The 72,089-nt window shown below is 39.4% G+C and overlaps 3 protein-coding genes across 3 annotated transcripts in view; 2 read left to right on the top strand and 1 right to left on the bottom strand.

Moving 5' to 3' along the window:
• Nucleotides 1-684, bottom strand: part of LOC140227000 (uncharacterized) — a 993-nt gene extending 309 nt beyond the window's left edge. The window contains exon 1 of the mRNA XM_072307433.1: nucleotides 1-684. This exon is cut by the window's left edge and continues 309 nt beyond it. Coding sequence (XP_072163534.1) covers nucleotides 1-684 — 684 coding nt within the window.
• Nucleotides 685-24,297: 23,613 nt separating this feature from the next.
• Nucleotides 24,298-26,949, top strand: LOC140227491 (uncharacterized). The gene is made up of 3 exons (XM_072307890.1): nucleotides 24,298-24,322; nucleotides 24,910-25,027; nucleotides 25,562-26,949. Exons 1-3 carry the CDS (start codon nucleotides 24,298-24,300, stop codon nucleotides 26,847-26,849), a joined length of 1,431 nt encoding a protein of 476 aa, XP_072163991.1. The 3' UTR covers nucleotides 26,850-26,949.
• A 5,900-nt stretch (nucleotides 26,950-32,849) lies between these two features.
• Nucleotides 32,850-39,056, top strand: LOC140227704 (putative nuclease HARBI1). The gene is made up of 2 exons (XM_072308116.1): nucleotides 32,850-32,861; nucleotides 38,520-39,056. Exons 1-2 carry the CDS (start codon nucleotides 32,850-32,852, stop codon nucleotides 39,054-39,056), a joined length of 549 nt encoding a protein of 182 aa, XP_072164217.1.
• Nucleotides 39,057-72,089: the final 33,033 nt, after the last annotated feature.

The following is a 72,089-nucleotide window of genomic DNA, read 5'->3' as shown; positions in this document are numbered from 1 at the left end:
TTTTGGCCTGATGCGGCCTGTGCGATGAGCTCTTTCAATGCTCACTTCACCTTCCATTTGCATATTTGACTTGGCAAATTCTTTGATCAATTGCTCACACTTCCCAGCGTTTTCAGCACCTTCGGGAAACCCGTAAAACACAGCCGTATTCCTCATCTCTCTCGCAGTGAGGTCAACAAGACGCTCTCTCAATTTCATATTCTCCTTTTCTTGCTTGTTTACTTGGTCCTGTAACTGTTTGATATCAAAACGGCACGACTCTTGCTCCTCTTTCAAGTTACTGATTTCTTTCTCATTTGTTTCAATCTTACCAAGAGCTGTGTCCAACCTTGATGTGAGATTGGAGTTCATTTCGTCTATCTTGTGGATAAGGGTCGCGAGTAGTTCATCTGTGGTTGACTTCTCCCCGTCTACTCGTCGTTTTTTCTCAAGCGAGGAGCGTGGAGGTGATTCCGCCGACGCGCCCGGGCTGGTTCCCTCCAGATCTCGGTGAAGTGGATTCACTACCGTGTGCACTGCAGAGTCAGTTAAGCCGTGTGCATTATCACTGTCACTGTGCTCTTGCGTAGCCTTCTCCGTAGTAGCGTCGCTAAAATCCATCTTATGGTCAGAATCCTCCTTTTCCTTGAAATAATAGGAGATTGTAACGACTCCTTGGTCTAAGATCCTTTTTCTCGATGTCATTTTGACTTTTCAAACTGTAATAGGCGAAATGAGCTGCAATTTTATTTCCTCCTAATGCCTCCGTACCACTCAGGCACGTCCTAACCGCACAGCGCCATCTTGGATTCCCCAAAATCAAAACTTGCAAGAAGTCACAATTCCTCACAAAACTACAAAGCCTTCACAAAAAGAATGCACTATGTAAGAGCATACATGTCCACATGAACCCAGTCACACACGCAGAACAGGCAAAAATTTCCCGCGATAAACAGAAAACAACGTAATCCCTAAGCCTTCGAATAAGGCATATAATCAGGGGACCGTTTCATGAAACTTTTTGTCAGTGATTTACACTGACAACTGTTAAAAGCTACTGAAATCCTTGCGTCTGATTGGCTGATAGCAAATTCGTCGGTGAAAACCTCCGACGAACTCGTTGATGAAACGCCCCCCAGAACACCACTGCATCACATAAGCATGTGATCTAGAGACATCAAATGAGTATATACACTCAATACAAACGACCACATAGCACGATTGTGCTATGTGGATGTGTAAAAGGTTAGCCTTACCAAGGAAGATATACCAAAGCCTTTAACCGAGGCTAACCATCCAGAAAATTCGGCGTGACCCGTAGCCAATGTGTAAGCAAGCCCCCACACCTACACATCCAGCATACGCACATACGCACACTCACAAACTGCTCTAGCCCTACACACGGACGACTCGCTAGACCGGCCGTCTGCGACTACAAAACACGTGCGAGCCTAATATGCAATATCAACGTTCGCTCACAACTGAGCGTGAAAATCTTCACCCAAATAAGTCTACACAAGACCTTCATGCGAAAACGACGAACGTTGGAAAACGTGAGAGTCCTCACCAAAATCTGCTCTTGGCCTTCACACAAAACGTAGTCTAGATCTATATAACTACAAACACAGTTAATGACTGCCAAAGCCTATGCAACATAAATGTTACACACAACGTGTACAACCAAACGTGAGAATCCTCACCAAAACCTGCACCAGGCCTTCACACAAAACGTAGTCTATATAATTACAAACACAGTCAAAGACTGCCAAAGCCTATGCAACAAAAATCGTGCACAACCAAACGTGAGAATCCTCATCAAAACGCAAGAGGCCTATCAGTATCAGAACCTACATGCAAGCAATATGCATACGCCCTATACGTCATGAGCCTATACACCATCGACGCTATACACTACGTACTTACAGCAAACGTGTACAAGCAAACGTGAGAGTCCTCACCACAATCCGCATGGAACATGCGAAAAAAAGCGGCTTGCTTGTTCATTTTCCCGGACAAGGTCCCAATTTGTCACGACTCAACCCAATCACTACATCATGACAATCAAAATGTTCCGCTCCATTCCAGGCAGATCGCACCCAAACCATCACAACAATGTTGCAAAAGACCACGATTGGGAAGCCATGTCTTGATCTGAGAGCGATAACTTTCTGCGGACCTCTTTTATTGGTATTAGCCTTGTTCAAGGCGCATCACACAGATATAATTCTCGCTATCCCCATTGACGTAAAAAACTCATGGGCAAGCTGAAGAGCTCTGTCACGGGTGCACTGTGGGATTCCTGGGTCCCTTGTTCGCTTCCGGTTGTCTCACGCGAGTCGCAGTTCCCGTACGATTCAATGGAGTTCTTTGTCTGCTTTTCCGTTGTTAGCCCTTTTTTCTTGGCTATAATTCAGCTTAAACAAGTTGAAAGTGTCTAAGCTTTACTGATTTGCGGTCACTAGAGCCATGGTTCAATACTGCAAGGCTTCAATGTGCTGGTCACATGATGGAAAGCGAAGAAATCTTCAACAACAAAAAAAAATACGTCTTTATAAAGACAGAGCGTGATGTAAGTGCATGTGCAGCCAAAACCGGGGCAAGTCTGTCCCATGAGCTATCCCATAATGCATCTAAAACGCTGCTCTGCGTAAGGCACCTACGTATTAGTGATACCCTCAATTGGCTCTAATGCTGTGGGTCATCCTCATCATCAGCTTTATTTACATATATCTTCATGCAAATACATGTCGTATGATTGTGTCCGTGGCATGCTTTAACAGGTATGCATAATAAAAAGAAAAAAATATTGAAAAAAAATCCTTGTAAAGAAATAAAGCTATAAGGAAACAACACCGTATGCTGCATAAGGGTTCATTATGTTGCTCTTGAAATCCGTATGCCTTGTTCTTACTGATCCATTACATAACACTATACCAACACGATGGACCGACCATGGATCGATCTTATACTGCTTCCAACTGAACTCCATGACGGTTGGGTATGAAGCAAATAACCACCATTATCTATTCTGTTTCCACGTAGAACCTGGATATCTCGGATGCTACTATGGTGACAAACAGACATTTCAAGTTCTACCGAATCCTGAATTTGAAGTTAATTCCTACAAAGAGTGTGCAACTACCTGTAGAAGACGCCCAGTTCTTAATCCCATTGCCGTCATGCATGAGAGAAATTGTACATGTCTCCAACAGAAGGATTATTTCAACTTCGTCTCTACCTGTTCAAAATGTTCTCATAATTGGGAATGTCCAGGCGGGACAGGAAATTTCCTTTATTTCTTCAACCGTGAGTAAGATTACTAGAAATTCATTGACAACGAAAGAAAGTGATAAAATTGCTTACATTAGTTCTTTTCTTGTTTTACATACTTAATGTTGAAGCATCTAGTTCATACATTAATACTAGCACTCCGTTAAATTTTGTAAATCTATACTGAAGATGACATGCAGAAATAAGACTAACCGAACACTCTCCCATTCATTGATTGAAAGTATTTCCTTTCATCATCACTTTTGCCAGAATGCGGTATGTTTGAATTATGTTGATAATCACTACAGTATTAGACCCTATTGTAATCATCGGCGCTATATAACTAATTAGGGGGTCCTGTTCGTTATTCTGAAGGTTCGTTTTTCCGAAGGTTCGTTAATTCGAAACACACAAATTTCCTATACCTAGACATTACAAAAAGTCTACACGCGAACGGTGACAAACAGATAATGAGCTATGACGTAGATCCGTCATTTGCATACCACCTATCACAGTCGTGCGTTGAGCGTTAAAGAATAATGCATATTCATGATGCAATCACGCGCCGCAAATGCTACGTTGAGCTAATGTATTAATGAAATCTAAATAGTAATAAAGACGCGCGCACCAATTGTCACGTCACAAATTTGCATACGCGCTACATCACCATCACGCGTTGACCCGATGCGACCTCGTAAAGCCATTGACATTTCTTTTATCAGCGTAGCGTATTCAAGTGAGAAGCACGCAATTGCTTTAGTGTATGAACATATTGGTGGGTTATTCACTCGGGGCTAAACTGACATGGTTTATGAATATTGAAAAGGTACCGATGGCAAAGTTTCACGAAATTCCTCCAAACTCAGTATGAATACACGTGAGTATTTGCTACAATTCACTACAACATGTATGGCAGTGAAATAGCCCTCCCAAAACGGCCTTCAGGCTCTCGGTTGGCACACCGCGCCGTCAATGTAAAATTGCGTGTTATCGTAGAGCTAATTGCGTTTTAGTGGAAAATGGCACCAAATTTTCAACTCGAAAGGTACCGATGTAAAATTTTCACAAAACTCTACAAATGAAGTATGTAGAGCAAGCTTGAAATCTAAATTTTCATAAAAAAACCCCAGGTGCATTTAAGGAAAAAGACATATTCTGGGAGGTATGAGTTCGTAAAGTCGAGAGTCCGTGTAAAAGTCCTATTGACCGATTCGGGTTCGTTGAGGGCAGTAGACAATTTGTGGCAGAGCGGGTTTTTTTTAGACGGCACAGATTGGGGACCCTATCCCTAAACCTAACCCTAATCCTAATCCTAACCCTAACCATCAAACCCTAACCCCAACCCTAACCCTAACCCTAACCCTAACCATAAACCCTAACCCAACGTTTTTCCCATAGGTTTAACACGCGCCATGCCCCAATCTGTGCCGTCTTTAAAAAAAAAAAAAAAAACGCGAGCGGGTTGATAGATAGAGTTGCGACACCGGAAGTTCGCGCTGATTGGTCAATCCCTAAAAATAGTTCCCCCCTGGTCGTATGAGGTCGATAAGACTTTAGAAAACCGCGTACCCCATTATGACGCAAACAATGCATTTATTGTTATTTAGCTCCGTGGCTCGCGCAAAGTAGAGTTACGCGCTCCTCGCATGGGTTTTGCGCGAGAGTGCAAAATAGCTTCCCCTCGTCGTCATAACAACAGTAAAGACCCACAGCCCGGGATTTTGAATTACAACAACAATTGTAAAGGAGTGGGACTACATAACTCCGTCCTCACACTTTGACGTGCGCCCATCAACATCAGCCAGGAACGTAAAACAACTCTAAAAATATTTCATCCTTTCAGGTTGTTTGCATCCGTTTCCTTGACCTCGACAGTAAGTAGGCCTACTCCTTTCTCTACTTCATTAAGTTTACATGATTGCTGTAAAAACACGACATTTTTCTCAACAAGTCACACTCCCGTCGCAAGCAACAATGTATCTCACACTGCCGCTGGGTCGTATGGTATGGTTGGGTGTTCATAATACCGGACACCTAACGTTTTGCTATCAATAGAAACGTGAAAAATCTCACAATTTGCCTGAAATTTTACTCACGTGTGGAGAAAATACTCCGGATTCACAAGCGCGCACTGAAAATGCGATCTGAGGTACGCGCTCTTAGATGGCGGCTTCGAACGCGTGGGGTGTCATTTTTTCAGCACTCAGTTGCCCTGCTCATTTCAACCGACCACCCTGACAATACGTATAAAGGGCACTTAAATGCGTTTTTTCGACAGGCCGCTGCTTTTTTCTAGCCGTCATTTTTTTTCCCCAATAATATTTGAATATATTTTGAATCCTTCGATATCACTTTTGAAGGACTGTTTGATGAATTTGACTTGATTTTCATTAGGAAACTTTTCATCGTAATTGAAATAAATTGATGAGTCGGTTTGTTTTTTCCCATTCATTTCTCGTTTCTGCATCAACTCGTACGGTCGTAGCGGGCGACAAAAAAATAATGTTCGTCATGTGTATATACATGTGTAACGTGTGTGCACGATCGTACAAGCGGCGGTAACAATTTTGCGGTCAAAATCGTCAAATTTATTACGGAAGGATACTCTACATCTAACAACGAGTCAGCAAAGGTAGGCCTAGTTATATGTACACACTGTAGTTACACGATAAACCTTATTCGATTTTGCTAAATTTCGGTGATTTAGAGGGAATACTTAGTTGTTTTCGCCACATTTTACTCGGTAGCGTAGCCCAGTGAAGAATCGAACACCTTTGCGCGTAGTCCCATGCGTACATTTTCTTTCTGTACGCGCAATGCCATTATAATGCGCGGTCGGTCGTTATGGACCCGGTCGGTGGGTTGAACACCTACCATACTGCCCGCCTATGTGAAAACCCTGTAGAAATAATTATTGTAAAACATGAAATATTCGCGGCATGAAATTTTCGCGAATTGGAGCCGAAAGCCTTTTTCGTGGCATGAAATTTTCGCGAATTGCTACTGGCATTCAATGCATGTAGTGTAGACAAAAGCTTTCGCGTGCATTTTAATTTCGAGAATTTTGGCGCTCGCGAAATTCGCGAAATTAAAATGCACGCGAAAATTTCTCGCTTTACAGTAGTCGACATCGACGACCAGGGGGAACTATTTGACGTGACCTTTGTACCCGAGTGTCGCAACTCTATCTATCAACCCGCTCGCGTGTTTTTTTTTGTTTGTTTGTTTGTTTTTTTTGTTTTTGTTTTTTTAGACGACACAGATTGGGGCATGGCGCATATTAAACGTATGGGAAACACGTTGGGTTAGGGTTTAGGGTTTAGGGTTTAGGGTTTAGGGTTTAGGGTTAGGGTTTAGGGTTAGGGTTTGAGGGTTAGGGTTAGGGTGGGTTAGGGTTAGGGTCCCCAATTTGTGCCGTCTAAAAAAAAAAAAAAAAAACACGCAACCCGCTCTGATTTGTGGCACTGGGCGCAGCCATTAGCTCAAATTTCGGTGTCCCAGCCTACCCCCCCCCCCTCTCCCCCACCCCCGGGCAACACGTTTATCGCGCACTTAGTAGTAAGAGTATACTACGCGCACTTGTAACAAAGGTTCGCGCATTAAGCAAGCGTTCGTGCACTCAGTACGAGACGCCTATTGGCTAATTACCATGCATCAGTTTTTCATTCCGTGCGCGTGAGAGGGGTGGGGGAGAGAGAGGGGGGGGGGGGTCGGCATTGACACCGCAATAATGGCGCTGCCCATGCCGATAATACACAAACCGCCTCACAGAATCGGTCAATACCTGATTGTGCGCTCTGCGCGGTGCATTTGAAAACGCTCGTTTCCTATGGAGGATGTCACCGCACTTTTTGTAATGAGGTTCATTAATCCGAAAATGAAAAAGGGTTCATTAATCCGAACATTTGTGGCGTTATTCTGAAGGTTCGTTATTCCAAAGGTTCGTTGATCAGAAAATGAAATTCGGAATAACGAATTTTCGGAATAACGAACCTTCGGACTAAAGAGCCTTCGGAATAACGAACATTCGGAATAACGAACTGTAACCAACTAGGGTGTATTGATGTCATTACTATTTTTTCAATTGGTGCAGTTTATACAGTCCTTATCATACCACGATACCGTGACATCCACATTCCCCGATTTTAATGTACGTGAGCTGACTGCTATGGGAGGAGTTATCATTTCCATAACTTTTCTTGCTCAAAAACTGTTATAGGTAACAATAAAATATTTTTTCATCGAGATTTAAAGATACCAACGATATCAACGAGCACATTATAATCAAAATTACCTTTGATATTTTTTTCTTATAGATTTAGATTTAGAGCCCTCATGGAGTAGATAGTCAGTTCCGCTGGCAAGCAGTCCCTGTGCTACCACTTTCGTAGTCGCCTTTTACATAACACTGTCCCAGGTACTGCTGTGCGTTTTGACCCTTGATTTTTGTATTTAATAAATCTAGGCTTTTTTTTCTATATATATATATATATATATATATATATATATTCCTCCTATTTTCTGTTCCTAGGATTTTTCATACTTTCTCTTTTTGTTTTAATTTTCTATTCCCTATTTCCCCAGTTTCCAGCACTCTTCATAGTTGTAAGCTCTTCACCCCTCTATATCCCCCTTCCTCAGAGGTGCCCACAAAATACAATCTTAGTCTTTCCAAAGAGTTCTTTGTGCATTTTGTTAAAAAAGTGAAAGTAGGGTTTGAGTCATTGAATTATTATTTCATATTTTTTATCTCAAAATCATACAGAAGATATTAACTCATTATGGCAACAAATGGCGTCAGCCAGACATGTTTCGTGGTAGAGATTTCCGATCAATTGCTAACAAATTGGGATTTAAAATATGAATCTTTAACCCTTACAAGTGCTTTTTCTCTGTTTTAATGTTTTTTTAGTTGTTATTGTTGTTCGATATATGTCACAGTGTGTTACACGTGAACTAGCTTATTGGTCTAGATGAGGCAGTTTGACCACCCGAAAATGAAATATAAGAAGAGATAAAGTACCGTTGAAATTATGTGTGCATTTATTAAGGTGTAATCAAGTCTTCAAATCATACATCCGGTCGTACAATATAATAATCTTCTGAGCTCAGAACTTAAACATATCTCGCAGATTAAATGACTGTTATCCCATATATCACATACTAACAACCTTCTAACTCCAAAACTAATAACTCCCAATATGTATCTTTTGACTTATAAACTAACTCAGTAACCCAGTACTATCACACTCCTCACAATATTGACATAATTATGAGACGGCGTGGGCATGTGGCTTGCCACAACAAAAGATATCCCTGACCATAATGCCGGTCAGCGTTCAGGGTTCAGTTCAATACAAACTTGTGGTTCCGGTTTATCATTTATTGGGAAATGTTGTCATACTGACTTTGCTTCGCGAATCGGCGTTCTCCATATGCGACGACAGCCTTGCGTCCTTGGAGACGGCGAATGCGAAGCGCTTGGAGAATGTGTCGGGGCGACAACGACGTCCTTCGACCGGTCGACCGCGGTTCAGCGAAGGCGACGGATCCAGCCCCGTGTAACCGGCGTTACTGTGGAGGGGGTGTGTCTCGAACTCGGCGAGGGAAATCCGGGCAAACGGATCAGGCAGCGGCTGAACAGGAGACACCTGTGGAGTCTCGACCCGGTGATTGTGTGAGCTTATGTGGACGAAGCTCCACTATACCCTTAACAGCCGTCTGGAAAACATTACAAACAACATCTCACGGGACAACTGTCTTACCATATCAACTTCTATGACACCTTAAGTTCATCTTGTTGCTATCACCAACTCAAAACATAATAAAAGCATTATATATTATACATTCAAACAGCCTATTTTAGCCATTTATATAACAAATACGGAAATATCACAAGGGCCTCTCAAATGTACCCTAATCTCAAAATATACAGCCGACAATTAAATCTACATCATCATCATTACAATTCACTACGCGGGGACATAATTCCGCACTATACTTCAAATTTCCGTTATCAAAATTACTCTTTCACCTTATTTTATTATCTTCAGTCCTCCTCATATCAAACTTGAATACAAACAAAAAACCCTATATCAACTTTCTTAAATTAACTTAAACTGTATTCATATCACAACTGCAGGCAATAAGGAGGGGCTTCTAAACTGTCCGGGTATCAATAATTATAGAATACGGCTTACCGCCAGAAATATAACTATACAATACCAATTACTATCTGAGCAAACTCAAACCATTCTCCATACTACAAAATTTATAAATAAGACAAACGGAAACTTACAGTTGGGCCTTGGACACCCCAGTTGTGGCATCACTGCTAGACAAGGCTCTGCAGCGTCTGGTCTGTCTGGTGGCAAGACAGGGTGTGGCAGCTTCACTTCTTGTGAGCCTGCCTATACATACGCTGGCTGCTGCAAACTTAGCTATGCTGTGGAACAATAGCTGTCAAACACCTGCATGTGGGATGCCTCCAACCCGACTAAATTCATATGCAAATTCACTTCCTCCGAGACTGGAGGGTATTTAAATTAGATTTAAATCAACTCCTTACACTACCCCCCCCCCCCCCATTTCAAGAAAATGTATCACATTTTGCCAAAAAAAAAAACAGAAGAGCTATTTTCACTCACTGAGTGAATTATTTTCTCTCACTATTCTATCAAACCCAACATAAAAGTTAATTTCACTTGTTATGCTTTTCTCTCCCTATAACCTGTCAAATGAAATAAAGTGACGCTTTTCGTCCTAAGGCTGACATGTATTCTTCATGCCTAATGAAAAAAGGGGTTATAATTAAAATTTCCTCCTGGGAAGATATATATTCCCCTAAACTAAATTAATATATTTCTATCACACTAATTGATATACCTTAGCCAAAATGTAAACATTAGATGCATTCAAAAAAGAGAATGGGGCAATACAGAGAAATTCAGCTTCTGCTTAGGAAGTCGGCTCCAACATTGTCGGAGCCACGAATGGCTCGATGCAGAAGCGGAATGGTTGGAGGGCGAGAGCCCATCTCATCACTCTGCTATTGATGCATTTGGTACGGTTGAGATAGAGGAGCGGTTGGTGGTCGGTTTCAAGGGTGAATTCAGTGCCTTCAAGGTACGTTTGGAACTTGTGAATTCCCCACACCAACGCCAAGCATCTGTAGTAACTAGACAGACCTATGAAAGCTCGCAGCTGTTTCTTGGTCTCTGGCCTAGTCGCGTTCTGGATTTTCTCCACTTTGTCTAGCATGGGCTGGACTTTTCCGTGTTGCACGAGGTGTCCCAAGAACTCTACTTGTTTGCAACCAAGTTGACACTTGCTGGGGCGAGCAGTCAGTCTTGCTGCTCTCAGTCGTCGAAGCAACTCGCGTAGTGTATCGAGGTGCTCCTCCCATGTCCGTGTGTGTATGAGGATGTCATCCAAGTAGTTTGTCACGTGCTTCATGCCTGCCAGCAATTTCCGCATCACTCGGCTGAACGTGGCCGGTGCGTTGACTAGCCCAAAAGGCATTACGCGGAAATGGTACAGCCCACCTGTAGTCTGAAATGCTGTCTTCTCCTTTGCATCATCTGAGAGAGGGATCTGCCAGTATCCCTTACTCAAATCCACTTTGGAGAAGTAGTGTGATCCTGACAGTCCGGCGAATATTTCTTCTGCGTTGGGAAGAGGTTCGGCGTCAAAGACAGTGACGCGATTCAGCCGTCGAAAATCGATGCAGAAGCGATTACTGCCGTCAGATTTCTTCACGATCACAATTGGGGAAGAGTATGGGGAGTTAGACTTTTCTATGACTCCCAACTTGACCATCTTCTCAACTTCCTCTTCAATCACGCCGCGGAGGGCATGAGGGACAGGATACGGTTTCTGTCTGACCGGGTCATCTGATGTCAGCCGGATTGAGTGGCTGCCTAGGTGTGTCTTACCCGGGAGGTCAGTCATGACATCCCTATACGCACCCATCAACCTCTTTATCTGGCCTTGCTGCTTAGCCTCCACGTCTGGTCCGAACTTTACGTCCTCTACAGTCTCGTTTGCCTCTAGGACTGGGACTTGTACGGTCATGGGGCTGGGGTTTGGAGGTCCGACTACCTCCTCGTCGTCGTCGTCGTCATCCTGGTCGACGATCGTGGCCTCAGCGACGACTTCCAACATCCCTGCAGCATACACATCAGAACCTTCATTCACATGATTAGAGGTTATCTTACTCATGTCTACTCTCTCTGTGTATTTCTTCAACAGGTTGGCGTGGAAAGTCTTCATCTTTCCATTGACATCTAGACAATAATTATTGTCACCAAGTCTGTGTGCAACTCTAAATGGGCCTTTCCATTGTAGGAGAAGCTTATTGTGATCAGTGGGTAGGAGGATTAGTACTTTGTCATCCGGGTTAAATCTACGCTGCCTACTCCTAGCGTTGTAGTGTTTTGCATTCCTGGATGTTGCCCTACGTAGTTCCTCGTGAGCCGCTGCTAGCGTACTCGTCAGCCTCTCTTTGAGATCGACTACGTACTGGTACGTGGTCTTCAACTCTGGGTCATGAGTCTGACCACTCCACAAGTCCTTCAGGATCTCTAGGGGACCTCTCACCTGCCTACCATAGATCAACTCAAATGGCGAGTAACTAAGCGAAGCCTGGGGGCGGACCGGTATGCAAACAACACTGGTCCCAAGTATCTGTCCCAATCGTGAGGACGGTCAGCACAGACTCTCTTCAAGATTTGTTTCAACGTCTGGTTAAATCTTTGGACTAATCCGTTGCACATCGGATGGTATGGGGTGGTGGTTAATTGTCGAATGGACAGTAACCTACTAACTTCTCGCATCATGTCAGACGGGAATTGACTACCTCGGTCTGTTAGTATCTCTTGAGGCACACCTACCCGGCAAAACACTTCGACCATAGCCTCTGCTACTGTGGTAGTTTCGATGTTAAGTAGTGCAACAGCCTCCGGATATCGAGATGCATAGTCGACGATCGTCAGGATGTATCGATTCTTCCTGGTCGCCGTGGGGTGGATAGGACCTACTATATCGATAGCTACTCGGAGAAAAGGTGTGTCAATAACTGGCATCTGGCCAAGTGGTACCTTGGGAACTCTTCCCTTTGGCACCGTCCTCTGACAAATATCGCAAGAGCGACAGAAACGAGCAACATCAGCATGAATGCCAGGCCAGAAAAAACAAGACAAAACCTTCTCTGTAGTCTTACCTATGCCTTGATGACCACTCATGATACCTTCATGAGCAAGGGACAACACTGCCTTTCGAAATGGCCTCGGCACTACCAACTGTTTCACCGAATTACTAGTCTGGCTTTTAGGCTGGAATATCCTGTACAACAGTCCGTCTTCGAAGACGAAGTGTGTATCTCTCCTCTCTTCATCTGACGACCTAACCTGAGCAAGCTCCCTGGCTTTCTTCAAAGTGGGATCGGTTGCCGTTTCCTGCCTGATTTGTTCAGGGGATACATTTGGGATTTCCGATGGAACAACAAGAAGGCGTTGCGGGCGCTTTGATTCCCGACTCTGAGATCTTGTCTGCACAGCCATGTCTACACTAGTACTAGTACTGCCATCATGTTTGACGTCATCATCCTTCCAACCTGGATGGGGATCACTGACAGAATGAACATTCTCAATGTTACCTATTATGACATCGAAGACCGGCGTCTCCATGCATAAGGCCTCTGTAGTGCCTACAAACAATGGGGAACTAATGTGAACACGCGCCAATGGGAATTGATGCACAGTTCCGTCAATCAAAAGGCATTGTCTATGTTTGCCTGTGAACTGATCAGAAGTCACAAGAGATTTCCTCACTACTACGCCCGAACAGCCCGTATCACGAAGCACAGCTACCTTCGTGGACCCAATCCTCCCATCTACTACAGGTAACTGACTCCGCCAATGACGCTGACATGCAGCACACATCAATGGGATTTCTTTAATCCTCTCCCTGGGAGCTGGTTCTCCCTTCACCTCCTGACTATCAAATAAGGTCAACAACAACCCGCCTGTCTCGCGCCTATGACTACCATCTTGCATAGCGTGGGAACAAGTCGGACACGACGCCTTAGCACTCTCAACTTCAGGGGGCGTATCCTTCGTAGGGGATTTATCTGGCTGCCTACTCGGACTCTGCTTGCGACCTCTATGACCTTCCGTACTAACAAGACTAGCAGCTTGAGGCTTCAGTCTACACCTAGAAGCTACATGACCCATCTTATCACAGATAAAGCATGGACCGACTCTACGCCTATTCGTAGGCGGACTCCGACTGGGATTCCCTGTACGACTTTGCCCTTCACTAGACTGGTTAGGGGGTCTACTTGCTAGTGGTTTAGCCTTCTTGTCACCCTTACTCAACTTAGCGACACCAAAATGACCACCATGCGCCTGTACATACGTGTCTGCCAGGCTACTCATCTCGGAAAGAGTCTTGGGTTTCCTCTCCTTGAGAAACAATGCCAAAGGGGTTCCCCCTCTATCAAGAAGCTGCTGTCTCAACAACATGTCTACTAAGCCTTCATATGTCCGCTTTGTCTCAGACAATTCTATCCAACGACTCAAGTAATGTTCCAATCGAACTACAAACTGGCTGGGTGTCTCTCCCTGCTCTGGGTTAGAGTACCGAAACTTTTTGCGGAAATCATCGCAGGTAAGTTCAAACCTCCTCAACAGTGCCTCTTTTAGAGCATCATAATCATCGGCTTTATCAACTGGAAGCCTACAATACACATCAAGGGCCTTGCCCTGCAACAGTGCACTAAGACTGATTGCCCAACTAGTCCTCGGCCAGGACTGACTTTCTGCGTATTTTTCAAATCGGCTTAAATACACATCCATATTATCCTTCCCTTCTGAAAAAGGGGGGAGTTTAGGGGATGGTGCCCAACGACGGCTGTTTTCCTGCTCCGTGCTATCCATACTCTCAGAAAGTCTCTGATTTTGTATGCGTGCCAGCTCAAGTTTTTTCTCTAGGATCCTCTCCTCCTGTTTTCTATCTTCCCTATTTGCCTGACGTTCGTCTCTTTCTAACTCCTCCCTAGTGTCTACACATTTTTGCAGGTCCTCTCCTGACATACCCAGTTCCTTTCCAATATCAAACCATTTAGTACCCATAGTGAGCCCTACAGATTACACTTATACCAGTTGAATTATCAGTATCTCACTTTTCCCCTGGGTGTCCCACAATCAGGTGTTAGAAAACTATGTTAACTAACGCAATTGTTAGCAATTCTTGCATAATTTGGCAACTCACCAATGACAGAAGTGGGCTAATTGCTTGCGCTTGTCCTTGCCGCGCGTGCCGGATGCTAGCAGTGATGGTGCACTGGTGTGTCCGTGGTTCCGCTAGGCCAGCTGTACTTGCAAGAGCCCTTCTGCTAACTGCAACTTAGAAAATGGTTACAAAAATACGTCAGTACAATGGTCCTTCAATTATACATCAAAACTCGGGTAAAGTTATGATCCAACAACTCCCGGAAACCAGCCCCCAAATTGTCACAGTGTGTTACACGTGAACTTGCTTATTGGTCTAGATGAGGCAGTTTGACCACCCGAAAATGAAATATAAGAAGAGATAAAGTACCGTTGAAATTATGTGTGCATTTATTAAGGTGTAATCAAGTCTTCAAATCATACATCCGGTCGTACAATATAATAATCTTCTGAGCTCAGAACTTAAACATATCTCGCAGATTAAATGACTGTTATCCCATATATCACATACTAACAACCTTCTAACTCCAAAACTAATAACTCCCAATATGTATCTTTTGACTTATAAACTAACTCAGTAACCCAGTACTATCACACTCCTCACAATATTGACATAATTATGAGACGGCGTGGGCATGTGGCTTGCCACAACAAAAGATATCCCTGACCATAATGCCGGTCAGCGTTCAGGGTTCAGTTCAATACAAACTTGTGGTTCCGGTTTATCATTTATTGGGAAATGTTGTCATACTGACTTTGCTTCGCGAATCGGCGTTCTCCATATGCGACGACAGCCTTGCGTCCTTGGAGACGGCGAATGCGAAGCGCTTGGAGAATGTGTCGGGGCGACAACGACGTCCTTCGACCGGTCGACCGCGGTTCAGCGAAGGCGACGGATCCAGCCCCGTGTAACCGGCGTTACTGTGGAGGGGGTGTGTCTCGAACTCGGCGAGGGAAATCCGGGCAAACGGATCAGGCAGCGGCTGAACAGGAGACACCTGTGGAGTCTCGACCCGGTGATTGTGTGAGCTTATGTGGACGAAGCTCCACTATACCCTTAACAGCCGTCTGGAAAACATTACAAACAACATCTCACGGGACAACTGTCTTACCATATCAACTTCTATGACACCTTAAGTTCATCTTGTTGCTATCACCAACTCAAAACATAATAAAAGCATTATATATTATACATTCAAACAGCCTATTTTAGCCATTTATATAACAAATACGGAAATATCACAAGGGCCTCTCAAATGTACCCTAATCTCAAAATATACAGCCGACAATTAAATCTACATCATCATCATTACAATTCACTACGCGGGGACATAATTCCGCACTATACTTCAAATTTCCGTTATCAAAATTACTCTTTTACCTTATTTTATTATCTTCAGTCCTCCTCATATCAAACTTGAATACAAACAAAAAACCCTATATCAACTTTCTTAAATTAACTTAAACTGTATTCATATCACAACTGCAGGCAATAAGGAGGGGCTTCTAAACTGTCCGGGTATCAATAATTATAGAATACGGCTTACCGCCAGAAATATAACTATACAATACCAATTACTATCTGAGCAAACTCAAACCATTATCCATACTACAAAATTTATAAATAAGACAAACGGAAACTTACAGTTGGGCCTTGGACACCCCAGTTGTGGCATCACTGCTAGACAAGGCTCTGCAGCGTCTGGTCTGTCTGGTGGCAAGACAGGGTGTGGCAGCTTCACTTCTTGTGAGCCTGCCTATACATACGCTGGCTGCTGCAAACTTAGCTATGCTGTGGAACAATAGCTGTCAAACACCTGCATGTGGGATGCCTCCAACCCGACTAAATTCATATGCAAATTCACTTCCTCCCAGACTGGAGGGTATTTAAATTAGATTTAAATCAACTCCTTACACTATACTTACTATTACTTTTCTCCTTGATTGATAGTTTCTGTTGCGGTTTGCGATCATCCCAGCCATGTATCTAATGGTGATTGGAGCTCCAATATCACGAGGTTCGGGTCCATAATAACCCTCACCTGTAGAGAAGGTTACATCATCGTCGGAGGCTCGACACTTCAGTGTGCTGGACGACCAGGATGGTCGACTTACTTCCCGGTTTGGAACGCTTCAGTACCATCTTGCCAGCCAGTCGAACAAACAACAATCGGTCTGTCATTCGATCATACTCATGTATTAGTGCACAGTTTGTGAAGTATATCGTGACGTTAATAATATTCAAGACGTTCTCTAGTGATAGATTGCAGAGAATTAGTATTTCGCTGTTTACCTTAAAGTCTGCACGTGAAGAGATAAGCGACAGGCGGTTTTTGTTTTTCATCTTGTTTTGTGTTTATCATGACACTTTACGCTTATGACTATAGACGGGAAATCTGCTGGTTACATCTGAAACCATTGAGGTATAACATAACATGTCAAAGACCAATGAATCGTCTCAAGATGTGGTATAACACTGGTTATAAATACGCGAAGGGATAGTATAGATTCAGGACTTGGGTGAAATGTGAGGAAGAATATAACTTTTAAACTCATCTCTAGCTGTGCTGAGGTTAATCCATCTTACTATTATTGATCAAAATTATCTAAACAAAATCTAATCATGAAATGCCGAATAGCCATTACTATGTGCAGATAGTTTTGTATAATAAAAGTTCAAACAAACTTACAAGCTTTACAGATTCCTTTCCCAAACTAAAAAGTGTACAGGAGATTATTTTCTTCTTTTCTGTGCTAATAAAATGAAACGATTCCCTTTATAGGCAGTGATTGGTAAGATGAACAAATCTGATCAGCATCCACACATTATACAGAATACACTTCTATTGAGTATTGCATAGTGCAAGCTGAGTGCCTCATAAAAGTATGTATATGTGTTTGTGTGTCTCCGTCATGAAAATGCTGGAAAAGAGCACATTTAAATCCTATATATCGTTTGCTTCACCGTTGTTGAACTGACACACTATCAAGAATCATATCTCCGTTTTAAACAGGCACCACTTTCCGAAAGAACGGCGGTATCCTGTGGATTTGTATTAATTTTTCTCATACCTGAACTGGTAAAAAGATGTTAGGCATAAAGGCCGGGTATCTAAATCTGTAGTTATCTGTTACTGGATCCTATACTAGGCCTATCGATTCCTTGTCTTCTCTTTGAAAACAGGTGACAAGCAGACCAATCTAGTGTTAACGACATCAGCGAATTCAGGTGAGTAGTCCGCTGCATTTCGTCGTGTTCGTGGGCTATTTTAATCATGATCACCTCTTCCTATTATTGTCATGTGTACAATGCAATCCACAAAGGTCAACCGACAAAGATGATCGTACGTCATAATATGTGAAAAAGAATATCGTTTCATGCGTACTTCTTCGCTTATACTTTATATATTAAAAGTTACCCATCTATTTATAACCACCATAATAAGTTTACATAGACAGTGATAGACATTTATTTAAGCCAGTGAATAATTAGTGAGTACAGACCAGTCTTTTATAAAGTTCAAGCAAACTGGCAACAGTAACACTTTCCTTGTCAAACCAGTAAATTTTAGAAGCAAGTGTGTTTCCTTCTTCCTCTTCTGAATTCTTTCACTCTGCACGTATGCATACTCTCTAGGCACTAAGCGGCAAGATGAAAGCACAAGAACAGCATCTACCCAAACTGAAGACAGCAGTAGTGAGTAGTCAGTAGTGAGTAGTGAGTAGTGAGTAGTAAGTGCGAGCTAAGTGCATCGTACGAGTGTGCGATTGTGTGTGTCTTTGCTTGGTTGTGTGTTTGTGCGTGTGTGTGTGTTTTTTTTTTTTTGGGGGGGGGTGTGCGTGCGTATGCGTGATTGAGTTTGTGCTGGAATATGCTGGATAAGAGCTTTTCTGAATCCGTCTTGTCGTTTGCCTAAGCTTTCTATTATGAAATGATCCTTCTTTACAGGATCACACTTTTCGAATGATGGTAATATTGGTGAATGTGTATTTTCTCATACCTGAATTGGTATGAAGATGCTGCGTATACATACAGGGGGTTCTAAACAGTATATTCACTGTCACTGGCCACTATACTGCCAATGTCAGTCTTCTCTTCTTTTTGTTAACAGGTGACGAAGAGACCAGTCTAGTGGTGACGATTTCAGAAAATACATACTCTTCAAGTGAGTATTTCATTATGTTTAGTGGATTATTTTAATCATGATAACCCCTTCCTACTGACGTTTTGCAATACAATCCACGAAGATCAACAGGCAAAGATGATTGTATGTCAAAATAAAATATGCAGAAATGACATCCAAGCCCCTTTCTTTGCTCTATGAGCAGTGGCGTATCTAGCGAAAACGGCGCCCGGGGCAAGCGCGAAAATTGCGATCCTAATTTCTGAAAAAGTGTTCAACCCAACCCCATCCCGGTAGGGACTTTAAACCAAGTGCACATGATATGCTTTTTCAAGCACTTAAAAGGGGTCTTTTGAGAGTGATTTAAATGTAATGAATTTTGATAAATTTTGGCGAGCGAGCGCAGCGAGCGAGCCGAAAATTTTTGTATTTCAGCTTACAAAACATGGAATTCTTATCATTTTTTGCTTATCAAATCTTACAATTCTAATCAAGATATAGTGACGGCCTGATATAGATAACGATTTATACGTACAAACTGAGGACTTTAAAAAATACTCTAAATTAGTACGCGTGAGTGAGCCGAATTTGTATATTTCCGCGTCGTCATCACATTTTGTTCTTATCACTTTTTTATATATAAATTTTGGCGAGCGAGCGTAGCGAGCGAGCCGAAAATTTTTGTATTTCATCTTACAAAACATGGAACTCTTGTCATTTTTTGCTTATTAAATCTTACAATTCTAATGAAGATATAGTGACGACCTTATAGATAACGATTTACTGTATACCAACGAACTGAGGATTTGAAAAAATACTCTATGTTATAGTACGAGCGAGTGAGCCGAAATTTGTATATTTCTGCGTCATGATTACATTTTGTTCTTATCTTTTTTGACTTTTTTTGCGCCCCCCCCCCCCTGTATGTTCGAAACCATTTGGCGTCCTCTTGATCCGATCGTTTCAGAACGAATGAAATTGCAGCTGCTGCTCCGAGTAACATTTTTCCTGCTAAGTATAAAATGATATGTGTGAACACAATAGACATTGTCATTTTGTCTGCGTCATCGTCACGGGGTTTTTTTTGTTGTTGTTGTTGTTTTGTTTTTGTTTTTGTTTTTGTTTTTTTGATAAATTTTGGCGAGCGAGCGCAGCGAGCGAGCCGAAAATTTTTGTAGTTCATCTTACAAAATATGGAACTCTTGTCATTTTTTGCTTATTAAATCTTACAATTCTAATCAAGATATGGTGACGGCCGTATAGACAACGATTTATACCAACAAACTGAGGACTTGAAAAAATACTCTAAATCGTACGAGCGAGTGAGCCGAAATTTGTATATTTCCGCGTCATCATTACGTTTTGTTCTTATCTTTTTTGACTTTTTTTTTGCGCCCCCCCCCCCCCCTGTATGTTCGAAACCATTTGGCGTCCTCTTGATCCGATCGTTTCAGAACGAATGAAATTGCAGCTGCTGCTCCGAGTAACATTTTTCCTGCTAAATATAAAATGATATGTGTGAACACAATAGACATTGTCATTTTGTCTGCGTCATCGTCACGGGTTTTTTTTTTTTTGTTGTTGTTGTTTTGTTTTTGTTTTGTTTTTTGATAAATTCTGGCGAGCGAGCGCAGCGAGCGAGCCAAAAATTTTTGTATTTCATCTTACAAAATATGGAGCTCTTGTCATGTTTTGCTTATTAAATCTTACAATTCTAATCAAGATATGGTGACGGCCGTATAGACAACGATTTATACCAACAAACTGAGGACTTGAAAAAATACTCTAAATCGTACGAGCGAGTGAGCCGAAATTTGTATATTTCCGCGTCATCATTACGTTTTGTTCTTATCTTGTTTGATTTGTTGTTGTTTTTTGCGCCCCTCCCGTTGGCGCCTTCTTTTGATCCAATTGGCGATCGCTTCAGAACTAAAGATATTGCATTCGCTGCTCCGTGAAACATTTTGCCTGCTAAATATAAAATGACATGTGTGATCACAATAGACATTGTCATTTTGTTCACGTCATCATCACGTTTTGTTTTTACCTTCTTTTTTACATAAATGTTGGCTATCGAGCCGAAAATTTTGTATTTCAGCGTACAGAACAGGGAATTCTTGTGTGAACACAATAAACAAATGGTCATTTTGTCCGCGTCATCATGTTTTGTTTTTATATTGTTTGATTTGGTTTTCTGCCCCCCCCCCCTTTCCGGGCGAGTTTTCTTCTTCTTCTTCTTCTTCTTCTTTTCTTTTTTCTTTTTTTTCCCCTTCTTTTTCTTCGTTTTTTCTTTTTTTTTTCTTCTTCTTCTTTTTTTTTTTTTTTCGTTTTTTGCGCCCCCTTGGAGTGGCGCCCGGGGCACGTGCCCCCCTTGCCCCCCCTAGATACGCCACTGTCTATGACAAAGGGTACGTATCCCATCAAAATCGCCACAACCAGAATTTTACGTGGTCTGTCAAAAAGGCTTTTGTCTGTTGTTAAAAGTATGCACGTATGTATGACTGGTTTTTACAGGCACAGAGAGGCAAAATGAAAACATGAGAACAACAACTACGCAAATTACAGACAGAACTTCTGGTGAGTATAAGTGCAAGCTTAGTGCGTCGTACAAATGGTGGGGAGATTGCGTGTTGAGTGTGAGTGTGTGTTGAAACTGTCAGAAAAGAGCACATTTGATTTTGACTTGTTCAAAATTGCTTCCCCTATGTTAATGTGGCACGCTACACAGAATTATCTTCTCCTATAAAAACGACGACACTTTTCGAAAAGATGACAGTATAGGTGCATTTGTATTTTCTGATGCCTGAATCGACATGAGCATGTTGGGTATTAAGAAATAAAAAAAAAAATCACGTAGTCATCTGCTGTCACTGGTTTTTATACTATACCAATGTCCTTGTCTTCTTTTCCTAAACAGATGTCAAACAGACCGCTCTAGAATCGACAAGTTCAGCGAATTCAGGCTCTCCCAGTGAGTATAGTCGAATACGTTTAGTGCAGAAATTATTTTGACATCTTAACCTCCTTCCTATTGTCATGTGTACAGTTCAATCCACGAAGATCACCAAACAAAGATGATTACATGTCAACTATGGCAACAACAAAAAAAAAATCAACGTTCAAGCTCTCCTCTTTGCTTTTATAGCAGTTCACCTGAGCAATAGCTCAAGTAAGCTATTGCGACCATTCATTTCTGGCGTCGGTCGTGAGTCATGAGTCATACGTAAGTTCTCGATCACCATAACTAGAATTTCACATGGTCTATCACACAGCCGATGAGTCATTTTACTTAGGAAAAACCAGTCTGTTGTGAAAAGCGTGCACGTAATGTATGATTGCTTTTTTTTCCCACAGGCACAGGGAGGCAAAATGAAAACATGGGAACAACAGCTACGCAAATTACAGACAAAACTTCTGGTGAGTACAAATGTATTACTAAGTGCAAGTTGAGTGCATCGTACCCGTGCGCGAGTGCTTTTGTGTTGAGTGTGAGTGTGTGCTGGAAATGGTAGAAAAGAACACGTCTGATTCCAGCATCTTGTTTGCTTTCGCATTATAATTATGGCATAAGTGTTACTATCATTTGCAAAGTCTTTTCCTGTTAAACGACAACATTTTTCGAAAAGATGACAGTATAGGTGCATTTGTATTTTTTGATGTCTGATTCGAAATGAACATGTTGGGTATGAAGATAAAAAAAGCAATCACGTAGTTCTCTGTCACTGGTTTGTATACTACCAAAGTCCTTGTCTTTTTTCTTTCCTAAACAGACCACAAACAGACCGCTCTAGAATCGACAAGTTCAGCGAATTCAGGCTCTCCCAGTGGGTATAGTCGAATATGTTTAGTGCAGAAATTATTTGAACATCAAAACACCCTTCCTATTGTCATGTGTACAGTCAAGTCCACGAAGATCACCAAACAGAGATGATTATAATAATGTCAAATATGCAAAAAAAAAAAAAAATGTTCAAGCTCTTCTCTTTGCTTTAATAGTAGTTCACCTGAGCAGAAGCTCAAGAGAGCTCTTGCGATCATTCGTTTTTTGGCGTCGGTCTTGAGTCATGAGTCGTATTGTCATCTTCTTGAAAACCCATGACCGATTTTCATCATAGGGGGTTAGGATTCCACTTTGTTCAAATGGGTACCATTCTTTACCCCATCCGGGGGGGGGGGGGGGGGCGGCAGTAAATTGTTAGAGTTGTTGCCCGTTTTTACACTTTCCTCTTCTTCTTGAAAGCGACTGTCAAGATTTTCACCAACTTGACAGGGGTTATCTCGAGAGTGAGGAATATATGAAGAGTTTGTTTGCAAAAACCGATAAGTCCATATTTGTCAAATGGAGATATTTGCGAATAAAGGTCAAGAAAAATAAAGAGAATAATAAGAAAATTTCTGCTTCTTTTGACCATAACTTCAAAAATGTACCTTTATATGTAGTGACCAATATATCATTTAAAAGGTATTATTTTGTACTTTATGACAGAGACCGTACTTCAAAATCTTCAAAAATGGACTTATCGGTTTTTGCAAACAAACTCTTCATATGTATATTATATATATATTGACAAATGAACACAATTTCCCCACTTGGGAGGTCCCCAAGGGCACAATGCCCCGTTGAATAGGGGAAGACAAAGCACCCCAAATAAGGAATCTCGGCGTGAATGTTCTTGTCTGTAGAAGTGATATTATACGCTACGTTCATGCTATGAGTGAGTTGGTGACCACAGTTTCAAAAACCCTCAAGACAATTCAGGGGATGAGCATGAAGGGCCCTACTTTTCAGGTACTTTTGCCAGTGTAGACATGGACTTCACGACCTACAGAGGCCCTCAAAGCTGTTCACACCCCTAATTAAGATAATATGGTCTCAGGAAATAGTATGCATATAAGCGTGGAAAGTAAACTTGTGATACTCAGGTGAGCGCGAGACCCCCGGCTCTCTTGTATTGGGGTTACCCTTCAAAATCATCACCACTATAATTTCACATAGCCTTTCGTAAAAGGCGATGGGTCATTGGTAATGACAAATCAGGTTTGTTTGGGTTTTTTTCGGGGGGGGGGGTAGTTCAAGCATACTTGCAAACTTAACAGTTTCCCGCTTTCCAAACCTACAAGATGCAGAGGAGATTGCATTTACTACTTCTTCTTTAAGACTGTGTATGTTTGTATGGATGATTTTTATTTTTATTTTTTACAGGCAGTGAGTGGCAAGATAAAAACATGAAAACAGCATCTAGACGAATTACAGACATCACTAGTGAGTACAGTAATGTTGTATTACAAAGTGCAAGCTGAGTGCGTTGTAAAAGACAGAGTGCGATTGCGTTCGTGTGTACCTGTGTTTTACGTCATGAATGTGTGGGTGTGTATGTACATGTGTGTACGCCGGAAAACAGGAAAAGGGAACGGCTTGTCGTTTGCTTCACTGTCATCTAACTGACTCGGGAATTGCCTTCTCGAATTGAAAAAAAAAAAGTTTTTTTCAAGAGTTTTTAATGACGTTTCAAGGATAGCAATATAGGTAAATCCATATTTTTTCATGTCTGAATTTTTATGAACATTAATAGGGCCCCCCAAAAGCATTGTTTTTTTATATATTACATAATTGGTTCGTTTACTACCAATGTCGTTCTCCTCTTCTTTTCGTAAACAGGTGGCAGACTATTCTAACATCGACAACATCAGCGATGCCAATCACCACGTCTCCTTCAAGTGAGTATAGTCCAATACATTTGGTGGCTTATTTTATATAATGATCGCTCCTTCTAATTGTCATGTAGACAATACAATCCACGAAGATCAACAGGCAGAGAAGGATTATAGGCCCTATGTCAACTGCGTGTAAACAGACATGTAGTACTCTTCACAATCTTTAAGATGCAAAAAAATTATATTGCACTGTAAAGAAGGCATGTACAATGGAACACATCAATAGCGCTAAAAGAAACGAGTACAGTATTCTGGCCAATTTGAATCAATCCTTTGAGACAAAAATCGTGTAATGCTTTCATGGCAGTATTTCACAGCACAGCAGAAATGAAAAATCATACGATAATATTAAAATCAGCCACGTTGTCTATTTGGTGGTCATAAAAAATCGTTATGATGATGGTAGACAGAACGAAAGTTGTTCACATCTTGCCATATTTTGTGGTTGTAGTTGTTTGTGAATTCCTCCCAATTCCTCCCTCCATCGTACCTATGCCAAACTTTTGCCTTATTTTTATTTTTTATTTCTTTCTTTCTTTCTTTCTTTATTTATTTATCTATATATCTATCTATCTATCTATTCATTTCAGTAACTAACTTGCCACATGAAACGACAATAATGACGTACAGCCTTGGGATCGCCTTGTGTGTCGCTCTCGTCCTGCTTGTAGTACTAGCCGTGATTCGGTGCAAGAATCAGCAAAAAGCGTAAGTCTTCAAACACACACACACACACACTCAAACGGGGCAATGGGAAGGTTATAAGATTTCTTTGAATTGCGAATTTTCTCATACATAAGGAGTGTAATTTGTGAGCATTATATTGGATGTTGCTCGTGATTGTGCATGTGCGTGTGTGTGTGTGTGTGTGTGTGTGTGATGGGCCAAAAAACCTGTATACAGTGTCTTTTTTATGTGTGCAGAAAAAAAAAGAAAAGGTTTTTGGCTTTTCTAAAAATCCATATACATGTACACAGCCAACGGAAATGGTTAACTAAAAAAAAAATGTATTCAACTTGATTTTTTGTCTTTTGGAGAGTTGTTTTCTGCCGCTCATTTTACTCTATGTAAGTCTTTTAAGTTCCCCAGAGCTTCTGTTTAGCATGAATAAAATTGAGATGTATGCTTCGCAGTAAAAAAAAAAAAAAAAAAAAAATCAAAAAAATCAAATCAATAAAGCAGTGTTATACAATCTAATGGCAGCCGCTTATTTCTAATTGTCTTTCCCCTCCCTTTGAACAGGCGCAGGCAGTCAGAAACTTTGAACCAGACGAACGATCGCTCCAATGACGAACAAATACACATGCATCCTGTTGGAAATTTAAGCCAGAATCAGAGCGCGGCGGATAATGTTGATTCACTCAAAGTCATTAGTACTAAAGATGGTGCTGTAGGTCATTCTTTCCGTTACAATCAGGGCAACAGATTCAGAGACGCCACATCTCATCAGGAAGACCCATATCACATCTATCAAAACGTAGCGGAGGTAGAGAAGGTGCGTTCTCAGACCGCACAGGTGGAGCAAATCTCCTCTTGTACGCTACCCATATTGAGCAGCGTCAAGTCCCCTGTCAGCACTTCGTTAACTTCTATACATAGTTGTTCTGAAAACTATGGTCTACAGGAAACATCACTGAATCAATCAATGGGTTGCTCTGAGGACGACGAATACCAAGATGTTGACATTTTGAGAAAAAATAGGATGACTAATGGTGCAGTATTATTAAGACCTCCTTCTGGAGCTCGCTTGTTTGATGACAGTTGTTACAATTCGCTGGACTTTGGCATCCGGTCTGAAGGTGTTTGCGCTCGAAGACTGAAAGCCAGCCCCTGCAACACGCACATTTATGAAGCCGAAGTTGTCGATGAGTCTGAGTTCAACAGGACAATGGCAAATGAGTATGCAGAATTAAGCGACTCTAAAGAGCATGCTCAGATTATCCATGGCGGCCAGGAGTACAATCACATCAATCGTTATCAACCAGCCTCCGGTTCCACTTCAAAGAAAAGAGTTTGCTCTGATAGAGAAAACACAACGTCCTGTGATACCAGTAAGGGTTTCTTACCAGCCGAACCTCCTGAAGACATTCTTTACTATCAACTAGAACCCGAAGAACGTAATAAAGTTGATACTAGCAATGAGCTGCAATACTCTGACGCGTTCGACTCAGAATACAATAAACTTAAACCTCAAAAGGATGCCAACGATATCTCCCTTCCAATAATGAGAGAAAACGACCTCAATGCCCACCATGGAACTGATAACTCAGTTTGCTTTACCTCAAAACCTAAAACGTGTGAGGAATTATACGCAAAGGTGGACAAAACAGTGGGAGCGTCGTCCACTCCACCGGCACCACCTTGTGAGGAACTGTATGCAAAGGTAGACAAAACAAGAGGAGTGTCGTCCGCTGCTCCACCACCTTGTGAGGAATGGTATGCAGAGGTGGACAAAACAAAACGGCCAGGCAATTGTGACTCAAAACCAGCATGGCAAGAGGAACTGTACATGAATGTTAATGACACATGAATCCTTACTTGAAGGATGGCAATGCATTATGCTGTACTCACAATGTTGTGTATGGTTCTACATAAATCCAGGATTTATTAACTTATTTTCATTTGTTCTAATTATTTTTTTTCCATTTCTTACGTTAAGACGAGTTAAGCACCAAATAAAACTAAATGCTTAAACATGAGGTAATAAAACATAACACAATTAATGGACAAAGTGGTCAATGACTCTGAATGGGATTAAAAGTACAACCAGAGTCGTGCACTCTCACTCACATTTCCAGTATAAAGGTGTACAATCCCTTATCATGTAGCAATGATAATGATGTTGCGATTTAATGACTATAATATTCACTTACATGGAGGCATGCAAGAATGCTTAGAGTATATGCCAAAATACATTTGCTTACATGTATACCTACAGAATGCCAAAGCATGTCATTTTTCCACCATTTCTTACTCAAGATCGTGAGCTTCGATTTGAGTAACATTAAAAAAACCAAACATTCTTCTTTGAAAATATTTACAGACAACGAAACAGTTTTCCGGTATTATACACGCCAGCTATCACAAATGTTAAAACGTATACATTTACTGAATTAAGAATTGCACTATGGCGGCATTCTTAAATCCATTCACATAGTTTTGTATTGTCTCCGAAACGAAATCCCCAAAACTGAGACCACAAGCGGAGTACGTCTTTGTGTCAAATATAAAACAAAATAAAACACATAATTCCATGTCTTCATTTTGTTATACGATGGACATTACCTTTTTCTATCTCCTTGTAAGCCTATACATGTATGTATGTATGTATGTATGTATGTATATATATATATATGTATATATGAGTGTGTATGTTTCTTTGTGACAGCTATAGAAATAATGTTTGCAATTTTCTCCAAATATGCTTGTACCACTGTGTACTACAATGTACAGTACATTTATTTCCCTGTGGCACCTCATGAAGTTTCAACCCATCCCCGTTTGTTTGAAAGTGTCCTATGTGAAGTAGCTATCATATTTGACTTGCAGAGGTATGTGTCTTCTCTGCTCTCAAATTTATCGAGTGGGACAATAATATGCTACTGATAACAGTAAATTTTAAGACATAATTGAAGATTTATGCATGTTACACATCTAAATTTACTCGATTTACAGAAAATGTGTTCTCTGAGTAAGCACACTGAGAAGCATCTTGAGATGATAATTATATGGTTTCTGTTCTGTTGTAGTACTGAATATTCTACGCCAGTATGCTCATCTTACTGCGCGAAAATTCTTAGAGTGATACGAACAAAGCAGCCATAGTGTGTGTTAAGATTATTGAACGTTCACTTGATACTAAGCTTAAATCGATACGTATTTATAAATAATGTAATATTGTGGTATAATTTATGGACTCACTTCCATACCTTACTGGTTTATTTGGTTGTATTTCCTAGTTTTGTTTGAGTATTAGTGATCATTTGTTGATAGGGGATTGGCGGTAAACCGTTTAGGTTAATCATGTTAATAGTCAATTCAATTCCGTTCAATCCAATTTATTTCAAGTCAATTTATTCATCATCATTTGATGAGTATAATAAAAATACACACAAAATTACATAAGTTTCTATACATTCATTAGAAAAAGAATAGTTTAACTTTATATTCTAATGATTCAAATGATTTTATTTCCATATATTTGAGAACCCAAGGAGAAGCAGTGCTTATAGCAAGATTATATAAATTATGATTATACATTATATTGATGTAATATCATGTAATATACACGTAAAAGAGAGAGAAAAATCAACACATAGATTATGTAAATTTCAGTGTGCAAATAATTTCTAAATTTGATGGGAAAATATATATACATAGACATATTTTAACATACACGGGGAAATCTGGGAGAGTAGAAAGAAGAGGAAAATAGGTTGAGTAAGAAAAGGGGAAAGTATTTTAGAAGTATCTTAGTCAAAAGCCCGAAATGTTCTATTCGAGTCAGACTATAGTGTAAAACAATAATGACAAAAAAAAACTTTTATTAATCATATTCATATAAGTACAGTGTGACAATGATGATAAATGTTTGATCTTTCCCTTGGGAGGAGCAGGTTAGAGGGCAATTCTTGAATAGTGATAAAGTGGAATGACGTTTTATGTTCTTTGGAAGAGTTAAAGGGAAGATAAACCCCAAGAACAATGTGGATTGAGTGAAAGCAGCAACATTAGTAGAACACATCAGTGAAAGTTTGAAGAAAATCAGACAATCGATGCAAAAGTTATGAATTTTTAAAGTTTTGATGCTGGAACCGCTGGATGAGGAGACTACTAGAGGTTATGACGTATGAGTGGACTACAATATCAAGAAAATATAAAGAAAATACTACAAAAATCCATTTTTCATGAAAATTACAAATTCCATCAACTTGATATTGACATATGTTAAGGGTAGCAATTATTCCCCCTGCTTTCTGAAAGCGGTTGGTCCACTGCTCTTTCATAATTCTAGAAAAGTGAATTTTTGTTGACTATCCTTTATATTTTCTTTGTATTGTTGTCCACTCATACGTCATATCCTCTAGTAGTCTCCTCATCCAGCGGTTCCAACACCAAAACTTTAAAAATTCATAACTTTTGCATCGATTGTCCGATTTTTCTCAAACTTTCACTGATGTGTTATATTAATGTTGCTGCTTTCACTCAATCCACATTGCTCTTTGGGTTTACCTTCCCTTTAATGGGAGTTTTTTTAAATAGTGCGACGTATATGGCTGAATGCAATGTGCTTGCTAATTCATTACCATCATTTTATTTTTTTTTTGATTGAATATAAAAATGGTTACCTCCAAACTACACTGACTTATACGATCAGACATAATAAAAACTGTAAAAAAGCACAGTAAATTCAAGGTGTTATATAAAGGTTGGCTCAGAAAATATTCAGTGACATCAATAAACAATCGTTGCACAAACAATACTTCACTTTCAATCAATCCTTCAATGTGTCCAGCATGTGTGTCAATGTCTTAATGTGTCCACAATAACGCAATGAAAACGTCAAGATACCTGGTAGACACTCTAGTTGTTAAGAGAGAGCGCTGGTAATGAACTTACAAAAAAGGAATGTGATGAAGAGAGGTGCATACTCGTGCGGGCGTGTGTGTTTGTGTGATTGTGTGTGTGTGTGTGTGCGTATGTGTGCGTGTGTGTGTGTGAGTGTGTGTGTTTCAGATGACCGCCACAATTGCAACGGAATAGATGGATCATTTCATAATTCCCAAATCTTCTGCTGTACCGTTACCGTCAGTACATTGCACGTACTGTTGCGACACAAATTGTCGCCCCGTCACAAATTGTCGCCCCCTGACACAGTCGACAATTTGTGCATGGAGCTGACGGCACATATTGTCGCCCGCCCTCGAAGCACATTTTTGGGGTAATATCATTTTTGACATAGTCATTGAAATACCAACACATAACTTGCATGGCTACATCCATGCAAACAACCTATGTAAAAAGTCACGGTGAGGTTTCAAAGAAGTGTGTATGTGCGCGCGCACATGATAATTGAAAATCTGTTCGTGCTTGCAAGGAGGTTTTATACATGGAGTAACAACAGTTTTATTCCCTTTGATCTCATGTTTGATGCCGTCACTAACAAATATTTTAAGTATGTGCTAAACTGGAGCTGACTCACAGACAGGAAGACAATGGACTAGTGTCTCATTGCATAATCACCAGCCACTTTCAAAGAAAGATATGTCTTTGTGATGGTAATTACTTTTCGCTACCCCTTCTTAATAAAAGGTAGGTGGTACAGACACGAGGATGCGCGAACAGAAATTGAGCAAAAAATGCTGAAATAAAGCTGAAAATTACTCGACTGGGCATATGCGGGCACTAATCTGACATATCTATCAATAAAGAATTATACTTGAAGTTTATTCCATATTACTTTTAATTGGGGAAATTAAGTCGAAAAGTAATAAAACCATGCAGCTTTCCAGGATGGTACAGTTTTAAACATTTTCACATGATACAGCTCTGATTTACACTATAATGTCTTTTGTGCAAATTTCTGGATGGAATTGACTTTTGTTTTACATGCTTTATCATTAAGTGAAATTTCATTTCATTTGATACATAAATAGGCAAAATATGGCCAACATTATGATGACGTTCAAAATAAATCTTCAGATTGCTCAGCAAGACGGCGGCGTCGAACATCGATTATCAAAGGCACAAGTGCACCTGTGGAATTCTTTTGTACATCAATAAAAATCTGACAACTGTTTGAATAATTACAACCAGTTGGAACTCCATGTATAAAACCTCCTTGCGTGCGTGTGTGTGTGTGCGTGTTATTGCATATCATGGAAGAATGTGTGTTGAGGTGGTTTATGTGCATTATGAGGATTTGTTTGAGTGTTTGTTCGTGTTTGTTTATAAATACGTATGTATTTGCGGTGTGCATATGGCAGTTCGTTTGTGCTAAAATCCATTAACGATTGAGAAATTATTTGCTCATGCATAAAGCATGCCAAACTTAACCTGGGACGAAGAATAGTGATATGGAAGTTGAAGTTAAGACTGATGGAAGAATACGAACACAGTGGAAAAAAAAATAAGCAAAGACAGATAACATTTAGGGAGGGTACCTCCCTCGTATGCCTTTTCTCTCGGTCTTTACTCTCTCTCCTAGCCCGCCTCACCGCTGTAATTGACACACCCAGTTATTAAACTATTTTGAAATCAACGCCGCTGTGAACTCTATAAACACGTGCTCATACACGTTGAAGGCATTTTCACTGCCACAGTACTGCCTGCTGCCAAAAAGTTCGTTCGCACAAACATCAAAACACAAACACAAACAAACACACGTACGCATACAGGCACACTTATACAAACAAACAAACCACTACCACTATGCAACCACCACACATGCACAGTTTCCACATATTATTGTATTATCATACTCCAAACACACACACACACACACACACACACACACACACACAGCTATGCGCAAACGCAAACGCATACAAAAGTCACATAATACGCACCTACAAATCATGCACAGCACATACCATGCAGCCCCCCCCCCCACACACACACACATATACACAACTTACCAGTCATACCCACCCCATCCAAGCATAACACTGCAGCAACCACTCCAACCACACAATTCATAGTGCATAGCCGACGACAATTTGTGCAGCTACGTTTCATTTTGCCAGCACAAATTGTCGCTATTGAGATAAAAAATTGGGAACTGCACAAGCAGCACAAATTGTCGCAATTTGCAATCTATGCAGGGGCGACAATTTGTGCCGTAACATGTAGGACCTATACTATTCTTTACTCTGCTAAAGAAATTCAAAGTTCACATATCATTTCCTTTAGACATGTGTGGCTTCTTTCTGATGTCTACTGTTTCATCCGCAATCCATGAGAATGCAGTCATATCGATTAGAATCCTTTGTTTCATGACTGAATCTAAACAGATCCCGGGGGGGGGGGGGATGGGGGATATATCCCCCCCCCCCCCCCTGAAATGGAGGAGGGGGCGATGGCCTGTACAATCATCCCCCCCCCTGAATTTTGAGGAAAAAAAATGGAGGAAGCAGAAATGTGATTGTAACAATTATGACATAATTATTGCATGACGTTTGTACGCCCGTGTCACAGGCGATCCGTTCCGGCCAGTCGATAAGTTCCGCCGGAACTTATCGGCGGACTTTGGCCGGTATATCAGATCCCCCAGATCCAATCGGCGGGATTTTTGCCTCACCGCCGATACGATCCCCCGCCGCCGATTCGATCCGGGTCTCTTCCGTATACAATGTATACAAAGTGGTAATGGAAACACCCCTTCAGTAAAATGTACTCTTCCAGTCTCCCTCTACAGCCAATGAACTTCTCCAAATCCCTCTGACCAGCCAACCGAACAAAGTTGCCAATTTGAAACCCGGACTACAAAGCGATTCTTTTTTTTTTCCCCTCCCTTATCTCTATCGTCGTCATGGTGGCCATGGTACAGTCACAGAACTCTGCTCTGTAGAGTTCTGCACGATGTGACGTTGGTCATGCCAACCTCTCTCTGATTTGAATAATTTGAACAGAATAACCGAATGAGTTACTGTAATTGGGATGTTCGGCATGCTAGGAGCTTCATATTAAACATACTATGAGCTCAAATAGTCCACCTTCATTTTAATGTCTATTTTCAGGGCACAGAGTCTAATCATTTTAGTGCGATATAACGACCAATATAATCGCCAACGTCATACATGCATGTTCGTTTGGTTCATTATTTTTTCAGTTGTAACAACTAAAGATGACGGGATGAATTTTGTTTTTGTGTGTTCAGTTGTCTTTATCATATCTTGTGTCCGTGTGCATGTGCATATGAGTGTGTGTGTGTGTGTGTGTGTGTGTGTGTGTTTCTCTTTTGGGGAGGCGGTCTATCAATACACAGAGATTACTTCAAACAGGCAAGGTATTCTAAAGAGATACAGTATAGTTTTGGTTGAGATGGGCGATTGAAAATTTAACGTTTTGCAAGAATTAAGTAGAAAGCACATTTGAAATAGAGAGCATACGATTCTAAGAGAAATTGAAAGTACATTATACAAAATCGGTTTGGACTGAAAAAAGAAAATACATGTGTAGTGATGGGCAGATAAGGTGGGTCCATCCTTTAATTAGGGTCTCTTTGTTTATACAGTGCGTATAAAAAAAAAAAAAAACACGCAACAAGATTTGATTTTAAATTTGTGAAGATTGTGTTAACTTTACACCAAAGTGAGTAGCAACATCTTAAAACCATATAATACTCCTCTTCAAAATGATATTTATGCATACACGGTCATGGATGGCTAAGTAATCATTCTTTTTAGACAATGGGTAAATTGGACTTGGGACCAAGTTTAGACACTGCAAGAATCAATGCACCTTATCAGAAATCAACTTAACAAATGGAATAATAAAATTAATAATCACAACTTACCATTGTTTTTTATTCTTCGGATATCTCTTTTTAACATTTTCATTATCTATAATAGGTTACAGCAAATAAAGATTCATCATCGGTAACACCCTAACGCAATGAAAAAAAATCACATTAGGCATTTCATTTCCATAATTTTTCCACAGCTGCATGCAGTCACCAGCTGCTGTCCGAAATACATCCTCAATCATCAGGCAATAATTGAGCAAACTGAGGCTGGATAGAACACTGATGGTTCTTTTCTACAATTCCTTTATCCAATCTATTGTCATGTATAACTTGATTTGTTTTTATGGCAATCTTACACAAAAGGACAAGGCTATAGAATCGATAGACCGCGAAAGTGGCAAAATATCATTGGGTTGGAATTGCCAGTGGTACAGGATTTACACGTGGAAAGAATGATGGTCAAGGTAAACCATGACCGATTTAACACACCGTCTGTACGGTTACTATTGCCTGAACAGATCAGGTACTAAGTATCAGACTCTGTCCTCCTCGCACAAAGCGTACCCGTTTTAGAAGTGCTTTTGTCCCAGATTCCATTCACACGTATAATGCCAGAGTAATTAGATAAGTTGTAATGATTAGTTTTTGGTGTATTTATTATTATCATTATTATTATGCTCCCGCATATCCAAAGAGTATAAGAAGGTATACAGGAATTGTGTGTGGTTGGTCGGGCGGTCGGGCGGTTCGTCGCAAAGTTTACGTCGCGAACTTTTCTACAGCTCTGAATTAATTCTGATGAAATCTGGGGTATATGGTGATATTGAGTGATTATCTTTATACTGTTGAAGTAATTGAGTTCAAATTTGGTGATGATGAAAGTGAGGTGTAGATTTGTAGGATATATGTTTCTCGTGTGTGTTTGATACACACACATTGATTTCGGGTTAATGTATTATGTTATTATGGTGCATACGTTAGGTTTGGATCCCTAAAGACTTTCTGTGGATACCAGCAACTCCCGGTAGATAAAGAGTTAAAGACCATGAAGTAAATAAATGCCATGTTAGAAACTGAAAGTGTTTGATATTGATATCAGCTTTCCCTGCTGTTACCAGATTCCCACATGATGCTCAAATAATAATATTGTCGAAGATCTACTGTTGATTCGTGACGTGTGAGAAATAAGACTAAGGCCCCAGTCACATAATGCTCTGCGTCCGGTGTTACGTCCAAAAAAGTTATTTTTTTCAGCGGACACCCGCGGATCCTTTACCGTCACCAGAAAATTGTTCAAAACATACGGGGAAAAAATGCAGGCGATACGGACAGATACGACCAGACGCAAATACTTGCGTCCACTTGCGGATATTCTTACGAATTGGCACATAATAGTTCTGAACACTTGCGGAGAGTTGCGGATATTTTCGGATAGTTACAGATTGTTATGAATAATTATGGGCACTTTGGTTTTCTCTTACGATCCCTGCTAAGTCAATGTATTATGACAGCAAGGTTATCACATTTGTTGTGGAAAAAAATCCCCCTTTAATTTGCTTTACAATAATAAAAGATATGTGAAATTTTGAATTTGAAGTTTGAATTTTGTTTGTGCGACTCAAATATGAATAAACGTCATAAATGTGAAGAATATATAACATCATTATACCACAAATAAAATACTATATAGATCGATAAGTTAAACATTAGAGTAAGAACCCCCTAATATTACTGACAGCCATGGAACAGACAAACTGTGGTTACGCTGTCGTTGTTCAGCGATATTCATGACTTACTGGGTTATGTTAAGAAGATATTTATAATAAAGCAATGCTTATTAAATTTCCAGGAAAAAAAAAAGACATCAAGACTTTCAAACACCCCTCCCGCACCCAAGTACAATTAAAAAAAAAAGTAATACACATTCAATGGTGCGTAAAGTGGGTAAGACTATAGAGAAATACTAAATTCGTTCTCATTTTATATAGTTGCTCCTGTCCCACACCTAAATTCCCCGGCCAGAAAAGTGAATAAAATGCTATCACTCCATATTCTACCCAAGATATTGCTCTTTTCGAAAAATATACATTCGAAGAGTGCAAGATAAAATGTTCAGCATCAACAGTCAACCGATGTCATGAGTATACATGGTATATGGGTGCCACCTGTGGGAGAAATTTCATAACTTGACCATGCGGTTCTGCCTCTCCACCGCTCCGACTGTGTTGTAGCATTCCTTCAGGTAAGGCCGCTGCATCTTGGCAACAAGAGTTGTGTGGCTTCCCACGAGTTTCTGTGTTCCCATGCGAGTGAAAAAGGGAAAACGTCGAAGGACGTAATTGTCCGCGGCATACGTAGCCGACGTAAATATCCGTAAGCGGACGAAACTGTTGTGATACGTTCACTTGCTGTTAATTTCGGATACTTACAGTGGACGTAAGCGAACGCACACGGACGGAAGGTAATTTTTTTTTTTTTTTTTTGCCGATGGTCTGCGTCCAAGCCACGGGTAGTTACGTTCAGCTACGTATAGTTACGTTTGGTTACGGTTACTTGCTTAAGTTTGCATCCGTGGCGTCCCTCTGCAAAATTTTGAACATTTCAAAATTTCGCAGGTTTGGCAACGTCATTTTGCGTTTCTTTATGCCCCAGTCACACAGTGCTTTACGATGGGTTACGTCCGCCGCGGATAGATACGGATGAGTGGTCGCAGGGGGAAGCAGCGTGGACGCAGGCATCCGCAGGGACGTATGTAGACGTAACTGTCCGTAACTCATCCGTAAAGAAGCGCAAAATGACGGCGCCAAACCTGCGAAATTTTGAAATGTTCAAAATTTCGCAGAGGGACTCCACGGATGCAAACTTACGCAAGTAACCGTAACTAAACGTAACTATCCGTAACTGAACGTAACGATACCCGTAGCTTGCACGCAGACCTTCCGCAAAAAATTTTACCTCCCGTCCGTTTGCGTTCGTTCATGTCCACCGTAAGTATCTGAAATCAACCGCAAGTTAACGTATCACAACACTTTCGTCCGCTTACGGATATTTGCGGACAGTTACTGATGTTGCAGACGATTACGTCCTTCGACACAGAGACTCGTGGGATGCCATGCACAACTCGTGTTGCCAAGCTGCAGGGCATTTACCTGAAGGAAAGCTACAACACAGTCGGAGCGGTGGAGAGGCAGAACCGCATGGTCAAAATTAATTATGAAATTTATCCCACAAATGGTCATTTTAGGTGGCACCCATATACACATGATATCGGTCGACCCTTGGTGCTGAACTTTTTTTCTTGCACTCTTTGAATGTATATTTTTCGAAAAAGGCAATATTTTTGGTAGGGGATGGGGTGACAGCATTTTATCCACTTTTCTGGCCGGGGAAGGTGTGGGATAGCGAAAAACTATATAAATTGAGAACGAATTTAGTATTTCCCTATAGTGTTACCCACTTTACGCTCCATGGAATGTGTATTACATCTATATATATAATATATATATATATATATATATATATATATATATATATATATATATATATTGTAACGATATTCGGTGGAACCGATTCGATTTAACCGTTTCGATTATAATTTGTTATGATCGATTGTGCCTATAGCATAGAAAGTGGGCACTATTGGAACGTTGGGCAAACGCTGTAATGTGGTAGTGCATTATTATGAGTTTTAACATTTATTATTAGATATGTGGTTACTTGTTTGTCATGGGCAAGTTTGGATTATTTTAATACCAACTCCGGTTTAGACCGATGATACATGCCGAATTAAAGTAACCATGTACAAGAGATACTGCTAAAATGTATAATCGTTGTACGAATTTAATAACCACGCCAGCATTGTAAATAATTTGAACGACTACTGCGAGTATTTTCCGCGTTGACCACGGCCGTACGGGAGTGCCTCCTCATTCCGCGATAGGAGGAGAGGCATATAAAGTGGCCGTTGTGTGACATAGTCCGCAACAAGTAGCCCGTGTATGATATATTTTCAATGTGTTGTTAATGTTCACTTCTTTGCGTAATAAACTGTACATGTGTTCCTGAATTCCTGTCTTCACTGTGTCTTCTTGAAACTGGTATCTCACTGAGCGGCGAACGAAGCGAATTTGAGATTCCCCAACTTATCTGGCGACAGTTAGCGACTTTTAGCGATGTTTAGCGACAATTAGCAACACTTTAGCGAACGTTTGCGAAAGTGTTTGCGAAACACAGGTGGCGACTATTAGCGAATGTTAGCGACAGTTTTGCAAATGTTAGCGACAGTTTTGCAAATGTTAGCAACTGTTTGCAAATCCCTTGCGACAATTGCTAATGCCTTGCGACCTGGAAAATTACCAGGCGATTATGCATAGTCAGACCCATAAAACGAGCGTACAGCCTTCCACTGCACCCAGATATCTTGTGACCACCGCTCAAGATGGATTTCAAAAGCATGGAAATGAATTTCTGCCAAGAAGAAGCTCAACGTGCGGCTACCCTTGAAGAGCTTCTTTGCCTAGCTGCTGCAGCTACAGCTATCGTGCAGCAAAAGAGAAAAAGAGAAGATGAAGAAAAAAAAAAGAAAGAAAGAAAAAAAGAAAGACCGTTTGGGTCAGAGAGTGGTTGCTGCAGAGGACAGACTTTGGCCAATACGAAAAGCTCTTGCAGCAGTTGCATGATGGAGATGTAAAGAGCTTTAAGAACTTTCTCAGAGTGGATCCTGGCCTGTTTCAGGAGCTTGTTGAGAGGTTAACCCCCCGCATCCAGAAGAAGGACACAAACCTAAGACGAGCTCTTGAGCCTGGTCTGAAGCTGGCCATTGCATTGAGATACATAGCCAGTGGTGATAATTATAAGTCCCTGTCCTACGGGTTTCGTGTTGCACCCAACACCATTTCGACCATTGTGCCAGAGGTCTGCCAGGCCATCTATGAGGAACTGCATGAAGAATGCATCAAGCTTCCTACAACTGAGGAAGAGTGGAAGGAAGTTGCCCAGGGCTTCTCCGACAGATGGAACTTCCACCACACGCCGGGAGCAATTGACGGCAAACATGTGGCTATCCAGGCTCCGTCTCACTCAGGATCCGCCTACCATAACTATAAGGGCTATTTCTCTATTGTAATGTTGGCAGTTGTGGATTCCCAGTACAAATTCATGTATTTGGATGTTGGTTCAAATGGCAGCTGCTCAGACGCTGGAATCTTCAAAGATAGTGAGCTGTACTCAGCTTTGGAAGAGGGAGCAGCAGCCCTACCTCCACGACGATGATCATCCAATCCCCTTTTTCTTTGTGGGGGATGACGCTTTTGGCCTCAAAGACTGGATGATGAAGCCCTATGCCACCAGGAACATGACGAAGCCTGAGAGATTGTTCAACTATCGTCTCTCAAGAGCAAGGCGAATAGTTGAAAATACATTTGGCATATTAGCACACAGATTCAGATGCCTGTTAACCACAATGCTCCAGAAGCCTGAAAATGTGGAAACGATTGTGCTGGCTTGCTGCTGTCTCCACAACTTGTTAGCCGCTAGAACACCACAGAAGATCGCCAGAAGAGCTGACAGAGAAGAGACTGATGCAGACCATTACCAGTGGACAGATGGAAGCTGGAGGTCCGAAGACACACTTGCCTCTTTGCAAGTTGTTGGAGGAAATGTTGGAACCAGAAGTGCTAGAGCCCAGAGAGACTATCTCAGAGACTACTATGCCACAATTGGCAAGGTTTCTTGGCAGGACAAGGCTATTGATGTGAACAAGTACAGGAAGAGATCTACCTGATTTTGAACTGTGTTCGGCAATGCCAAAGACTGATGATGGAAAGTTATGACGTTATCATTATGTGTAAATATCAATTTTTTTGAAGGGTCATTCTGGGGTCCCCCCCCCCCCTCTCCAGTTCTCGGAAGCTCTATCTCGCTCAACTCGGTCATGACTATCTCATTTCTATGATTTAGCAGAAAAGTGTACTCTGACAGTATTGTGTATCGGATTTCCATTTTTTTTCTGACATCATGACGTAAAATTCATTTCTTTGACACTACAAAATCGTCCCTATCGCCATTGTGTCACGTAATGTGTATTATGCTTATCGAAGAAAAAGAACAAATTCAGCGCAGAAAAGAAGTGTTCTGTCAATAATAGGCAAAGTTTGATTAGTATGACCAAGTTCAGTTTGTTCACCGTGGTTTTGTTGGTATGCGCATTATGATTGTGAAGAATGTAATTACAGGTCCTTGGGAATGAATAAGAACTATCGTAAGACCTTGTTTATTGATCCCTGTGAAATTGTTACTGATGAAATACCGTGAGTTCATTTTGTTTCTAGATAGGGTACCGATCACCGAAAGTTGTGGTTTTAACAATTCTAATTATCTACAATGTCTCTCGCTATGTATTTTCGATCCATTGTGGTTTCAGATTCACGGATAGACCAGATTACAAAATCCGGTTTATTTGGTCTGTTACAAATGATAATGCATTCAAAGAAACATCCGAGTTATCTTTGCAGGGGTTCAATGTGACATGTAAAAAAGAGTTTTCCCCAATGTGCATACAATTTCTTTCTCTATTGAAATTATGTTGAACTCATAATCAGTTGGCATAGAATGAAGGTAGACATACATATATATACCAGGATAAAATAGTGTTTTATTACATCTCAAAATCAACGGTATAGAAAATGACAACATCATATTTATGTTAACTACTGAAGCAAATTAAAATATACACAGTGCGTTCCTTAAAAAAAAAAGAAAAAAAAAAAGGTAATAGAAGTTCAGTGCAGAGACAACTGTCATTCCAGATTCCTTTCATGGACGGGAAAATGCGTCAGGTCAGGACCAATCTGTTTATTAAAATGTTGTGGTTTAACGTGGATTTGACTGGTCTTGAACTCTTTTTTTCTTTTTTTTTCTTTATTAAGTTAATTAATTTTTTTATTACACAAAATTGTGTAGTTGAGTTGAGAAACCTTTCCTCCCTCCAAATTCACATGTAGAGTGCACTCCATAAATGAAATTACTTACAGTTTATTGGTAATATATATATGAGAAAAGCCATAAATCCTGAAATGAAAAAAAGAAGACAATTTTATATCAAATATCAACAAGACACAAAAGATATAAGAAAATTACATTTATTACAATGTAACGAACTCAGTCTCGAGTCTATCTCGAGTTATCTGTATAAAATGTAATAATAAATGATTACTACAGCTTCCAAACATTTGCATTTGCTGGCAATTCAACTTCATACTTGTGAACTGAAATGATCAACAACAGCGGAAATGCCAATAAGAAATATGAATAAACTACAATAAAAAAAACCCTCTCCTATTCTATCTACGTACCTTCTTTATGTGTGTTTGTAACATGAAACGTACATGACAGTGTTTGTTTAACATACAAGTGTATAATAGTTTACTCTATACTAATTAACCAAATCATATCAGACGGTCTTTCCTGGTAAGGGAGTAAAGACATAAATACCGAAATAAAAAAAAAAGAATTAAAAAACCTCAAAATCAACAACACACGAAATTACAATCAAATGAAATAAAAAAGTTATAGACTACAATATGCAAAACCGTCTCTTGTCTAGGTTTTTCTGTGGGGTTTCAGTACGAAATAAGACAAAAAACACGTTTTCAAAATTGACTAACTTGCAAAGGTGACTCCATACCTATGCACTGAAATTATATCACACTTATTTCTATTCTTGGTAGCATAAGTATAAGCATACGTACGCAAATTTAAAAAGAAAAGGAAATGACCATTCATGAATTCTAGCTCTTGAAATCAACAACAGAGAATGTAAAAGATGTCGTTAAAAATTACACACAAAAAAAAACTTATCTTGTCTACGTTTTCTGTAGGGTTTCAATGTGAAATGTAAAAACAAGTTTTCAAACTTTACTAACTTGCAAGATAACTCCATACCTATGAACTGAAATTATATCACACTTGTTTCTTCTCTTGGTAAAATGAGTATAAACATGTAAGTACCCATATAAAAGGAAGGTTATTCGTGAATTCTGAATCGTAAAATCGATAACACAACATGTGATAAGAAAATTACACAAACGATAATATAACATTGTTTTTAGAGTTTTTAACCGGATTAAGTAGTGGTGGTGGGTGTACTGGTCTGGCAAGTGATTGGGCTGGCTACGAAATCACGTCCGGAGAAGTTCACTAGCGAACCGAGACTGGAGTTTATGCCATCACTGCCTGTGGTCGTAGGTGTCAAGGTGGTGGTGCTGGTGGCGCTTGGCTCTACCTGCAGGGTAGCTGGCTGGCGGGTATACTCTAGCTGATGTGGAGGGTATAGCTGTTGCGGCTGCGGAGGGTATTGTTGTTGATGGTGAACGTACTGCTGTGGCTGATAAAAGTACTGCTTCTGTTGCTGCTGACTGTGTTGCTGCTGCTGACTGTGCTGCTGCTGCTGACTGTGCTGCTGCTGCTGACTGTGCTGCTGCTGCTGACTGTGCTGCTGCTGCTGACTGTGCTGCTGCTGCTGACTGTGCTGCTGCTGCTGACTGTGCTGCTGCTGCTGCTGACTGTGTTGCTGCTGCTGACTGTACTGATGCTGTTGAGTGTGATGTTGTTGATGCTGCTGCTGCTGCTGCTGCTGCTGAAGGCAGCGCCTACTGCCAAACTCCAGAGTCAGGGCCAGCACCTGCTGGCTGTAGTCAATCCATTCCTGGCCTTCCGGAATCCTAGTCATCAGAGTTGCGAGGTACTGAGCGAAGCTTTTAACTTCTGCCTCGTGGCTCGAGAGGGATACGTTCTGTCCTAATCTCTGCTGCATTGCCTGATCTGCTCTAGCCAAAATCTGGAACAGAGAGAGAGAGAGAGAAACAAAAACATGTCATCAATAATTTTGTTAACAATTGACACGTATAAGCGCCCAAGACAGATCATGACTACTTTTCACAGGTATGCACTAATATGTACACTAAAACTCTACAATGATACAAGATACCTTGAAGACATTTGAAATTAGGCCCTACTTGAATAAAAATCCATATATAGAGCACTTCATATTATGGACTGGGTGACTGATAGAAAAGTGCATCTCTACAAACAGTACACTGCATGAAAAGAAAATAAAAAAAAAGAAAGGATGGTTACCTGTGAAAGCATTTCATCAGTGTTCTCATGGATGGTGAAGGAATCTCGGCAGAACTGTCTGTTGGCAGAAGCACTCTGCCTATTGACATCCTTATCAAGTCCCTTGTGCCCAGGAAGAGTGCTGGTGGATGGAGCAGAAGGGATGGAATCTTCATCATCACTGCATAAGGAGGCAACTGACGGCGGTTGTGATGTTGGTTTGGAAGAAGCCTTGGAAGAGGGGAACTGCAGCATAAAAATATCAACATGTCAATGCTTTGATAATAGATAAAAGGACAGTAAACTACTTTTATGTTTATTTTTGTTTGTATTTTGAAGGAATTGGGTGGGATTCTCACCTGGTGTGTCACCTTGCCACGCCTCTTCTTGATATGTGGGCGGAGGTAAGCAAAGTTGGTCATTATCCACTGGTCCGTAGCTGTGAGCTGCTCATCTGGCTGTCCAGACTTCTTGCAGCTAAGCTTGACGAACCTGGTCCTGTAATTTTTCAGGAAACCCATGACCTGCTTATCTGTAAAGCAAAACAGAAAATGAATATATACAGTGCTGTATGTAAGTTCTTGTTTAAAATGTTTCGCGTACCCTAAATAAATTCCTTATGTATCCTAATTATATGTTTCATTGTTATTTCATTCAACATGTTATTTGTTACAAACTTGATAATTATACCCAGGACCATGTAGAGCAGTATGGATAAAATTATTCAACTGCTGACCTTGTCAGGGTTACATAAATAATACAACTAGCGGAATTAAAAACACGCGAAACTCTTCTTACCCCGCCGGTAGCGAAAAATTAGTCGCACGAAAATACCCACTTTTACAGTAACTGGGATTATGCATAAAAAACATCATGACGTCATCAAAATTGCATTATAGCATAATCGCATTAATTCACAATACTCCATATGAAATATATTAATCAACTTACAGGTCGGTGCGGGCCGGCCCTTGTCTTCGAATTTTTCCTTGACAAACTGCTTCACCACCTCTCTCTTGGTAGTTGTGTCCTTGAACTCTTCCAAATAGGAGTTGTAGAACATGGGGTATTCTTCAAAAAAAAAGCAGCTAAAAGTTCTTTGTCCTCTGATGTCCAAGTATAGGAAACACCCGACTTCTTCTTCTTCTTCTTCGTCTGTTTTCCTTCCCCATCATCAGAGGGTGATGAGGCAGAAGACTCCTCATCCTCTTCAACCTCAGTGGGTTCATCAGCAGCACCAGGGGGGTCAGCAGCAACCTCCTGGACTGGAGGGAGATCTTCTTCAACCGGGTCCAGGGCATGATCTTCCCCCGTCCCCCGAAGGGCCTTAACTTTCCTTTTTACAACTTTCTTCTTGGGCATGACGAACTAATATGACAAATTTCTCTCAATGGACCAATTTTACATAGGAACCATGTGTTTACGTGTTCGCTAGCAGTGGCGAATCAAAAAGAATGTTAGCGACACCTTATTACGACCGTTTGCGAATTCTTGCGAATATTTTGCGAATTCTTGCGAATGTTTTGCGAATTCTTGCGAATGTTTTGCGAATGTTTGCAACCGTTAGCGAAAATACGAATTCGCAAAGGTTCGCAAAGAAATTTTGAACATGTTCAAAATTTCTTTGCGACAAGAAAAATTGTTTGCGACAATAAAAACCGTTTGCGAACTTTCTTGCGAATGTTAACGAACCTTTTGCAACCGTTTACGAACCCTGGCGAATTCCCAAATTCGCTACGTTCGCAAACGTTCGCCGCTCAGTGAGATACCCCCTTGAGGGATCTACCACAATACAACAAACTTTGCAGAGTGGTGGTACATGTTCCTGAGTTGGAGCACCGTTCCTGAGAAGACCAACTAGCAAGTCATTGGATTTCGGGTATAATGGTAATGTGACTTGTCGCATTGTCCGTGCCCAATCCAAGTTCCAGTCGTCGCCGTTGGATTTCGGGTATATTGGTAATGTGACTTGTCGCATAGTCCGTACCCAATCCAAGTTCCAGTCGTCGCCGTTGGATTTCGGGAATAGTGGTAATGTGACTTGTCGCATATACCCTGTGCCCAACCCAAGTTCCAGTCGTCGCCTGAGGAAGTTGGTAACGGTGCGATACAGCACTATACCTCGTGCCACCAACGATACCTGTGCCACCATGGTTGTGAAAGGTGTTCCACGTTAGCGTGACTGAGTTGGTAGATTTTAGCAAAAGTTGGTAGCAGAGTTGGTAACAAAACTTGGTAGCAGAACTTGGTAGCAAGAGTTGGTGGTAAAAGTTGGTAACAAAATAAGTGTACCAATTTGACATCCGCTACAAAGTGACGCTTGGGAGTGACATACTTTAAGTGATGCTGAACTTGGTATGTGTGCCGCTTGTGTTGGTGAGCTGCTTCTGACACAACGTAATACATGGTAGCATACAGACTAGTAGTTTTAATAATTTAAAGGGATCGTTGTAAACTGCAACAAAACGAACCCCGCCTACTCGGCCATCCTGACACGGCTCGCGGAGGCATTTGTACAGACAGTCAAATACACTCTCTTAATTCACGACGAGAAGGCGAGTTCGTCACTATATCTATCTATCTATATATATATATATATATATATATATATATATATTGCATTTGGGTGTGGGAGGGGTGTTTGAAAGTCCTAATGTCTTTTTTTTTTTTGGGAAATTTAATAAGCATTGCTTTATTATAAAAATCTCCTTAACATAACCCAGTAAGTTAATTATCATCTTCTTCAGTTATCCAAGTGCCTACAGAGTCATGTGCTATACGTCTTTAGCAAAGTATATAATGGGAATACTGGTATTTCGTTCGATTTGAAAATTTGCCTTCCTGATCTCTCTGTCTTTCCTAGTTCTCCCTCTGAACTGCTCCGGGGATCAAATAGACGAGAATATATCGTGTGATGAAAACTGCGTCCAAAGCCGTCATAGTTGGCTTATAGAGGCAACCTCTGGACGACGAGTGCTATGAGAATTTTAGTCAATCAACAACCCAAGGATGGGATTTCATATCATCGATGTTTTATTTACTAAAACGTATCGCAGGCTGACTAAGAATCATACGTTGTCGTCTCCAGTTTTATCACTGTCCCATCAAGTGAAACTGCGCATATGGTATATATGTTTACCCAGTAATGTTCAAGTTGAAGGTGCAACGCTTCAGCGGTAAGTATTACAGGCTTCACCATAATGATTGTTAGTACAAGACTGTTTTCAAATTAACATATTGAAATGTGCTATTTTTTGTGTGTTACTTTCTCCCGAATAGGCAGAATATTCATTCATGTACATTAACACAGACTCATAAACACACACATAATCACACACACACAGTGATAGTGGTAAAGGACTTCAATGGCACAAACGATAGCTACATATTAACAATACATTTTAGATTAGTGTAATTTGTATAAAAACCCAGAAAATTGGGGAAAGTGTCCAGTGGATTGTAATGTTGTCATATAATCCTCACCTGAGTCATGAAATTTCTGAGGTTATGTTTGCAATAGACTATTCATTATACAACTACTCAAATCGCTATTCTACATCTTCAGGCATTGTATAAAACTTTTGAAAGTACAAGTTGTTTTTAGTGTTGCACGTGTTACCATTTCTTGTGGTTCGTTATTCTTTACCAGCCCTAGTCTTCTGCTATAACTTTTGCCAATTGTCTATCTCTCTACTAATTAATTTGTGAGATCGCTACTGCTGATCTTCATTTTTGAACAATCGGTAACTACTTCGTATTATAAATTATTTTGTACTTGTCCGCCATCGACAGTGGACTCGTCTTTTGCCTCTCAGTTACCATAGGAAAGTTGGCAAATATTTATGCTTCCCGATGTTTACACGGATTACCCGTGATGACAATAAACGTGATAATTATCAACAAAGTTTAATGAAATGCACCCAAAATTGTCTTGTATAATTGCTCTATATGACGTGAATAACTACACACTTCGACATAAGGTAGGCGATTTTGTTTACACATAACGATAAAACAGTAAAAAAAGAAAAAAAGAAAAAAAGAATAGAACAGTAACAAGAGGAATGAATGCAATGATGTGAACAGTGTAACAATCATAGTGATATTTACAATAATGTATGTATTTGTGAGTCAGGTTTTGATGTCTGTAGTCGTTTCAGTGTTGACAAACATATACGCAATGTACAATGTATTATTGATATTTTTTTTTTAAGTTTTGTTATGTACATCGCAGGAAATGACCTCTGATATTTGAATGAAATAATAAAGAAAGTTACACGTATCTTAAATTGACACTTATAAAGAAAATGTTGTTTTGATTTTGTTTTTGTTTAAATGTATGCCTGTTAATGAAATTTGTATTTTTTATATTTCAAACTGACTGTTTTGGGTGCACCAGGTGGATTGGGGAGGATGACCTGAGGGCCCAAGTCATTTAGTTGGCTCTTTCCATACCCAGGCTGCCCAACCTGGTGCTCACTTACCACTCCAGTGTATGTTCTGATTTTGAAATATGTATTATGATATTTGTGAATGAAAGCCGAATAAATAATGATAACAATAATAATAATGATTATTGCAACAATCGTTTTCGAGGTCTGCTGTCTCTGCTGAATTCAAAAGTTGAAAGTGACTTTATGACAAAATGCAACGCATTCTAATGATCACAGAAACATTTCGGCATACTTACACCCACAAGGGTTATAATAATTATTAACATTGTATATGCACAGAAATAAGCTAAAGTATCTACAGGTGTAACATATCCTTATAATAGTGTGGTAAGTCACGGTATAGTGCAAAATCTGTAGAACTGATGGAATAATAATGCAAGCAGATAAAAGTTACCAAGTGATAATGATAATGATGATGGTAATTCTAAGAGAAAAAAAGCATGAACACTGCCCCTTGAAATATGCTACTACACTGTATGGTAATACACTGTGCTGTAATTTTAAGTCAGCAAATTTTATAATGCGCGTTTTTCAAGGAATAGGGGAGGGAAGATGAGACACTTATGACAGTAAGGGTGTCTCAAAAATTTACTTTACTGCGTTAAATGTCTTAGTTACCTTTTTTTTCGTATATCTATCTTTTTACTTTCTCTCTCTCTTCTTTTTTTACTAATCCGTCCCGGCTTCAACCAATTAAGTCTGCTTTAATTGACCTGTATCGAGGAAAACCAAAAAGGGTTAAAATTGAATATTCAATCATTGTTAATGACAGTACTTAAAGACTTTACTATCTTTACCAAAAAAGATACAAAGTCAGTTGTGTTGAAGAGTATAGGCGTATCCTTATCGGATACTATTTGCAGCATTATTATTCAGGTCGATAGGTTTATAATGCTCAATTCTTGCTTCTAGTGCTAGATGTTACAAAAAAAAAATCCACTTTTGATGCTAAATAATTCAAAAATTGTATGTCAGCACAGATTGGTATAAGCAATAGCTGAACAGTGTACAATTTTGTTGGAGGTAATTTCAAAATGAGTCATGCTTTCATATTCATATCACCTCTAACTAAATTCTACACTAGTCAGCTATTACTCGTATGAATGACAGGGTTATCTGATAGTTTTCGAACTATTAAGGATAAAAACTGGGAAATGTTTTTTGTAACACCTAGTTCTTGGGATTGAATTGATTTAGTAGTTCAAAAATGCACTGTTTTCTTCAAGAGTGAAAACAAGTTATTTTAATTACTTACTACTGAAGGGATGGTATAGTATTGGTTGAGGTGGGGATTGGGCTTTTAAATTTTTGTGAGATACCAAGAAACTACTGATGACATAGTACAGAGCATACCATTCGAAGAGGCATTCAAAGTTTGTTTGAGTTTTGGAATGGCTCGTACACCAAAAAAAATAAAAAATAAAAAAAATATGTGGGGTGGGGTATCTCACCCATTTCAGAAGCAATTTTCATCAAAAGACATTAAATTCCTCTTGTAATTACAGTCTCTTTCATATTTCATGTGAGGTTTCTCATTATCTCACAAAAAAAAAATGTTAGAAAACTGAAGTTAGGTCTCAAACAAAACTACATGAACCCTTTGAAATTGTGATTTAGCAAAAGATTGTGGTGTAGCATAAAACATGTTGATCACTTATTCACTTATTTCTGTCACCATCAATGAACCAAGGCTTTTAATTAGATCTCATTTATTTTCAAGAATCACCATCTGTGAGACTGGTTGGTGGACCCTCTCCCTTGGAAGGCTTGGTGCTCCTCCAACCAGATACATATGTCTGTTATTATGGATTCAACGACAAAGCTGCCGAACTGATCTGCGGAGAACTTGGCTTCCCAGCGGCAGAAGGATATTCACATCAGATTTTGCCTAGTACGGCAGCACGTAACAAGACTCAGAGGTTGACATGTTATCAGGGTAAGTTATATGGCAATTTCACTAAACCTGCTCTACCTAGAATTCACGTTAATGGCATACTAAATAGGCCTAAGTAGTCACAATTTGGTCAAATGAAAGAAAATACTAAAAGAGAAAGAGAAAAAAAAACATTCGGTGAACAGCTATTAAAGATTACTGGCTGTATTCAGAGAGTGATGATACAGTACTAGTGAAAATTGTTCTGTTAGATAATGGCACGTCTAAACAATCCATTTGCAGCAACAGGGAATACTCTTCTTAGCTTTATCATTGTTTGTGTTGTGTCTCTTTTTTTGATAAAGCGGGATGACTACTATAGAAATTGTTCAAGAACCGAAAAATCTTGGGATTTAGAAACATGGTCTGCCACAAGCAAAATCTAATGTCTTGCGATTGTGCGTGATTCTGTACCGGTGGATGGTGTGCTCATTGTCCCCACGTAAAGGGTGTAAACCATCTTGTTCATGTATGTAAGCACCTGTTAGGATCTGGTGTTACTGAGAACCTCCAGATTAAAAGTCTTCCCATGTACACAGCAGTGTTTGGTGTAGTGGTACATGCACCACGTGTGTCATGCGGTTTTAGTATAGGTTTTCCAGGCCAATTTCGCTCTTGTCAGTGTTTGTAAGTCTTATTCTTTGTTGCTGCATTAGAATTTAGCACAATTTAGAGAAGCTGACATGTTAAATATTTCAATTTTATGATCTCTTCATTCAAATTCATTTTGGAGCATTAAAATTACCTTTAACCTCATTCTAATTAACACTTTTTCTATTGAAATTCGTAAAACAAGCACCATTTCGTTATTCGTTCATTCAATTTAGAATGATACAGTCAAGTCATTACTTATATGCTGCGCTCGTTCATTCGAATTCATTTTGGGGCATCCAATTTAACATCTTTTGCAGTCTATTTAGCACACATGTTTATGCTTTGGTTCTTTCTTTATTTTTTTTTTCAACATAGTAATTGCTTTGTAAGCGTCATTACAGTTCATATTTTCGTATTCACTTTAGATATTTTGGCAACATTTTTTTCTTTTCAATGTTTTGAAAAATTGAGTCTCCCAGTCCGAAGATGTCCGTGCATGTGGCCACAACTTATCTGGCCTTTGAGCGCTTTTTTCCGAGTGTGTCGGCCAGTTTTAGGAAGTCAAGGTTATGATCATCAAATGTTCCTTTTATCAGTGGTGATTCTTTCTCTGTCTTCTTGAGATATACGTCTGTATTTAACTTGTGCTGACATGAATGTAAGAAGATGACGTTAATCTGTAGTATTGGTACTTGTAAGCCTATAGTGACATATATGAAAGGAAAGGGGCCTTACAGAACAACAAACTCCACTTATAAAGGGTCAAAATATGATACAACTCCACTGCTTAACAGCGTGTGGATGAAACAAAAAGCAACATAGAAATACACATTCAAATGTTCTCACCTCTTCAAATAAGAAATAATATGACGTTGATTTGAATAAAAATGTTTGGAATTTGACTTCCGATTCGCGAAATTGATTGACTCAAATTACCTTTTCAGCAAGTGATGGCGAATTTGAATGAAGGTAGAGTACCAGCCAATTTGAATGCCCTTTTAACGAATTCGAAAGCCACATGTGCAAATTTCATTGATCGAAATGCTAAATTGAATGCACATATTGCAATTTTTAAAGACAGCCTGTGCGACAACGAGAGGTTTTGCTAAATTGAATGAACCTTCTATCAAATAGACTGACAGAAGTGCGCAATTTGCCGGGAAAACGTATATGATCTATAGGAATTAAAAATTTGAGAGAAACAGAGGATATTGTATGTTCACACAGTAAATTACTATCATGAAATACATTTCAATCAAGAAAGACATAATTATATCTTTATACATGTAAATATAACATGTAAATAATATTCACAATATCAATCCGTAGATTCTAAACGTGTAATGGATTGTTCACTGGCTACCACTGAGTGTCCTTCGGATGAGCTTGCCAGACTCAAGTGCCAAGGTGAGGTTGTATGTACACATGCATGGTGCGTAGGCATGTATTATGTGAGCGTGTGCATTAATACATACTGTAATACATGGGTGTGTATGTGTCTGTTTTACTGTCTGTCTGTGTGTAAAGCCATATAAGAACTATAGGTGCCTGGCTCTCCCGTGTCCCTATGCTAGTGAAATTAAGCAGCGAAGAGCAAGAATGTTATCACAGTAGGCCTATACAACCCAACCCTGCATTTTGTATGCAGCAGCATATATCTGATTCATGACAGATGCATTGAGCCTTGTTCACACATATCTTCATACCAATACATGCTGCCTGGGTATGCTTTACTTTACTTAGGTTCATGTGTAATGATCATCGTTTTATTAAAGGGAAGCATTGTCCGTCTTTATTCTATTCATTAATCATATCAAAATTATCTATCAAGTGACACTGGGCCGTCTGATTGCTGCTTTTAGAAGCAAGTCTAATGTTGAATAACCATCCTTATGTTTCATCGTAGTGCCTGGATTTCTCGGATGCTATCAGGGTTACTATCAGTTATTTCAGGCTCATCCTGAATATGAAGTTCATTCTTACGAAGAATGTGCGTCTATCTGTGCAAGACGCCTAGTTCGTTATGACACCACCATACATCGGAGCATGTGTTCATGCTTTCAACAAATGGATTACAGCAGCTGTTCCTCAACCTGTTCTCACCGTTGGGAGTGTCCAAATGAGGAAGAAATTTTCCGCTACTTTTTTAACAGTAAGTAAAAGCAATAAGAGATTCTGTGACAATATGTTATAGGTATTAAATGATACATGTACCTATTGCTTCTCTAACTCTCATTGTAACTGTCAGTATTACCGCCATTTTTATTTCTATTAGCAATCTCCGATTATGTTTAATCATGTTGATAACCATTATACTTCCTCATTGTGACAGTATTCACTAACGAAATTCATGTTGTCTGTTGCTATAAAAACTTTTCTTTTCTATTTTGGTTTTTGCAAAAATTGTCGCAGTTTTTACAGTCCCTACCTCTATCTTCCCAATCTTCAGTTCTGACGTAAACTACAATAATTGCAGCAGCTATCATTTCAATTGTATTATGGTATTGGTATATAGGGATTGGTATATAGACAAAATGATAGGCGCAATTTAAACAATATCAAAAGATGTGATATGTTTCAAGAAAATAAAACGATTTACACCTTTCAACCAAATGAAACATTCGAGAAATGAATACTTTATTGATGAAAAACCAATTTTGTGAATATTATGTATATATACATGTATACATATATGTACATTTATATATGCATATATATATATATATACATATACATATATATATATATATATGCATGATGTGATAATCATGATGATGATGATGATGATGATGTGTGTGTGTGTGTGTGTGTGTGTGTGTGTATGTGTAACTTTCGAAACACTTTTGCTTTTCTGTTTCCTGAATAGTTTCGGTTGCGGTTTGTGATCATCCCAGCCATGTATCTAATGGTGATTGGAGCTCTAATATCACGAGGTTCAGGTCCATGATAACTCTCACCTGTAAAGAAGGTTACGTCATCAATGGGAGCGCGACACTTCAGTGTGTTGGAAGACCCGGATGGTCGACTTACTTCCCTGTCTGGAATGATTCAGTACCTTCATGTCTGGCAGTCGAACAGCAAACAATTGGTTCGTCACAATCCGAAAATGAAATAAGATTCGTTTTTCCAAAAGGATCAATGTTAAACAGAAAATAAAAAGAATTTCGTCATTCGAAAGGTTCCTCCGTGGAATATTTCAAAAATCATAGAATATAAGTGATTTACGAAATATACAACTGAAATACTCAATGCCCGTCGCTGTGCTTATGAATAAAGCATAATATTTTCTACATGTATATAAAGCTCTTTTCCCCAAATTTCACGTTCAGTAGCCCCACTTTCACTTGATCGCAAATTCAGGATTTATCAACGTCTTCCTTTTACACACGTTTGTATCTTTTTCTTTACAGGCAATGAGTGGGAAGATGATAAGATTAGGATTAGCACAGCGCTCATACATGATACACACAAGATCTATTCTAGTGAGTATTCCGAAATGGGAGCTTAGACTCTTGTATTTTTGGAATCAAAACAAAGTATCGTTAGATTGCGTTGTTGGACATTTATAATTATGTTTGTCTATGTATATTCATCTGAGTTCATCTGAAGCAAGCTTGTTTATTTCACCATCATCATCCTGACACGCTTTCTACAGCGTTGTCTTTTCATACAGGAAATATAATCCGACGACGCTTAAAAAAACAAACAAACAAACAAATCCAGAAATGGCCGTAAAGGTGGAAATACATTTTTTCGTGTATGAGTACATACAAAAATACGGAATAATTTTGTGTATAATGGGGCTCTCAAAAGGGGAGTTATCTGACGCTGGTTTGTATACTCCCAATGTCATATAGTGATCTATGTTTCGTAAACAGGCAACAGACTGACCAGTCTAGAATTGACTACATCAGTGACATCAAGCTCTACGTCTCCTTCAAGTGAGTAGTCCGACATAGCACGTTACGTTCTGTGCATTATTTTCAATTTAGCCCTTCCTTTTTTCTCTCTTTTTGAAATAGGATTGGTAATAAAGAATAGCAAGCAAGAAAGACAGACATGCAAAAATATGCCAAAACACAAGTACATGTATTGACTTTGCAAAGAGCGATATACCCACATCAATGAGCCATGACTTTGCAAAGAGCGATATACCCACATCAATGAGCAAGTTCACAATTAGTTTACGTGTCAAATGACCCCTACCCACAGACTTTCAAATAACATCGAGCGGTCTTGTGATAAAGCATTCATATGCCATCTGTGTAATTATTTAAAATGGAATGCACGAAGATCTTTTCCTAAACATTGCTGACGAATGATTTAATTCACCCGACCGTTCAAACAAGTGTGAAACACATTTAAGACATTGTAAGAGGACATTCTACATGTAAGGTATCCTGCACGGGGATTATTTTCGTTTAAAGGTCATTGAGGTTTTTTCATGCAGAAACGAAGCAATAGATGAATAAATAAATAAATAAATAAATAGATAAATAAATAAATAAATAGATAGATAAATAAATAAATAATACAGCTGTAGGAATCCTGTGGATTATGTATCTCTGATACAAAATTGTGCATTACTGTAACCGCTTCGTGTTGGTTTAGTCAGGTTTACTTTTCTTTTTCATTCTTCCTACCCCTGCAAGTATAGTACGCGCGTGAAGCGGTTGTTCTTTGTGTATATCAAAGCGAACCAGTAAAAAAGATGAGCACATGCTAACATGGTTCGTATGCATAGATCAAAACTCAGCCGAATTAAAGATGAATATAATTGTATACTGTCCTGTAAATGTATGTAATATGTCAATGCACAGATAGTGCAGTACTCCTATGTATCTGTGTTCTACTTTCATGTTTCTCAATAACTATGTTTTTTTCTTTCTCCCGAGGGACCTAAAATATTTGATACAGGCTTACTTTGTATATCGTTTTGCAGTAGGTTTTTCACACTGAATTAGAAATATTTAGTTGTTAAGCATACGCCAATTTTTACATTCTTTTTTTTTTTGCTTTTTAGAATCACTGTGTCATGTCTCAAACGTCTATAAGCTTTAAAGAAGAAACTGGAAAGCTCAACTTGTAATTGTCCTGTTTACAACAGTATAATGTTACGAATTTGCCCATGTAATCACTTAACAATGTGGTCTTCATGTTTTATGATCATGTGTATGCGATCACACGTGCACGATCGCGAATGTTTGTGACACCACCAGTTACGTAATCTCCTTTTGAGTCATTCGTTTCGAACCGCAGCCTTTCACACTTCGCCCAGGTTGAGTTTAATGTTATGAATATATTAAGCTGGGCGTGCCTGACGGAAATTTTCCATGTATGTAATAATGCTCATGTTAAAAATGCATTGGTCGCGTCAGTCGACAATCAGACTCCGGTTAGAGAGGACCGTTATAACTTTCTCAACGTCCCGTCCATGGTCTTGGGAGAAATTGCTTTCCCTAGGACAAGTGTTCTGCGAACTGAGTTAAAGTGCTAAACAGCAGGATAATCCAGGAGATGCCAACCTGCTTCTAGCCCGTTTCCCTTCGACGACGACAGCGTCGATAAGTTTTCGTTGACTTGGCCAGGCGAACCACCAGGCGGTCTGGAGCCAACGCCCACCTGTGATTCCTGTGATTGCTACACGGCAACTAGTGGGAGCCACGCCGAGGTCGATCCAGGGCGTCGAGACTGTGTGAGTGGCAACGCGCACCTGGCAGCCAACGCCCTTCTACCTGGCGTAGTCGCGGAGTGGCAAACTGTGCCGAGATAGCGTCGCCCGTTGGTTCGACGACGTCCCCGTGCATCGACGCGCTCTCGACGTGATAGCGTCGTGCGTCGCCTCCCCGTCACGTCGCAGATGAGTTGGGCCCCGACGTTGGTTCTATTAGGGTAAAACCCTGGCCAGGTATCACATAATCTGTCTTTGAGTTATCTTTTGTTGAAACGGTCCGATGTAACATTCAATTGTTATGGTTAATTTCGCTGTAATGTTTTGAACAATTGTCATTATTCCGGTTGGAACCTGATTGTTAAGCAAATTCCTAATAAAGCTCCGGAAGATTTGTTCATTTCAATTCACTGTGACCGCCTTGCATTCATTTGTGTGAACTTGACCGTAACAATAATGTGAAAATGATAAAGAGTTATGTTCCAATCTTCCGTATTTTGGTCTTATGTCGTGTTAAAAAAAAGTGGAAATGAAAATCAATACAGACCACATGTGTTTGTATCTTTGCATTCTTTTATAACAATAGAAATAACATAACGAGAATGACTCATATATGATTTATTCTTTTTAATCTCGGCTGCAATTGTTTTCCGCATATCTTCGTTAGATGACTGTGTTTTTAATTGAACGATTGTTACTGATTATATTTCATTGGTTACCTTGACCCGTGAGACGAAAGTGGTGATTTACAGCCTTGGGAACCATTTGTTTGTTGCACTTGCATTGCTTGTCATTAGTTGCGTGGCGAGGTGCAAGAGACTGAAAAGGCAATTAGGTTTTTATATAAGATGACTTAATCAAGGGAGTGTGAATTTCCCAAATCAGCTGTATCCACGAAGTTATCTTGTCATAAGATATGATCATGTAGTATAACTGTATTAATTTGTGGCCTGCCCTTCTAGTCGTTTTTAATAAATAGTTTCTATAGATTTGCAATGATAATCATACGCTGATTCAAAGCTCAAGTCTGAAGTCAAAGCTACCCAGAAGCTACCGTTAGCAGAAACTGAGTTATTGTTTTTTATTCTGGCTTTAAACTTCAAACACACAAACACCGAGTAATTTTGTGTAATGTCCAATTCATTAAAAAAATGTATGCGAACTCTCACTCTCACATAAGGAAAAAAATGATGAAATTGACTTCCACATCAACACATACGCAATGATTGAATTAAACACTCATTGCAATGGACAACGAATTTCGAAATACCCAGTATTTGTACGTCACACTCTTCAGAGGAAATATTACCATTTCTACAAGCTACCGCAGTCCTGTTGTAGACAGAAACAGAATGCTAACCGAACAGCTCCCAAGACTGTGGTATATAACGCTGTGCCCGTATTTGAGTAAAGTGATCTCTTTCCTCAACGTCATCGTATACATCAGATTTGTCTCAAGTCTTTTCTCCTCCTTGTCTCCTTAATACAACCTAGACATCCAGCAGATTCAAATGAAGGAAATTTACGGAATCATCCTACTGACACTTCATTTCCAAAGCCAAGCACAACAGATCATGCCGTTTTATCGCACACAACCAGTACTGACTCTTCCTCAGTGTATTGACCTTTGTCTGAACATCAGGGCAACCAAATTGGAGACGCGCATCACATCTACCAGAACTCAGCGGAGGTACATTGTAAACTTAGTCAATAATAATCGTATCTTTCAGATCACCAATCATGACTACTGAGCCTGTAGCTGCCCCAGCTGTGCTCCTCATGGGAATCATTGCTGTTGACTCGAAATATGAATCAGATAACTGACACGAATAGTTTGCCAGAATCAGGACATTCACTGCTTAAACATGATGATATTATATTTTCTTTTCATATGGCGATAGGCACATTGTGAAGTAGGAAAAAAGATACCCAACAAATAGTGGAAGATAGTTAATACTTTTCGTACCACATTTAATAGAAAGTACACTTCCCTCTCTCGAAAGGAAAATTTGGTATCTTTTTCCAGGTATATCGTCAATTTTTCTGCAAGTATCTGACTTTCTTTCACGCAGACTACTGATAATAAATAATAAACAACTTTTTGAACCTAAAGATTGTGACTCCAGGACTTCATACCAGAATTTGAATGGTAGGAAGTTTTCAAAATTGTAACGACATTTTCTAGTTTGAGGGTGGTGATAATGATGATATTATTAGCAAGCATGACTTTTTTCAATTTCATCGCGTGCATTAAAAAAATAGATGTTTATGTCAGCAAGCAACAGGCAATTACGATAAATCAAAATCCTTTCTTTCGTTTTCCAGGTTGAAAGTACGGCAACCAAAGGCGAGAAAGAGCTCTATATGGATATGTCAGGAACAGTGAAGGAGAAGATGAAGAAAAAACATCCCGTCTGTTCAATCTATGAGTATTCGCCAATCGAAAGAGACACTGATGATGACGGGTACCTCCTTTCTAACGTCAGAGATACTGGAAACAAACCTTACACTGGTTGTTCTACGACAGAGGCTTGTGACGTTGACAATGTTCCATTCTGTGGTGACATCGCCAGTAGAGCGCTATCAATGCATATCAGAGCTAAAGATGGCAGTGTTAGATCAGGGCACCTCCAGCACGGTGTCCAGTCCTCAATTTATGCAGAAATCACCTCGCCTTCCGACCAAACTGCGGCTATTCAAGAACTGCAGTATTATCCACAATACTCGATTCTTGCTAGGAATGAAACATGTCCCCCTGAGGCGATGAGTTTGAACGATCCTCTGTATTCTGTATCTGTCTACTCAAGCAAGCAAAAAGAGGGCCTGAGATAGATGAAAATGGACATCTCGTACTTGAAGCAAATGCATGTACAGGTTAAATCGCTTGTAACTGGATTGTAAGAAACAACGCCTTCTAGCGCAACATCTTTATATGAAAAAGACATTTCTCTGGAAACAGATCTTCATAGTGCACATAATTCCAACGACCAATTAAATTCTAGAGTGTAAGAGGGCATTCCTCTAACCTAGGTCTCTACATGTCTTAACTTTTTTAATCAAGTGCATGTGAAATACAATATTACTGATGTACCCAGAAGTTCTCTATTTCACTGATATACACAATTCCAATACGATTGCTGTAATAATAATAATAATAATAATAATATTGATAATATGAAATATTAATTTAGCGCTTAATACAATATGTTTCGAAGCGCTTTACAATCATCAAAACAAACAAACAAACAAACATATAAATCAGCTTAGGATATAAATAATCTACTACAAATGCATGCTTAATCATCAGTTCTGTTTTAGAAATAAATGTTATTTAAGTTTTTTTGAAGATGTCAACGGAGGTGGAGGACTGAATTTGAATAGGGAGGGTGCTCCAAAGAAGGGGGGCACAAACGGAGAAAGCGCGGTCACCATAATGGTTGTGGGCTCGAGGGCCAAGTTTGAGCTGAGCTGGAGATGATGATCTGACGTCCATGCGTGCAGCCGGTCTGGGTTTCGATGAGATCAGGTCAGTTAGATAGAAAGGTGAACGGTTGTAGATGATGTAGGTGACGAGAAGGATCTTGAACTTAATTCGTTGTGGGATTAACAGCCAGTGTAGATTTGCGGATGACAGGGCTGGTGCGATCATACTTCCTTGTACAAGTGATAAGACGCGCGGCAGTGTTCTGTACGTGCTGAAGTGGAGCGAGATGCCAGGTATGTAAGTTGATGAGCAAACTGTTGCAATAATCCAGATGCGTTGTTACAACAGCATTAAAAAGTAGTTCCGGGGAGCTCTGGTTGAGGTATTTCCGGATTTTCTTGATCCTGTCCATGCCAGAAGAAGCAGCCCGGCACACCTTACGAATGTGCTCCCTTACATGCATCGAAGGAGTCGTCCACAATAACGCCGAGGTCTCTGGTAGATTTGGACGCATTTATGACGGCTCCATCGATGTTGAGGCTAACAGATGCGATTCTTTTTTTCGAAATTGTGACACAATGTGGACAACTTCTGTTTTGTTTTCGTTTAACATCATGTTGTTGCCGCGAGCCCAAACATCTATGTCTCTCACACAGTCTTCCATAGATGAAAGGGTGCCATCTACAACAGTAGATGATTACGTTTTATGACGACGTACAACTGGGTATCGTCTGCATACAGCATTGTGACTTATATCTCTGTGAGCCGCGATGACCTCACTCAGACAATGTAAGAGGGCCGGTATACAAGACGAAAGCCAAAGGACTCATTACAGAGCCTTGCGGAACCCCCCCCCCCACCACCACCACCACAAGTGAGGGCGTTTGTCTGATTCCGAGCCGTTTATGATGACAGTTTGCGAAATATGACTTCAGCCGCATCAGAGCAGTACCTTCAATGCCGTAATTGTGACTGAAGCGCTGGATCATTGTATCATGGCCAATTTTGTCGGACGCTGCCGAATAATCCAACAGAACAAAAACGACTTCGTGTCCATTGTCTAAGGCGAGCAAAATGTCATTGAAGATCTTGAGAACAGCTTCTGTGGAGTGGCCATGACGATATGCCGACTGTAGAGGGGGTAATAGTTCATGGTCCTGAATGTATGCCCGTAGTTGACTTGCAGCAAGTAGTTCCAACACTTTCCCAAGAAACATCTGATTGGCCTATAATTTGCAAAGTTGCCCACGTCCTGCTGAGTTTTTTAAGATTGGAGTAAGATGTGAAGACTTGAATGAAGAAGGAAAAATCATTGAAGACAATGATATATTCACAAGTCTGGTGATGAATGAGATGAGCAAGCCATTATTTTCTGTTGAAAGTGTTGGAACTACTTGCTGCAAGTCAACTACGGGCATACATTCAGGACATTATTTTCTTGATGAGCCATCAGGTGGGAACAAGATCTAGTATGCATGATTTAGATGGACTTTGATTGATAACATTCATGACATTGTCTTCGGATACGGGATGGAATTCTGAGAAGGTAGTGTGAACTGTCTCTCGTCGCATGGATTCAATTTCATTTTGATGGCTTTCTAATTTGCTCACTATTGTCTGGATCTTATTGTAGAAGAATAACCCGAAATCGTTGGCCAACTGTTTGTCCGATTCATGACTCGGCAGACTCAGTCTAGATGATGGGGGTGATGTCAGTTTCTGCATCCACTGAAAGGGTCCCTTATCGTAAAGTTTCTCTATTTCTTCAACTCGTAGGTAAGAGGACCTGGAGTGTGACAAGATTTCATTATACAATCGACACTTCTCGTGGTACAATTCCTGTTTGCTATGCGCTATAGTTGCTATACTTAATATCCCAAAAGTACTATCATTTTGATTTTCAAAATAAATTAATTCTATAATATAGAATATATTGATATTATCAACTTTCCTGACAATAAACAAGGGATATGATTTGATGTTTAAAACAAGTGAAAAACCAATGAGTTCTTTACGATATTTATGTCGCCATATTGCGTCTTCAAACTCAATTGGCTTAGGAGGGATTTAAAGAATGACATAATATAACACTTGTTTTCTTTTCGCTGAATCATTAAAAGGTGGTAGGGTGCGTGTCATGAAACCGATAACCACGAATCATACTGCCCACGAGTCATACAGCCCAGGAGTCACACAGCACATGAGTCAGAAAATAGGCAAACAAGGTCCATGGGACTAATATATACTAATATTGTAAAATAATTCCACCCCAGAAATTTTGTCAATTTCATAAGAAAAAAATTATTGCAGAACAGTGGAAAAATGATTAAACTTGGGTAAGACATTCTAAGATTTCATGGTTTTGTTTTTTTTTTTTCTTTACTAGTGGTTATAGATATTCAAACCAGTAAGTTAAAAATGTAAAGTTATTTCTTATTCCTTTCATAAGCAGAAAATAACAAAAAAATCTCATATTTCAGCTACAAATATACATTTGCTGTAAAGCCGCCCTGTATTGGCTAAAGATATGGTTTTTTTTTTCATATATAATATGTGACCCACTGCAGCAAAAGGATCCGAAAGTCAGGGAAGGAAAATTTTCTGAAAATGACATGACATTATTCCCTTACTCTTCCACTTTAATGTCATAAACACCACTCATAAACGTATGTGGTTGCGGAAATGTCGATGATTTTATTAGAGCATGTCGAGTGGTTTAAGAAATCAGCGTTTTGAGAAAACTGCCTTTAAGTTTTCCTTGCGATGCTATCTGACAATAAAAGGCACGATCCTAATAACCTCCGCGATGTTCATTCAAGCTTATCGCCAGCGGTCTACGCACGACCATTCAGTAACAAGGAGGCCACGCATTGACCAATGAGATCACTCCCTCGTTGCTAGCTGCGGCGCTAAATCCAAATCTTCGTACACGTTTCTGTTCCGTTAAAGTCGGAAAATCATGCCCCAGAAAATGGTTTTTTCTTGCCTTTTCTGTGATCATTTAGCTTCGAAATTTAGGCATATGATAGAAAATACATTAGACTCAAAATTATATCAAAAACAGAAATCAGAACGTTTTAAAGGATTTTGATGATCTGACTTCAAACTTGATTTTCTCGGCTCGCCCTTCAGCAACTTTATGATCCTTTTGTTATAGCGGGTCACATATACTTTGAGGGGGCATAACGTCATAAACTCTCATTTGAATATTCATAAGGACTGGTCAAAAAATGTTTTCCATTAAAAAAAAATGACCTGACATTTCACAATGTTATATCTTCCTTATCAAGAACGTTTTGTTAGTTTGTTTGTTTTTTATACAATCATATTTGTCTTTACTACCATTAAGACTACGACTACGATTTAATATTGACCTCTGCCGCATTGATCCGTATTTTTTTTAACTCAACTTTGCCCCAAGGCATGTCTATGATTATGATTTTTTCATCAGGCTCACATGCACTTCTCAATACTTCATTTTTTTGAAGGACGAAAGCGGGGTAAAAACAAAGCTCTTCCAAGGTCTCTGTCACTTGAGATTATTTTTCACAACCTCTTCTTGTTTTAACATCCACTCGAATAGAAACAAAAACTCTATTTGCAATGGAGTTGAATATAGCATTGTATAATGAAGCTTTTGATAAGCTCTACCAGGGAATCCCAAAGTTATCCCGACCTCTTTGTTACCCTGGATTCTCCTACACAACCTTATTTCACTTTATTATCAAATCAAATTTAATCGAAACAAAAACTACTTTCTCAATAAGATCGCATACACTTCACCAGGAAGCTCTTGATGAGCTAGATCAAGGAAAGACAAAGTTGTACCGAGGTCTCTGTATAGTCGAGGGTATTCTGCACAACCTTATACACTGCATATTCGCGTGAGCCATTTCTCCATTAGTACATATTGGAATACCATGGGAATTTATGAGTTTGCTGGAAGGGAAGATGAAATATAATAAGAAATAAATCTAGACTGATAGTACTGGAAAGAATTGAAATTGAATGATTGAATAGATGTGATTTAGCAAGAGGTAGGGGAGGCTTGTGAGCTTGTTTGCTTATTTGTTTTTATTGTTCCATCCCTTTTGAAACAAACACACAGTAACAGAGTGGGGTTTACATGGAAAATGTCCAAATTTCACAGTTACTATGTGACTTTGGGACATTTCCACATGAACCACACGGTGTGACCGTGTTTTCGTTCCATAAAGCTGGTATCTCACTGAGCGGCGAACGTTTGCGAACGTAGCGAATTTGAGATTCGCCAACTTTCCTGACGAATGTTTGCGAAAAATCAAAGTTCGCTTCTGCCATTAGCGACAGTCAGCGACTTTTAGCGATGTTTAGCGACAATTAGCAACACTTTAGCGAATGTTTGCGAAAGTGTTTGCGAACACAGGTGGCGACTATTAGCGAATGTTAGCAAATGTTAGCGACAATTTTGCAAATGTTAGCGACAGTTGCAAATATTAGCAACTGTTTGCAAATCCTTTGCGACAATTTTGCGAATGTTCTTGGTACCAGTACCAGGCGATTGTGTATAGTAAGACCCATAAAACGACATAAAACCTTCCACTGAATTCAGATCTCTTGTGCCAACCGTTCAAGATGGATTTCCAGGATATGGAAATAAATTTCTGCCAAGAAGAGGCTCAAGGTGTTGCTATCCTTGAAGAGCTGCTTTGTCAGGCTGCTGCTACAGCTATTCTCTCAAAAAAAAAAAAAAAAAAAAAAAGAAAGAGTGAAAATGTTCACTCTTGAAGAAGTGAATAACAGAAAAGAGTGAGTTTCAAGTGAAATTAGAGTGATTTTGGAGTGAAAATGTTCATTTTCACTCATTTTGGAGTGACCTCAGGGATCACTCCAAGATTTTCGAGTGATCCTGAGGTCACTCCAAAATGAGTGAAAATAGATATTTTCACTCAAAATTCACTCCAATTTCACTCAAAACTCACTCTTTTCTGTAATTCACTCCTTCAAGAGTGAACATTTTCACTCTTTCTTTTTTTAGAGAGTTGTGCAGCATAAGAAAATAAAATAAAGAAAAACAAGAAAGGAAGAAGAAAAGAAAGAGAGTCAGAGAGTGCTTGTTGCAGAGGACAGACTTTAGTCAATATGAAAAGCTTTTGAAGCAATTGCAATCATGATGGAGATGTCAAGAGCTTCAAGAACTTTTTTAGAGTGGAACCTTGTCTGTTTCAGAAGCTTTTATATAGGAACCATGTGGTTACTTTTTCGCTAGCAGTGGCGAATCATATAAAAATGTTAGCGACACCGTATTACGACCGTTTGCGAATTCTTACGAGTGTTTTGCGAATGTTTGCAACTGTTAGCGAAAATACAAATTCTCAAAGGTTCGCTGAAAAACTGTTTGCGACAATAAAAACCGTTTGCGAACTTTCTTGCGAATGTTAATGAACCTTTTGCAACCGTTTACGAACCCTGGCGAATTCCCAAATTCGCTACGTTCGCAAACGTTCGCCGCTCAGTGAGATACCCCCTTTAGGGATATCCCACGTTTCAACAGATAACCATAATTATAACATGACACATAAACATGCATGGGAGAATTGTCAAATACAGCAGTTAAGGCAATTAAACGTGTGAAATATGAGGAATCTATACATAGAAGCATTGCTTGTATGAGGAAGCTGTTGCCACTTCATATAGGTAATGATAGTACATGTGAGAATTTATTGAAAATTTATTGAGAATATTGTAAATTCACACAACTAAAAAATACAATAGATATTCTCGGTAAAACTCTTTATCAAGCATGCATATCTTTGTCGGCGATGCTTGTAACATTTTTTCATACAGTACTAGAAAAAAAAATCCCTTTGGTTGTGATAAAAAGGGCGAATGTCCTATCGTTTTCACTATGTTTAGAGCTGAGTACTCTTTGGTGAACGCTGTATCCCAGAAGCTTCCCCCCCCCCACCCCGAACTTATATGCTGCGTTTACCTTACATGTTTGTTTGTTTGTTTGGTTTATTTCTGCATTTTCTTTCTCCGAATACAATTGAAAATGAAAACAAAATGATACAGATACATACAAATCAACACAAAGAAAAATCATTTGCGTAACAACATTCAGTCTGAAGTGGCATAATTATAAATCAAAATAACATATTAAGGCATACTGTATCTATTAACAAAGGAGAAATCAATACAGGGGACCGTCATCATAAGCAGAGCTTGACGTGGATGAGGCCCTATTTGAATATGTGATACCAATGTAATACAACACCAATTATATATGTACTCATAAAACTCTTAATCTTAATACACAAAACACATTTTGCTACAGAAAAAAAAAACCAGAAAAGAAAAATAGTGACTTGGCGCTTTAAAACAAGAAAAAAAAAAAAAAAACCAGCACGCAGCACCATTGACTGCTGCATGGTATAGTAGACAATAAAAGTGTAGGTGTGTGCGAGTGACAGTGCGTCGTGTGTGCAGGTGACAGTGCAAGAGAAAATAAATGCTGTAGCATGCCTATTTTGGGGGTAAGGTATACACTTTAATGAATGTATGCAATATCATTATCAAAGAAAGGAACAGGAGGGAATGAAAAAAAAAACAAAACACTTTGCATAGATCAGGGCTTACTGAGACTTCAGAAAAAAAAAGAAGAAAAAGTACATTGATCAAAGACTACTAACTTGAAACATATTTCAATAATAAATACTTTTTTAAATGAGCTTTAAAGGAAAACAGTGAAATACACTGCTTTAATTGATCAGGTAGGTTATTCCAGACATCGGGACCGTAATGTTTAATTGATTTCTGAGCTAAAACAGTTTTGGGGTTAACAAGGTGAAAATCTGTCGAACGGCTAGTTGGATATGTGTGTATATTCGAATTTAAGTGAAAAATATTATGAAATAAAGAGGGAAGTTGATTTGTTGCATACTTGTACATAAATATACCTGTTTGTAAAATGTGGATCCACTCGAATAGAAACAAAAACTCTATTTGCAATGGAGTTGAATATAGCATTGTATAATGAAGCTTTTGATAAGCTCTACCAGGGAATCCCAAAGTTATCCCGACCTCTTTGTTACCCTGGATTCTCCTACACAACCTTATTTCACTTTATTATCAAATCAAATTTAATCGAAACAAAAACTACTTTCTCAATAAGATCGCATACACTTCACCAGGAAGCTTTTGATGAGCTAGATCAAGGAAAGACAAAGTTGTACCGAGGTCTCTGTATAGTCGAGGGTATTCTGCACAACCTTATACACTGCATATTCGCGTGAGCCATTTCTCCATTAGTACATATTGGAATACCATGGGAATTTATGAGTTTGCTGGAAGGGAAGATGAAATATAATAAGAAATAAATCTAGACTGATAGTACTGGAAAGAATTGAAATTGAATGATTGAATAGATGTGATTTAGCAAGAGGTAGGGGAGGCTTGTGAGCTTGTTTGCTTATTTGTTTTTATCGTTCCATCCCTTTTGAAACAAACACACAGTAACAGAGTGGGGTTTACATGGAAAATGTCCAAATTTCACAGTTACTATGTGACTTTGGGACATTTCCACATGAACCACACGGTGTGACCGTGTTTTCGTTCCATAAAGCTGGTATCTCACTGAGCGGCGAACGTTTGCGAACGTAGCGAATTTGAGATTCGCCAACTTTTCTGACGAATGTTTGCGAAAAATCAAAGTTCGCTTCTGCCATTAGCGACAGTCAGCGACTTTTAGCGATGTTTAGCGACAATTAGCAACACTTTAGCGAATGTTTGCGAAAGTGTTTGCGAACACAGGTGGCGACTATTAGCGAATGTTAGCAAATGTTAGCGACAATTTTGCAAATGTTAGCGACAGTTGCAAATATTAGCAACTGTTTGCAAATCCTTTGCGACAATTTTGCGAATGTTCTTGGTACCAGTACCAGGCGATTGTGTATAGTAAGACCCATAAAACGACATAAAACCTTCCACTGAATTCAGATCTCTTGTGCCAACCGTTCAAGATGGATTTCCAGGATATGGAAATAAATTTCTGCCAAGAAGAGGCTCAAGGTGTTGCTATCCTTGAAGAGCTGCTTTGTCAGGCTGCTGCTACAGCTATTCTCTCAAAAAAAAAAAAAAAAAAAGAAAGAGTGAAAATGTTCACTCTTGAAGAAGTGAATAACAGAAAAGAGTGAGTTTCAAGTGAAATTAGAGTGATTTTGGAGTGAAAATGTTCATTTTCACTCATTTTGGAGTGACCTCAGGGATCACTCCAAGATTTTCGAGTGATCCTGAGGTCACTCCAAAATGAGTGAAAATAGATATTTTCACTCAAAATTCACTCCAATTTCACTCAAAACTCACTCTTTTCTGTAATTCACTCCTTCAAGAGTGAACATTTTCACTCTTTCTTTTTTTAGAGAGTTGTGCAGCATAAGAAAATAAAATAAAGAAAAACAAGAAAGGAAGAAGAAAAGAAAGAGAGTCAGAGAGTGCTTGTTGCAGAGGACAGACTTTAGTCAATATGAAAAGCTTTTGAAGCAATTGCAATCATGATGGAGATGTCAAGAGCTTCAAGAACTTTTTTAGAGTGGAACCTTGTCTGTTTCAGAAGCTTTTATATAGGAACCATGTGGTTACTTTTTCGCTAGCAGTGGCGAATCATATAAAAATGTTAGCGACACCGTATTACGACCGTTTGCGAATTCTTACGAGTGTTTTGCGAATGTTTGCAACTGTTAGCGAAAATACAAATTCTCAAAGGTTCGCTGAAAAACTGTTTGCGACAATAAAAACCGTTTGCGAACTTTCTTGCGAATGTTAATGAACCTTTTGCAACCGTTTACGAACCCTGGCGAATTCCCAAATTCGCTACGTTCGCAAACGTTCGCCGCTCAGTGAGATACCCCCTTTAGGGATATCCCACGTTTCAACAGATAACCATAATTATAACATGACACATAAACATGCATGGGAGAATTGTCAAATACAGCAGTTAAGGCAATTAAACGTGTGAAATATGAGGAATCTATACATAGAAGCATTGCTTGTATGAGGAAGCTGTTGCCACTTCATATAGGTAATGATAGTACATGTGAGAATTTATTGAAAATTTATTGAGAATATTGTAAATTCACACAACTAAAAAATACAATAGATATTCTCGGTAAAACTCTTTATCAAGCATGCATATCTTTGTCGGCGATGCTTGTAACATTTTTTCATACAGTACTAGAAAAAAAAAAATCCCTTTGGTTGTGATAAAAAGGGCGAATGTCCTATCGTTTTCACTATGTTTAGAGTTGAGTACTCTTTGGTGAACGCTGTATCCCAGAAGCTTCCCCCCCCCCACCCCGAACTTATATGCTGCGTTTACCTTACATGTTTGTTTGTTTGTTTGGTTTATTTCTGCATTTTCTTTCTCCGAATACAATTGAAAATGAAAACAAAATGATACAGATACATACAAATCAACACAAAGAAAAATCATTTGCGTAACAACATTCAGTCTGAAGTGGCATAATTATAAATCAAAATAACATATTAAGGCATACTGTATCTATTAACAAAGGAGAAATCAATACAGGGGACCGTCATCATAAGCAGAGCTTGACGTGGATGAGGCCCTATTTGAATATGTGATACCAATGTAATACAACACCAATTATATATGTACTCATAAAACTCTTAATCTTAATACACAAAACACATTTTGCTACAGAAAAAAAAAACCAGAAAAGAAAAATAGTGACTTGGCGCTTTAAAACAAGAAAAAAAAAAAAACCAGCACGCAGCACCATTGACTGCTGCATGGTATAGTAGACAATAAAAGTGTAGGTGTGTGCGAGTGACAGTGCGTCGTGTGTGCAGGTGACAGTGCAAGAGAAAATAAATGCTGTAGCATGCCTATTTTGGGGGTAAGGTATACACTTTAATGAATGTATGCAATATCATTATCAAAGAAAGGAACAGGAGGGAATGAAAAAAAAACAAAACACTTTGCATAGATCAGGGCTTACTGAGACTTCAGAAAAAAAAAGAAGAAAAAGTACATTGATCAAAGACTACTAACTTGAAACATATTTCAATAATAAATACTTTTTTAAATGAGCTTTAAAGGAAAACAGTGAAATACACTGCTTTAATTGATCAGGTAGGTTATTCCAGACATCGGGACCGTAATGTTTAATTGATTTCTGAGCTAAAACAGTTTTGGGGTTAACAAGGTGAAAATCTGTCGAACGGCTAGTTGGATATGTGTGTATATTCGAATTTAAGTGAAAAATATTATGAAATAAAGAGGGAAGTTGATTTGTTGCATACTTGTACATAAATATACCTGTTTGTAAAATGTGGATCCACTCGAATAGAAACAAAAACTCTATTTGCAATGGAGTTGAATATAGCATTGTATAATGAAGCTTTTGATAAGCTCTACCAGGGAATCCCAAAGTTATCCCGACCTCTTTGTTACCCTGGATTCTCCTACACAACCTTATTTCACTTTATTATCAAATCAAATTTAATCGAAACAAAAACTACTTTCTCAATAAGATTGCATACACTTCACCAGGAAGCTTTTGATGAGCTAGATCAAGGAAAGACAAAGTTGTACCGAGGTCTCTGTATAGTCGAGGGTATTCTGCACAACCTTATACACTGCATATTCGCGTGAGCCATTTCTCCATTAGTACATATTGGAATACCATGGGAATTTATGAGTTTGCTGGAAGGGAAGATGAAATATAATAAGAAATAAATCTAGACTGATAGTACTGGAAAGAATTGAAATTGAATGATTGAATAGATGTGATTTAGCAAGAGGTAGGGGAGGCTTGTGAGCTTGTTTGCTTATTTGTTTTTATCGTTCCATCCCTTTTGAAACAAACACACAGTAACAGAGTGGGGTTTACATGGAAAATGTCCAAATTTCACAGTTACTATGTGACTTTGGGACATTTCCACATGAACCACACGGTGTGACCGTGTTTTCGTTCCATAAAGCTGGTATCTCACTGAGCGGCGAACGTTTGCGAACGTAGCGAATTTGAGATTCGCCAACTTTTCTGACGAATGTTTGCGAAAAATCAAAGTTCGCTTCTGCCATTAGCGACAGTCAGCGACTTTTAGCGATGTTTAGCGACAATTAGCAACACTTTAGCGAATGTTTGCGAAAGTGTTTGCGAACACAGGTGGCGACTATTAGCGAATGTTAGCAAATGTTAGCGACAATTTTGCAAATGTTAGCGACAGTTGCAAATATTAGCAACTGTTTGCAAATCCTTTGCGACAATTTTGCGAATGTTCTTGGTACCAGTACCAGGCGATTGTGTATAGTAAGACCCATAAAACGACATAAAACCTTCCACTGAATTCAGATCTCTTGTGCCAACCGTTCAAGATGGATTTCCAGGATATGGAAATAAATTTCTGCTAAGAAGAGGCTCAAGGTGTTGCTATCCTTGAAGAGCTGCTTTGTCAGGCTGCTGCTACAGCTATTCTCTCTAAAAAAAAAAAAAAAAAAAAAAGAAAGAGTGAAAATGTTCACTCTTGAAGAAGTGAATAACAGAAAAGAGTGAGTTTCAAGTGAAATTAGAGTGATTTTGGAGTGAAAATGTTCATTTTCACTCATTTTGGAGTGACCTCAGGGATCACTCCAAGATTTTCGAGTGATCCTCAGGTCACTCCAAAATGAGTGAAAATAGATATTTTCACTCAAAATTCACTCCAATTTCACTCAAAACTCACTCTTTTCTGTAATTCACTCCTTCAAGAGTGAACATTTTCACTCTTTCTTTTTTTAGAGAGTTGTGCAGCATAAGAAAATAAAATAAAGAAAAACAAGAAAGGAAGAAGAAAAGAAAGAGAGTCAGAGAGTGCTTGTTGCAGAGGACAGACTTTAGTCAATATGAAAAGCTTTTGAAGCAATTGCAATTATGATGGAGATGTCAAGAGCTTCAAGAACTTTCTTAGAGTGGAACCTTGTCTGTTTCAGAAGCTTTTATATAGGAACCATGTGGTTACTTTTTCGCTAGCAGTGGCGAATCATATAAAAATGTTAGCGACACCGTATTACGACCGTTTGCGAATTCTTACGAGTGTTTTGCGAATGTTTGCAACTGTTAGCGAAAATACAAATTCTCAAAGGTTCGCTGAAAAACTGTTTGCGACAATAAAAACCGTTTGCGAACTTTCTTGCGAATGTTAACGAACCTTTTGCAACCGTTTACGAACCCTGGCGAATTCCCAAATTCGCTACGTTCGCAAACGTTCGCCGCTCAGTGAGATACCCCCTTTAGGGATATCCCACGTTTCAACAGATAACCATAATTATAACATGACACATAAACATGCATGGGAGAATTGTCAAATACAGCAGTTAAGGCAATTAAACGTGTGAAATATGAGGAATCTATACATAGAAGCATTGCTTGTATGAGGAAGCTGTTGCCACTTCATATAGGTAATGATAGTACATGTGAGAATTTATTGAAAATTTATTGAGAATATTGTAAATTCACACAACTAAAAAATACAATAGATATTCTCGGTAAAACTCTTTATCAAGCATGCATATCTTTGTCGGCGATGCTTGTAACATTTTTTCATACAGTACTAGAAAAAAAATCCCTTTGGTTGTGATAAAAAGGGCGAATGTCCTATCGTTTTCACTATGTTTAGAGTTGAGTACTCTTTGGTGAACGCTGTATCCCAGAAGCTTCCCCCCCCCCACCCCCGAACTTATATGCTGCGTTTACCTTACATGTTTGTTTGTTTGTTTGGTTTATTTCTGCATTTTCCTTCTCCGAATACAATTGAAAATGAAAACAAAATGATACAGATACATACAAATCAACACAAAGAAAAATCATTTGCGTAACAACATTCAGTCTGAAGTGGCATAATTATAAATCAAAATAACATATTAAGGCATACTGTATCTATTAACAAAGGAGAAATCAATACAGGGGACCGTCATCATAAGCAGAGCTTGACGTGGATGAGGCCCTATTTGAATATGTGATACCAATGTAATACAACACCAATTATATATGTACTCATAAAACTCTTAATCTTAATACACAAAACACATTTTGCTACAGAAAAAAAAAAACCAGAAAAGAAAAATAGTGACTTG

The sequence above is a fragment of the Diadema setosum genome, chromosome 4, assembly GCF_964275005.1.
Source record: "Diadema setosum chromosome 4, eeDiaSeto1, whole genome shotgun sequence".
NCBI classification, from domain to species: domain Eukaryota; kingdom Metazoa; phylum Echinodermata; class Echinoidea; order Diadematoida; family Diadematidae; genus Diadema; species Diadema setosum.
Note: the sequence above shows the minus strand (reverse complement) of the source record. Positions and strands in the feature narration are given on the sequence as shown.

Bases quoted from the DNA above. Each gene is read 5' to 3' on its own strand.
- LOC140227491 (XM_072307890.1), top strand. From the start codon at position 24,298: ATGCCAATCACCACGTCTCCTTCAA. The intron at 24,323-24,909 runs GTGAGTATAGTC...TATTCATTTCAG, and splicing joins AATCACCACGTCTCCTTCAA to TAACTAACTTGCCACATGAA. The intron at 25,028-25,561 runs GTAAGTCTTCAA...CCCTTTGAACAG, and splicing joins TGCAAGAATCAGCAAAAAGC to GCGCAGGCAGTCAGAAACTT.